The sequence below is a fragment of the Megascapheus bottae genome, chromosome 12 (assembly GCF_031878675.1).
Source record: "Megascapheus bottae isolate mThoBot1 chromosome 12, mThoBot2.hap1, whole genome shotgun sequence".
Lineage (NCBI taxonomy): Eukaryota > Metazoa > Chordata > Mammalia > Rodentia > Geomyidae > Megascapheus > Megascapheus bottae.
In genome coordinates this window covers 17,251,527-17,323,615 of record NC_143520.1, presented here as the reverse complement: position 1 = coordinate 17,323,615, position 72,089 = coordinate 17,251,527, and positions in this window count along the sequence as shown.

The following is a 72,089-nucleotide window of genomic DNA, read 5'->3' as shown; positions in this document are numbered from 1 at the left end:
AGGGATTGCAATTACACGAGTCAGGTAAAAAGCACATTTCCTTCCTCATAGTGTCTTTTTTTTCTCACTCTCTTCCAGTCCCTCTCTCCCATTTCCACCCACAAGTTATATAGTCCACTTTAATCAGTGTCCAGTGAGCTCTACTGCTGTAATTTTCCCCCTTTTCTCTCGACTTATGTACCCTTTCCTCAATCCTCCTGAAAATATGCATACAAACATCCCATACATAAAGAAAAGAAGATAAAATTATCTAAAATTGAAGCTTTGTTTTTATATATTGGAATTTGTTGTGTGTGTGTGTGTGTGTGTGTGTGTGTGTGTGTGTTACTTTGTATAAACATAAAGGGACATGTAGGTAGGCATTGTACCTTTGTGTTTCTGTCCTATGAGTATTGTCATTTGGTCTCACTCCATGTGTTTAGAATCCTCTATAAATTTATCATATATGTGTATATTATAAATCTAATTTCTACCTCAGAGTCCTTATGTGTCATTCGTCTCCCTGGGTGTGGTTTATCTCGCTTAACATTATTTGCTCTAGTTCCATACTTTTCCCTGCAAATAACATAATTTATTCTTTCTAATGGCTGTGTAAAATTTCATTTTGTATAGAGACTACATTTTTTGAATCTACTCATCTCTTGAGGGGCATCTGGATTGTTTTCATATCTTAGCATTGTGAAGAGTGTAGCAATAAACATAGATGTTCAGTTGTCTTTATCATAGCCTGGTGCCTCATTTTCAGGGTCTATTCCCTGCTGTGGTGTGAGTGGTTCATAGGGAAGATCTGTGTTTAGTATTTTGTTTGTTGCTTGCTTTTTTTTTTTTTTGCCAGTCTTGGGGCTTGAACTCAGAGCCTGAGCACTGTCCTTGGACTTTCTGAAGGCTAAAGCTCTACCACTTGAGCCTCAGCACCCACTTCTGGCTTTTTCTATGTATGTGGTCCTGGGAAATCGAACCTGGGTCTTCATGCATGCTAGGCAAGCACTCTACCACTAGGCCAAATTCCAGGCCTCCTTTCTGTTTTATTTTTCATTAACCTCCAAAATGCTGTTCAGAGTGGTTGACTGAATTTACTTTCCCACCAAAAGTGCAGTAGTATTTCTTTTCCCACATAAGTGCCAATATTTCTTGTTGCTTGAATTCATAATGTGCCCAGATAACTGGAGTGAGATGGAATCTAATAGTTGTTTTGATTCGCATTAACTTTATGGCCAAAGATGATGAGTATTTCCTCATATATGTGTATGTTTTAATTTAATTTAATTGTGATAGACAGGAGTTACAGTTACATACCTGAGATAATGAGTACAATTCTTCTTGAACGTTGTTACTCCTTCCCTTGTATTTTCTCCCAATTTCCTTTCTCCCTCGATTCTACCCCCAAGTTTCAATGTTCATTTCCAGCATAGTGTCTTGTGAGTGCTGCTGTTGCATTGATTCATACTTTGTCCTTTGTCTCACCATAATGTTTTTTATTCCATTCTTATCTCTTCTTAGAAATCTCTCCTTAGCTCACTTGCATACTTATTAGTTTATTAGTTTGCGGGAGGGTGGTTTCTTGAGCTCCTTGCATACATTGGATATTAGGAGCCTTTCTGATGTATTGCTGATAAAAATCTTCTCCCAATCTATTGACTTTCTAGTTTAGTATATTCTTAGCTATTCAGAAGCATTTGATTTTGATATATTCCCACACATCAAGTCTTTGTCCTATCGGTTGTATTACTGGAACTCATTTTAAGAAATTTCTATCTATACCCATAAGTTCTAATGTTTCTCCTACTCTCTTGCAGTAATTTCAAAGTTATGGGTCTGACATTGAGGTCCTCTATCCACATTGAATTGATGCCCGGTGCATGGTGAAAACAGGTACTCACTTTTTCTGCGAATGAATGCCCAGTTTTCCCATCTTCAGCTATTGAAGAGGATAGATTTTTCCACTGTATATATCTGGCTCTTTTATCAAATATCAGATGACTAAGGGTATTGTTTTATTTTGGAGTCTTCTCCAAAATCTTTAGATGTTTAGGTCTTTCCTCCCCCCCCCCCCCCAGTAACAAGCTGTTTTTGTTATTATAGCTCTTCAGTAGAGCTTGAGATCTCAGATTTTGATACTATCAACAACATTTCTGCTTAGAAATTGCTTCAGCTATTTGAAGCCTTTTCTTGTTACATATGAATTGTTGTATTGTTTTCTCTACCTTGGTAAAGAACTTCATTGGGAAGAACTTATAATGGGGATTGCCTTGAATTTGTATATCATTTTTGACATTGTGGTCATTTCTACAATATTAATTCTACTTATCCATTAACATGAAAGGTCTTTATATTTCCTGATGTACCTCTTTGGTTTTTCCTTCCAATTTTTATAGTTTTTCTTTTAAATTTCTTTTACTTGTTTGGTTAGGTTTATTTCTAGATATATTTTTTAAGATTATTGCAAATGGAATTGTTTTTCTGATTTCCCTTTCTACTTGTGCATTGTTGCCAGTCTGGAAAGCTACTGATTTTTATTTTTGTGGGTTAATTTTGTATCTTGCTACTTTGTCAAAGTGGTTGATCAGTTCTAGGATTTGGGGGGTGGCATCTTTTGCATCCTTTTGGTATAAAACCATGTCATCAGCAAATAAAGATAGTTTGACTTTTTCACTCTCTTTGAGAAAACATACTATCTCCTCTTCTTGTCTTTTTTTCCCTGGCTAGGAATTCCAGAATTATATTGAAGAGGAGTGGAAAAAGTGGACATCCTTTCCTTGTGCCTGATTTTAGGGGAAATGTATTTTAAATTTCTTGTGATTCAATAATATGTTGGCAGTTGATCTTTCATATATAGCCATCAGAGAAATTGGTCTATAGTTCACTCTTTTTGGTTGAACCCTTACCTGGTTTTTGGGAGAAGAGTTTTCTATTTCATGGAAAGTTTCAGCAGTTTTGGTGTTACTGCAATTTGGAAAATCTTATAGAATTCAGTTGTGAATCTGTTGAAACCTAGACTTTTCCTTGTTCGAACATTTCCCATTACTTCTTCCCTCTTGCTTTAGTATTAGGCTTGTTTCGTTGATTTATATCTTCTAGGTTCAGATAAAGTAGTTTTCATGTCTGTAGAAATTTGGATATTTGAAGTTTGATAGGGAAGGGGGGAAAACCAAGACAGGTGGGGGTGTGGGGGGCAGGGAAATGGGTACCAAGACATGTGAAAGGGTATCAATGTATGTGAATTAATGCACCTTCTATCTGGCAAATATCATGTAACCCTTTTATTAATTACAATAAAATAAAATAAAATAAAAAAGGAAATTTATCAGTTTATACAAGTTTTCCATTATATTTGAGTATAGGTTTTGAATATAGTCCTTTATAATCATTTGAATTCCTTAGATGTTTGCTGTAATTATTCCTTTGTCATCTCTAATTTTATTTATTTAAAAATCCTCCTTTCCTTTGCCAGATTAGTCAATAATCTTTCAATTGTATTGATTACTTTCAAAGAACAAGCTTTTTGTTTCATTGATTATATATAGTTGTTTTGGTCATTATTTCATTAAATCTTTCCTAATCTTTGCTATCTCTCTATCAGTAATTTTCTATTTGTTTTTTTTCCTGTTCTTCCAGTTATAGTTGTATCATGAGGGTATGTACTTGAACTGTTCTTACTTTCTTTATTTCTGCTTAGAGCAATGAAATTTCCTCTCATCACTGCTTTTGCTGTATCCCAGAGTTTCTGATGTCATGTGTGTTCATTTTGACTCAATTGCAAGAACTATCTAATTTCCTCCATTATTTCTTCAGTGACCTATGTCTTACTTAGCAGTGTGTTACTCAGTCTCCACATATCTGAATGCTTGCTGCAGGAAGCATTCAATTTATTTCAATTTTAATTTATTTATTTAAATTGTATTTGTTGAGAATTAGTTTGACTCCACTGTGGTCAGATAGGATGAAAGATCCTTTGTATTGCAATCCTTTGGTATTTGCTTAGGCTCTTTGTGTGTTCTGTGATATGATTAATCTTGGAGACTGTTCCATAAGCTGCAGAGAAGAATGTGAATTGAGTCATAGTGGGGTGGATTACTCTTAGGTATCTAATGAGTCCTTTTGTGTTATGGTGTTATTTAACTCAGAAGTTTCTTTGCTTATCCTTTGGTTGGCCTGTCCTTTGGTGAGAGTGGACTGTTAAAATCTCCTACTATTATTGTGTTGGGATATATCATGTTTAGTAAATCAAAAAGTGTTTAATGCATTTAGGTGGCCAAGTATTTGGTGCACAAATATTAATTAATTGGATTTCCTCTTCATGGATTGTTCCCTTTATTTATATGTTATGATCTTTATCACAAATCAGTATGGCTGCTCCTGCCTTCTTGAAAGGTGCATTTGCATGAAAGAACTTTTTCTATCTCTTCACTTGGAATTTGTTTTAAAAATGTTTTTTTTTTGGCAGCAACAAATGATTGGAGCTTGTTTTTAGATACAATCTGCTGCTCTGTATTTTTTGGTTTGGGAATTGTGTTTGTTAATGTTTAAGGTTACTATGGAGAAATGTATGATATTTCCTATAATTTTCTTTTTGCTTTTTGGATCTTCTAGTTTTACTGAACTAGACTTCTAGTTATTTTTGTCTGATGTTATGTTTCCTTAATTTAGATTGTTTCCTTCAGATTGCATGCTTCCTTTTTCTTATTCTTTGCAGTGCTGGTTAAGTGTTCATGAATTCTGTTTCTGTTTGTTTATCATGGAAGGTTTCAGTTTCACTATCACTTGTTAATGATACCTACACTAGATACATTTGGGTTTGCATTTGTTGACCTTTAGGACAGGAATTTTACCATTCCAGGCTCTCTACATTTAGAGTTTGTAGAGAGGTCTTCAGTAATTCTGATCTTTCAGTTGTAACATAGTTCCTTCTTTCATTTTGATATATTTACTTTTGATGGTAATATAGTTCCTTCTTTGATTTTGATGCATTTACAATTAATCCCTCAATTTTTAAGTTTACAGTCTTCACTACAATGGGTCTGGAAGTATGTATTATTTCACCTTGTCTTTTGGGAGTTCTGTATGTCTCTGTCAAGTAGGTGAGATTTTCCCTCTTGAGACTGGGATTGTTTTCTATTGTATTGTTGAATAGGTTAGTAATGACTTTTGTTTTGAATTCTTCTCTCCTGTCTGACCTGACTACATGTAGATTTGATAGTTTAGTGTAATCTGCTAATTTTTACTTTTCATGTTGGATGTTCTGAGTAACTTTTCCATGTTTCAGATTTTTTGCTCTATTTCCTCCATTTTATCCTCAACTCCTGATACCCTGTTTTCTACTGCACTTATTCTATTGCCTATGCTTTCAACTATCATTTGCAATAGCTAAATTGAGCCTTTCATGCTTCCAAGGTCTTTGCTGATGTCAGTTCTCATGGTGTTAATGTCATCTTTCAATGATGTATGTAGCATTTCTATCTTTTTCTCTATATCTTTCTGGTGAACTTTATATTCTTTTATATTCTTTATCTTCTTAGTCATTTCCTCCTTGTATTCTTATATTTGATTCTTGGATATTCCCTTTTATTTCATTGGCTATTTCTCTCATCATTGCTCTAAGGGTTCTTTTGTCATCCATCTCTTCTTTACTCTCACTAAGGTTCTTTCCTAAATTGTTGTTGGCCTTTGAATTTAGCAGTGCTCTTGATTGTTCATGAATTTTGCAGTATTTGATTGTGACTTACTCATTTGGGTTCAGGGATCACTAGGGTGATTCAGGTTTTGCTTTTGCATTAATTTCAGTGGGACTGGGGTATTATTCACTGGATAGATCTCTTTGGATATTGACATTTGACAGCTTTCAACTCAAGGTGGTATAAACAATGTAATGGGTCCTACACAGCTGTTTGGATTCTGTGGTGAGTGGATCTGGTGTCCTACTGGGTTTAGGCCCAGTGGTGGGTTCCTGTTATGTGGTGCTCACAAGTGCATTCCCTTGGTCTTGATCTGTGCCTGGAGGAAGATTTTTGTTAGTCATAATGGGGAAATTTTACTGGCACAATTCCTGGACTGACATTACTTCCAGATGGATGGAAAGTAGTGTTCTAGCACCCGGACTTGTTTGAGCCGAGAAGAGGGAAGACTCACACTGTGTGATATGGAAAGCTTTTCCCCCCAGGAGTCATCTATTTCCCACGGAATAGGGAGCCGGATTCCAGCATCTGGACCAGGTGTAAGCCTTGGAGGGGGTGGGTTCCAGCCAAGTAGTGTGGGGAGATTATCCCCACTTGGATCCTGGACTGACACCTACTTCCCATGTGATGGAAAGCTGTGTTCCAGCCTCTGGGACAGATGTGAGGCTTACAGGGAGCAGGTCTCCACGTGGCAATAATGGAAGGGGGAGATTGTCTCACCTGAATTTAACAGGTAAAGTCAGTTCCAGTCTGCAGGGAACACGGGTCCCAGTATCAGTCCAATATTGGGCACTGTGACTGATGGTAGTTTTGCTTCTCTGTGAGCATAAAGGTAATTTCCCAGTGGTCTTCTGCGAGATGTGAAGGGGTGAGGAACATAGGATAGCAGTGCCAAACCAATATTGGGAACAGTGACTGCTGCTAGTTGGCTCCGTGTTGGGTATTGGGTTGTGTCCTTTAGGAAGCAGATAGGGTGGGGGAAAGGACTTTGGCCTCTTTCTCAACTTTGAGTATGGTATCCCTTCCCAGGAAGATGAGGGGAAAGCCTGTGGGGGGAAAGGGGGAGGGAGGTGTTCCGGACCAAGTACTCTGAGTTGCCACTAGTGCTGGTTTCATGTGAGAGGCATCCAGAGTACTTATGTTCCTGAGTGTTGGTTTTGAGTTGACCAGCAGCATGTGGTGAAAGGTTTTTGTGTGTTGATATTGCAGTCTGGCATAACAGATCAGAAATTCTGGAGCTTCAGGTGTGTGGCTGTTTGCAATGGTAAGGATTCTACTGTGGCCTCAAGGCTTCTATCATGGCTTAAGTGTATTTCAGGCCAGAAATGGGGGTGTGAAAAATGTACTTTGCAGTTTTCAGTCCTATGGGTGTTGCTTTTCTTCATTCTTGTGATTCTGTTTGTATTTTCCTTGTTGTTCTCTTGAGGTGAACCCTCAGCCTCCATTTGATGAGAGAGGTGATTCCATGTTGCTTACTCTGCCCTCTTAGTTCTTCCAGTTATATTTCTTTTCTTCCCTTTTTAAACTTTTATTTTGTGTTTCTTTATACTGAAAATATTTAAGTAGAATATAGTCATGGAAAGTAAAATGTAAACAAAATACTTTCAGATTCTTAATCCCTTTGAAAAACAAAATGAAATGTGAAATAAGTATTTTTTCCATATATTTTTATTGTAATTAATAGAAGGGCTACATTACATTCACCAGGTGGAAGGTGCATTACTTCACATACATTGATACCCTTTCTCATGTCTTGGTCCCCATTTCCCTCCCTCCCCCACCCCCACCCTCATCTTGTTTTCCCCCCTTTCCTAATCAATTTCAAATAACCAAATACGCATATATCCAATATATCAGATAACAAAGTGAAATACTGTAACAATAATGAAATAACCAAGGGTCAGCAAAAGAGATGAGAGATAGCATAGTACATTAAGGACAACAATCAATAGCAAGTATTTTTTTAAAGACAATCATTGTACAGCTTTACTAAGTATTTTTATGAAAATAAAGAGAGAAAAGTAAATAAATCAACATATAAGACAAATGATCTTTTGTGTTCAGGTTCTTGGTTACAGATAATTAAGTTTATTTATAAAGATAAAAGACTCCACAATTTCACAAATTTAACTTTTAAATGTAAAAGACCTAATTTCAGCTACCCTTGTTGACAATACTTGATTGAAATAATGCAAAATATTTTAAAATTTAAAAAAGCGAGGAGCAACTTAATATATTCAATTATCTAAGATGAAAAATATTTTCTTTCACTTCACAATATCACTTTTGAAATTCAGGATGAAACTGATGTCATTATCTCTTTGTCAGATAGTGTGGTTTTTTCTTTCCAGAAAACATTAGCAACATTTTATTCTTAAAATGAAATTCCCTTTGACAAATGCTGAGCTGTACCTTAAATGATTACTATGTAGGTGTCATCAGGAAACATTGAGAAGGTCTAGAATAAATAGGGACAAAAGGCTTATTATTTTCACCTATCATTCAATTTTATTCTGAAGCCTGAGTAACCATTTGCCCATTCAACAATATTATTTTCCTGCTTTCTGATGTTTCATTTTCTACTTGAAATACCTAACCTATCTCCATGATTCTAAGTTTATATATGCTAGACACTTGGTAGGAATTGCAGGCCTGAGCACTGTCCTTAGACTTTCTCAAGGCTAGAGCTCTACCACTTAAGCCTCAGCACTACTTCCAGCTTTTTTCTACCTATGTGGTACCGTGGAATCGAATCTGGGTCTTTGGGCATGCAAGGCAAGCACTCTACCACTAGGCCAAACCACTGGCTTCAGTCAATTTCTTTTTTTTTTTTGAAATTATATATTTTTTATTTTATTTGAATGTATAGAAGGGTTACAGTTATATTCGCCAGATATAAGGTGCATTATTTCTCACACATTGATACCTCTTCTTATGTTTTTGTCCCCATTTCTTTCCCCCACCCCTCCCCTCATCTTTTTCCCTTCCTCTTTCAAATAAACATATATATATATAATATACCAGGTAACAAAGTCAGATACTGTAACAATATGATATTAACCGAAGGACATGGAAATAAGAGCTTAATTATGAGTGACTGTTATTCTTTTTTTTCTTTTCTCAATTTTTTTATTGTAATTAGTAAAAGGGTTACATGATATTTGCCAGATAGAAGGTGCATTAATTCACATACATTGATACCCTTTCACATGTCTTGGTACCCATTTCCCTCCCCCCCACACACCCCCCACCCGTCTTGGTTTTCCCCCCTTCCCTATCAAATTTCCAATATCCAAATACAAATAAATTCAATATATCAGATAACAAAGTGAGATACTATACCAATATGAGATAACCAAGGGACAGCAAATGAGATGAGAGACAACATAGTACATTAAGGACAACAATCATTCATTATATGGCTTTTGTTTGTCAATTTCTTATGCAACAAGATGCTTACAAATGGAGGGACATTGGTGGATCCTGCAACTCAGGAGGCTGAGATCTGAGAATTATGGCTTGAAACCAGCCCAGTCAGAAAAGCTATGTTTTTCTTTGTGATTGGTATTTTAAATGTACTATGCGAAGTTTTTTTTTTCTTTTTTTGTATTTTGCCAGCCCCCCCCCACCCCGCCCCATCATGGCTTACCCTTGCTGTCAATGTATCTGATTTTGGTACCTGATGTACTGTATATATGTTTATTTAAATTAGGGAAGGGAAGGGGTACAACAAAATGGAGCAAGAAAAGACAAAGATTGAGCCAGTGTAACAGTGATACTCTCAAGACAATATGTTGGAAATGAACTTTACAACTTTTAAATGGGTAGGTAAGAGGGAAAAGGGAGAAAAAACATGGGAGGGGTATCAATGTTCAATAAGAAATTTACTCACTACCTTTCCTATGTACTTGTACCCCCTCTGTGCATCACCCTGACAAGAAAACAAAATTTAAAATAATGATGATATAGAAAAATACATAAGTGCTGCTGTGGCTCACACAGTAGAATGCTAGCCTTGAGCAAAAAAGATCAGGGACAGTGCCCAAACCCTGAGTTCAAATCTCACAAATGACAAAAAAAAATGTTTCTCAGAAATAACTTTTAGCATTGTGGGATATTATTGCATTTATATAATAAAAATAAAGGTTCAGATAGTATTTAAGATTTTATTTTATCAAGGCAATTTTCACATATTCACCTTTTCCTTTTTCACCATTTTGATAAAAGTTTTTATTGACATATCATTTATATGCCATAATACTTAACAATGTAAAATTTAATTTAGGCCTCAAAGAGATAGGGATGCATATTTTTTCTTATATGTGCAAGCTAGATTTAGCTTATGAACTCATAAGTAAATTAAGTTGTTATGTAAGTATATACAAATGTACTAACTAAAATACACATAGATTTAAAGGAGAGCTCAAATATTGTAATTCCTTAGCAAAGCAAAATTGAAGCCACGTAATACACCAAGAAATAGGTACTAAAAGGGAATGGGGTAGTGTCAAGGGGAAAGCAGTATACAAATGAAGAATAGAAGGAGAGAATGCAATAAAAAAAATCCAATGTATATCCTACAAAATTAGGAAGATGAAAGAAGCTTCAGGTAAAGAGAAAAACAAAATGAATAGGGGGAGTGAGGGGAAGGAAACTGGGGGAAAAAGATGGGAAGGGATATGTATCAATGTTCAAGTAGTAATGTAGCCACTACTTGATGAATATAACTGTAACCCTGTTTTCCATCAACCCTACAATAGAATTCAAAACAAAAGAAAGAATGAATGGATAAGAATGTTGAAAGCAATTAAATTGATCAAATATATTGTATTCAGAAATTGCTTTGTTAAATGGCAACTCCTTTGTACTACTTCTTTTTTCATAATATTTTTATTGTAATTAATAGAAGGGTTGCATTATATTTGCCAGATAGAAGGTGCATTAATTCACATACATTGATACCCTTTCTCATGTCTTGGTCCCCATTACGCTCCCCCCCATCCCCCATCTTGGTTTTCCCCCCTTCCCTATCCAATTTCAAATAACCAAATACAAATACCACTTCTTAAAGACAATAAACTTAAAAAGTACAGAGAAGTCAAGTATAGAACTCAACAACTATTTTCTAATTTAAAAAATAAAAAATAAGAGAATGTAATTTCAGTTTTAGTACATTCACAGAGTTAATGAAATTCTCATTACAATCACTTTCTTATTTTTATTACTCTTCAAGGAAATTACATACTCTTTGCAGTCACCCACATATTTTCTCCAACCACCTTATCCATAGGTAAAAACTAATGGAATTTTTTATTGATTTGTCTCTGCTAGATAATTCATATAAACAGAATCATATAATATATGCAAATTAGATATTATTAGTGACTGGATAATTTTCCTTAACTTAATGTTAAGGTTCATTTGTGCTGAAAATCCTTTTACAGACTATCAATCTATAAAATAATTATAATATTCCACTGAATATTTGCATATCAAATGTGAATATATCACATTTTGTTTATACATTCATCATAAGCTATGGACCTTTGAATTATTTCCTCTGTTTGCTGCTATTAACATCCATGTACTAGTTGTTGTGTTAACTTATTTTTTCTTTTTTTTAATTGTAATTAATAGAAGGGTTATATTCACCAGATAGAAGGTTCATTACTTCACACACATTGATATCTCTTCTCGTGGTTTTTGTCCATATTTCCCTTCCTCACCCCCTCCCCTCATCTTTTTCCCCCTTCCCTTTCCTATTTAAAATAAACAAATATGCATATATACAATATACCAGATAACAAGGTAAGATACTCTAACAATATGAGAATAACCAAGGGACAACAAAAGAGATAAAAAATAATACAGTACATTAAGAACATCAGTCCCACATTATATGGCTCCTGTTACCATATCCTGGAGGTCCTTTCATTTACCATCATCCTACATGACCTTACGTATCCAGGTTTTGAGTTATTTTAAACCCAGCTAGGAGAGTCCTATATGTGAAGTAATTGCTGCAAATAAGGGAAACCATTGAGCCTATGTTTCTTTGGGTCTGGCTGACTTCACGTAATATGATTTTTTTCCAAGTCTTTTCATTTCCTTACAAATAGGGAGATATCATTCTTTCTGATGGCAGCATAGCATTCCATTGTGTATAAATACCACATCTTCTTGATCCAATCATCTACTGAGGGGCATCTGGGTTGGTTCCATATCTTTGCTATGGTAAATAGTGTTGCAATAAACATCGTTGTGCTAGTGGCTTTAGTCTGTCCTTGTTTCTGGACATTTGGGTAAATGCCAAGGAGTGGAATTTCTGGGTTATAGGGGAGCTCTATGTTTTGTCTTTTGAGGAACGTCCATACTGCTTTCCATAGTGGTTAACTTATATATGTTATGGGATTAACATATATTCTAACTACTTTTCAGAATAACTACTAATGTACTTTCCTACCATATCTTTTATGTAGTCTCAGAAGAAGTGGGTGAAGAATTTGTCCTGTGTACATCCTTATCAATACTTGTTACTATGTGCTTTATTATCTCCTAAAAGGAAGCATTATTATTAGCATGTATTAGTAATTGCTGTTTTTCTTAATGACATTAAGTAGGAATCACATCAATTACTATTGATTAGTTGCTTATTTTTTGGCAGATGTTGCACTAACATTGTGCTAAGAATTTTATATCTTCTATAAAATAGTCCTGTAAAATAACCATTATTTATTAACTATATTTTATTGATTGTTTTACACATAAATTGCAAGATATTTGGATAATAAGCCAGCGTGTGTACATAGGTAAGTGCATGAGCATGCACATACACACACACACACACACACACACACACACACACACACATGGAAAAGGGGAGAGTTATTGGAACACACAAAAATAGTTCACACATTTGAAGCAAGATAAACTTCAGCCACCGAGTAGAAGATTCCAGATCTCCATCTTTCCAGATCATTCCATGTCTCCAGGCCAGATGTAACCACACACTCCTGCTTCTTTGTGAGGGCTGCCTTAGTGGCTGTAGTATGTCTGAATTGATGTTCTTATTTTTTCATTGGAAACTTTTCTCTTTCTCTTCCAACTTGGCAATCCTGAACAGGACACAAAATGACAATATAAGAAATAATAGTTTATTTCAGCCATAGTGTTAGAAACTGTTTACTCCAAAAGATTATTAACAGCTATTTACTGTCATCATCATTGTATTTTTCAATAATGGAGCACAAGCTTAGGAAGAGCAAAGCACTTGTCTGTGCTTTAATAGGAGGTAGCTTTGATTTCTTTTCATATAAGGCAACATGACAAAAGATCCCATTTGCACAATGGTTATCTAATGGCTTGGCCTGAGTCAGTTGCGATTTTTTCCAAAAATCATATTAAGTGAAATAAGCCAGACCCAAAGGAACATAGGGCTCATTTGTTTCCCTTATTTGTAGTAATTAGTACACATCTAGGACTCTCCTCACAGAGGATTACATAAGGATACATAAGGTCATATAAGATGAGACTAAAATGAAAGGATCTCTAGGATATGAAGACAAGAGCTTTATCTTGTGTGATTGTTGTTCTTAATGTACTGTTATTTCTTTTCTCTGTTTTTGCCCTTATGGTTAATCACATGTGGTTACTGTATTTGACTTTGTTACCTGGTATATTATGTATATGTTTATTTGAAATAGGGAAGGGAAGGGGGGAAAGCAAGATGATTGGGGGGAGGGAAATGGGTACAAAAACATAAAAAGGGGTATCAATGTGGAAGAAGTGATGGACTAACTATCTGACAATATAGCTGTATCCCCTCTATATATCATCCTGACAATAAAAAGAAAGAGAATTTACATTAAAAAATAAGTTGTGGTAATCTGGGAGATGTTATTAGCCTAGCTAATCATAGGTATAACTAGATGTCTCTCATAAAAATACAAATTAATGCTGTACCATGGCTGGACTCATGACTGTAATCCTAGCTACTCAGCAGGTTGAGATCTGAGATCAAGGTTCAAAGCCAGCCTGGCACAAAAGGACCTGCGACGCTTATCTCCAGTTATCCTCTAGAAAATGGGAAGATGAGTTTGGCTCAAGGGTAGTGCAATAACCTTGAGCTGAAGAGCTCAGGGACAGCACCCAGGCTGAATTCAAATTCCATGATCCACTAAAAAAAAAAAATGAAGAAGGAATTGCCATGCCTTGCAAATTCTGTGAGATTGGTGATAATAAGAGAGATGAAAAGAAAAGATAGTGATGGGTCATCAAAACAACTCTAAGATTCCACCTCACTCCAGTTAGAATGGCCAAGATCAGGAAAATGAATGACAACAGATGCTGGAGGGGATGTGGCCAGGAGGGATCACTACTACACTGTTGGTGGGAGTGCAAACTCATTAAACCACTATGGAAAGCAGTGTGGCAGTGCCTCAAAAGGCTACACATAGAACTCCCCTATGACCCAGCAATTCCACTACTTGGCATTTACCCAACCATCCAGAAACAAGGACATACTAAACCCACTAGCACAACAATGTTCATTGCAGCACTATTCACCATAGCAAAGATATGAAACCAACCTAGATGTCCCTCAGTTGATGAGTGGATCAACAAGTTGTGGTATTTGTACACAATGGAATTCTATGCTGCTGTCAGAAAGAATGACATCGCCCCATTTGTTAGGAAATGGAAAGACTTAGAAAAAATCATATTAAGTGAAGTAAGCCAGACTCAAAGGAACTTAGGCTCAATGGTTTCCCTCATTCGTCATAATCAGTAGAAACCTTGGGCTCTACTAGCAGAGATTTGTAATAGAGCAAAATCTTCATACATAAGGCCATATAATGTGAAGCTAATTGAAAGGACCTCCAGGATATTGAAACAAAAGCCATATAATGAATGATTGTTGTCCTTAATGTACTATGTTGTCTCTCACCTCCTTTGGTGTCCCTTGGTTATCTCATATTGGTATAGTATCTCACTTTGTTATCTGATATATTGAATTTATTTGTATTTGGATATTTGAAATTTGATAGGGAAGGGGGGAAAACCAAGACGGGTGAGGGGTGTGGGGGGGGAGGGAAATGGGTACCAAGACATGTGAAAGGGTATTAATGTATGTGAATTAATACACCTTCTATCTGGCGAATATCATGTAACCCTTTTACTAATTACAATAAAAAAATTAATTAAAAAAAAAGATAGTGATGGGTCTAAAGCTTTATTTCATACTACCTTTTGTCACTATATCATTTGATAAATGAGAACCCAAAGAAGATGCAGTCACAATTTATGCAATTTATTTATAAGGCAAGAATGAAGGAATGAAAAGCTTGATTGATATTCTTCCATTCTATGGTGTGGTTTTTGTTGTTGGTGTTGTTGGTGGTGGGTGGTGTTGGTGGTGTTTTCCATAGTTCACTGTCTTGTAGCAGGTGAACACATTTTACTCCTGCATCACAGCTACTTCAAGAAAGATTTTTCAGTAGTCCCAATCAAGGGTGTTGTGAGAAAACTACCTCTTTATTTAGTTTCTGATTTAGTTTGCTTAGGTTGTTGTAATAAATTACCACAAGCAGAAATTCTGATGGCTAGAATGTTGAATTTAAAGTCTGTGAAGTTTGAGTGTAGGTAGGGTCAGTTTATTTGGAGCCTGTTCCATTTCTTTTCCTTTTTCTTTTCTTTTTTTAATTTTATTTTATTGTTCGGGTAATGTGTAAAGGGGTTACAGTTACATTCATCAAGTAGTGGGTACATTACTTCTTGAACATTGATACACTTTCTCATGTTCTTTTACTTTTCTTTATAGTCTTTTGTATTTTCTAAACTGTTTCCAGGGAGTATGCATTATTTCTGACATTAAAAACAGCCAGTTTGGGACCCGGAGTTTGCCTAGTAGTAAGAGTGCTTATCTAGCATGCACGAAGACCCAGGTTCGATTCCTTGGTACCACATACATAGAAAAAAAAGTTGGAAGTGGTGCTGTGGCTCAAGTAGCAGAGCTCTAGCCCTGAGAAAAAAAAGCCCAAGGACAGTGCTCAGGCCCTGAGTTAAATGTTGCCTTGAATTTCCTTCTTCCAAGGGATCTGTTAGGATTCTTTATCCCTAGGTGGAAAGTGGAAGTGTCTTGTTTCTAAAACTAGATTCACAGGACATTAATATAAGAAGGCATGACTCCCCTTCCCAACCATAAGCCTTTCTACTGTAAGCATTTTTCTCTCCTCAGGCCATCACTGCCTTTTAGAGAAAACGAGGTACTAGCTAGGCAGCAGGCTCATGCCTGTAATCTTAGCTACTCAGCAGACTGAGATTCCAGGACCCCAGTTCTCAGCCAGTCCAGGCAGGAAAATCCATAATATCTTTATTTCTTTTTTTTAATTGTAATTAATAAAAGGGTTACATGAAATTTGCCAGATAGGAGGTGCATTAATTCACATACATTTCAGCAAACTCCAGAAGTGAAGATATGGCTCAGGTGGTAGAGTGCTAGACTTGAGTGAAAAAGCTAAGGGAAAACAACCTGATCCTGAGTTCAAGCCCCAGTATTGGCCCAAAGTTCAAGCCCCATGACTGACAGGAAGGAAGGAAGGAAGGAAGGAAGGAAGGAAGGAAGGAAGGAAGGAAGGAAGGAAGGAAGGAAAGAAGGAAGGAAGGAAGGAAGGAAGGAAGGAAGGAAGGAAGGAAGGAAGGAAGGAAGGAAGGAAAGAGAAAGAGAGAAAGAAAGAAAGAAAGAATGAAAGAAAGAAAGAACGAAGGAAAGAAAGAAAGAAAGAGAGAAGAAGAGAAGAGAAGAGAAGAGAAGAGAAGAGAAGAGAAGAGAAGAGAAGAGAAGAGAAGAGAAGAGAAGCAGGCAGTAAGGGCCCGAGGGAACAGCCTGTCCTCACCTCAAGTCTTCATTATCTCAGAAGAACATCTGAATTAGGCTGGATGACCAAGAACAGAACCTGTTCACATTCACAGCTCCTTGGCTTGGAAAACCTAGAGTCCTCCTCCACCCCAAGAGGATATTTAATCCAAACCTTTTGCCATATCATATATCCAAGAATGGCTAGGCTGAAATCTCTTATAACACTGTAATCATATCCAATGTCTTAAGCAAATAGTATTTCAAAATACTCTGCTATCCTAAAAAATAATTTATCAAACTTAAAACAAAATAGGTCTGTTTCAAACTATTATTTCTTCACTAATATTTCTTCTTCTTCATGTATTTTTATTGTAATTAATAGAAGGGTACATTATATTCACCAGATAGAAGGTTCATTACTTCACATAAATTTATACCCTTTCTCATGTCTTGGTCCCCATTTCTCTCCTCCCACCCCACCCCTCATCTTGTTTTCCTCCCTTCCCTATCCAACTTCAAAAAGCCAAACACACATATATACAATATATCAGATAACCAGATGAGATACTGTAACAATATGAGATAACCAAGAGACAGCAAAAGAGATGAGAAATAACATAGTACATTAAGGACAACAATCAATCATTATATGGCTTTTGTTTCTATATCCTGGAGGTCCTTTCATTCAGCATCATTCTATTTGGCTTTATGTATCTAATTTTTTTTTCTATTGTAAATCTCTGCTAGGAGAGTACAAGGTTTCTACTGATTAGGACAAATGAGGGAAACCATTGAGCCTTTGTTCCTTTGAGTCTGGCTTACTTCACTTATTATGTTTTTCTAAATCTTTCAATTTCCTTACAAATGGTTTGATGTCATTTTTTCTGATAGCAGCATAGAATTCCATTGTGTATAAATACCACATCTTGTTGATCCAGTCATCAACTGAGGGGCATCTGGGTTGGTTCCATATCTTCGCTATGGTAAATAGTGCTGCAGTGAACATCGTTGTGCTAGTGGATTTAGTATGTCCTTGTTTTTGGATGATTGGGTAAATGCCAAGTAGTGTAATTGCTGGGTCATAGGGGAGTTCTATGTTTAGTCTTTTGAGGAACTGTCATACTGCTCTCCATAGTGGTTTGCACTCCCACCAACAGTGTTGTAGTGATTCCTCTTGGCCGCATCCCCTCCAGCATCTGTTGTTATTAGATTTTGATCCTGGCCATTCTAACTGGAGTGAGGTGGAATCTTAGCGTTGTCTTGATTTACATTTTTTTATAGCCAGAGATGTTGAGAATTTCTTCATGTGTCTATAGACAATTCTTATTTCTTCTTCAGAGAAGACTCTCTAAGTCTTTGGCCCATCTTTTAATATGATGATTGTTTCTTTGGAGATTAATTTTGGAGTGATTCTATTCTATTCTTTTCTTTTTCTTTCTTTTTTTTTCCTGTGAGTCATGGGGCTTGAACTCGGCCTGGGTGCTGTTCCTGAGCTCTTCAGCTCAAGACTATCACCCTACTCTTGAGCCAAGCCTCACTTCTGGGTTTCTACAGATGAATTGCAGATAAGAGTCTCAGGTCCTTTTGTACCTCGTCTGATGTTGAACCTTGATCCTCAGATCTAAGCCTCCTGAATAGGTAGGATTTCAGGCATGAGCCACCACACCTGGCTTGATCAATTTCTTTTTCTTAGCTTTTTCTGGTTGCTGGTAAAATTTATTTATCTTTAGCTTATACATTCATCACGCACTTCTTCCTTCAAGGTTATGTGCTTTTTGTCTGTCTTTGTCCCAACTTCCTCTTTCAGCTTTGTGGCCAATCACATAGAATCAGAAGTTTATCCTATTCCATTATGGCCTCAACTTAGTTATGTACCACCACAATGAATATTTTCTAAGCTATCCCATTCTGAGTTATTGGTAGATCAAGATTACCACATAATATATTGTGGGCACAAAAATTTTCTTGAAAACAGGATAAATAAAATCACCATGAATTTTCTGCTGTGAAGTTTCATTTTTTTCTTTGTGAAATCTAAAGATTTGGTAATTAAACTAGACAGTTTGAGGAAAGTTAAGAAAATGAGTGGATTAGAACAGTCTTTCAAAATTTTTATTTTATTGTAAAATGATGTACAAAGAAGTTACACATCATATAAATAAGGCAAGGAATACATTTCTTTTCAAACATTATTACCCCCCTCCTTCATTTCCTCCTGTTTCCCTTCCCCCAACTCTCCTCCCTCCTTATTGTAAAGTTCATTTCCAAGGAAGTGTCTGGTGAATGTTGTTGCATTGTTTCACCCTTTGTCCCACTGTTTCTGATTCTTCTCCTTTCCCCAAATCAGATAAACTTACGTATAAGACAAAGGGTACAGAAATTAGAAACAATGATCACAAGGAATAAGGTAGAGGTGAAAGAAAGACAAAATAAATAACTGCAACCACCACATAGGAAAGAAAAGAAAAACAACAACAAAAAAAACTACTTACTTCCATATCATTGAGATCATTCTGATTAGCATCATGTTATATGTACATAGTTTGGGGGCCATTATTAACCTTTGCTAGGACTTCTCTAGGCATATACTAATCATTGCAAATGAGGGAACCATAGAGCCTATGTTTTTTGTGTCTGGCTTACTTCACTTAATATGATTTTTTCCAAATCTTTCCATTTCCTTATGAATGGGCTGATGTCATTCTTTCTGATGGAAGCATACAATTTATATATATATATATATATATACACATATATACCACATTTTCTTGAACCATTTATATATTAAGGTGCATTTGAGTTGATTCCATATCTTAGCTATGGTAAATAATGCTGCAATTAACAAAGATGTGCTCTTAGCTTTATTGTGACCTTGTTTGTGGTCATTTGGGTAAATGCTCAAGGAGTGGGATTCCTGGATCATAGGGGAGCTCTATGTCTTTTGCTTTCCAGAGTGGTGAACCAGTTTGCACTCCTACCAACAGTGTAGTAACATGGTATGTCTGTTATTATTTTTTTTGATAAGGACATTCTAACTGGGATGAGGTGGAATCTCAATGTAAATTTGATTTGCATGTCTTTTATGGCCAAAGATGTTGAACATTTCTTCATGGGTCTATTCGCCATTGTTATTTTCTCTCCAGGGAAGCTGTTTATTTTTTTATTGTACTTATAATGGGGTGGTTGTTTCTTTGAGGATTTACTTGGGAGAGAGGTAAGTTTTTAATCTCTAAGTATGTTTTTGATATAAGGCCCTTGTCTGTTGTATAGCTAGGGAAGATCTTCTCCCAAACTGTTTATCTTGCTAGTTGTGTCTTCTTGCTATGCAGAAGCTCTGTCGTTTAATGCAGTCCCCACTTATCCAGGCTTTCTTTGAATTGTTGTGTTTCTGGATCTTTATTTAGGAAATTTCAACCTGTGCTGAGGAATGTTGGCATTTCTCCTATCATTTCCTGTAATATTTTCAGGGTACCTGCTCTCACTTTGAGGTCTTTGGTCCATTAGAGTTGATTTTGGTGCAGGGTGATATATAATGATATAAGTTCAGTTTTCAACACTTGTGTAGCCAATTCTGCCAGCATTATGTGTTAAAGAGGCTGGGTTTTTTTTTCCATCTGATGTTTAGGCTCCCTTATCAAAGATTAGGTAGCCATAGGTATGTGGGATGCTTCTGGGTCTTCTATTCTGTTGGTCCTCAGGCCTGTTCATGTGCCAAAATCAAGAAAGAACAGTCTATACTGTCTATACTAGGCTTTTAGCTCAGTTGTAAAGTCTCTGCTTGGCATAAGTAAAGCCCTGGTTTCAGTTCTCTACTCAGGAAAAAAAAGGAAAGGAAATAAATAAACAAAGAAAAGAAAGAACCTAAAAAAAGAAAAGAAATAGACAGAGAACCCTCTTGGGATAAGGAATATTCAGTAAGTCAGATGGAGAAGATTCGAGTGGGACAAATGGGATTGGTTTTGACTTAAAGGATGTCATTGTGATTATAGATAGTAGAAAGAAGTGAAGGAAGTCAGCACTGGTCTCATTACAAAACAGTTCCCATTCGAGAAAGTGATTAAAAAAATACCATGGAAAAGAAACAGAAGAAAGAAACAGAGACCAAACATTAGGAGATAGTGTCAGCCGTGAATTCATCAACAAGGTTAGCACCATTAGGAATAACAGCCGTGAGATTGCTTTTGTTGAGCAAACCATTTGGAATATTTAAAATGCAATTAACTATTTTTATGTACATTTTCTGGAAACCAATTGGATTTAATCAGCTTAGTCTAAAACATTTTCTTTGGAATTTATAAATAATGATGTTCCATATAATATAAGATAAAGTCTCATCATTAGTTCATGTTTTGAATGAGCTAGGATAATTAGAATAGAGCTTGGAATACAGCAACAACATCTAAACGTTTGCTATACTATTTGGCAACTTATAATTTTTTAATAACACAAATGAAAGAAGACCAAGGTACAAATGAAATGGGACAGATTTTCTCTAAAACTTTTTTACATTAAGAATTCAGCTTCAAATTTTTTCAACAATGTCACTTTCCTCTCACTTGAAAGTTGCAAGGAAACTAAATATTAATGAATTTTAAAAGACTTCATTGTGCTTCATTCATTAATTTATTGAACATATAGGCAAGAAATTAATTCCTTACTTTGTCTAGATTTCTAGAACTCCAGTTTTTCTTTTTGTGTTTTGGGAGTATTAGTTTTTGGACTAGGACTTCAGTTATACTAGGCAAATATTCTTCTACTTAAATCACAACACCAGTCTTTAGATTCTTTAATTAATGAAATATTTAAAGTCATGTAAAATAAAATATACCTATTTGCCTATAACATTGATTTAAAATACTTCAAAAAGTAAAATGCTGAAATATTGATAAATATAATTGATATTTATTTTGCATTGATCATTTTGTATCTCAGTAACTATGAGACAGTACCTGAAGTAACTTTGTTAGATTAAGCTAATGCATTCTTTATTGTACATTGCATATGTGTTAGTAAATTCATAGAGCTATACTAAAATCTGTAAGGAAGCTATAAATGAGAAACCAATATTTTCTGTTGTTCTTATTAATCACACTTTGATTTTTTTATAGTACTGGGGTTGTATTCAGGATTTTATATCCTAGAAACAGATACTCTCCTTCTTGAGACAAATAATTCTCTTTACTCTGTTTTTTTTGTGAGCTAGGCTCTTTTTGCCTTAGCTGGTATGGACCATGAGACTCCTGTTTACACTTCCCAAATATCTAAGTTAATAGATCACCATCATACCTAGCTTTTTATAAAAATGGAACCTCAGAAAATTATACCCTGGTTGGCCTGGAACCATGATCCTCCTAATCTTAGCCTTCCACATAAATGGTATGAAAGGCATGTGTCATGACATCCAACAACTGAACTGGTTGAGATGGGATATAGTGAACTTGTAATCCAGGTTAGGCTCAAACCATGTTCCTCTTATCTCCACTTTGCAAGTGGCTATGATTACAGGTATGTGGATTTAGACTTCTAGAAAATAATATCTAGAAAGTCTGATCCTATTGGTATTAAGAATTGAATGGTAGTTTGCAGAAGCTGGGAGAGTACAGAAGAGGACATGGAGAAATGAGTTTGTAAGTACTTTGCTGCTATTAAGCAGGACAAATAAGATTTTATCATAATTAAAGAAACTATTATACTATTTAATTATATTATTGTTACCAATAATATATTGTATTATTTTAATGCAATTGAAAGAAATAATTTGACTGTTACAATAAAGGCATTATAAACATGTATATATAAACATAAGTATGCTAATTATCTTTTTCTTATCAGAGCAAAATGTGCACAAGTACCAAAATATCACATTATGGACCAGAGAACATGTTTTATATGCTTATATCTTATTTATACCAATATGTTTACATATTTTTATTGTTATTTTTTGTGTGTATATAAAATTGGGATTTGACCTCAGAGCTCTGTATTTAAAGGCACTTGAACCATGCTCCTATTTATTTAGTTAGAAACATGATTTCAGTTTTTGATAAGACAACCTGTACCATATTTCTCCTGTTTATGCTTCCCACTTGGCTGGAATGTTAGTTGTACACCCTGCCCAACTTTTTATTGGTTTAAATAGGGTCTCAAATATCTGGCAAGATATTACTTTCTATGCAGACAATTAGGCCAGTAAAGCATTGTTCCCTGGTAGAAGATTAGGGATTACAGGAGGGCATAAAGCTACAGAGCTTAGAATCACGTGAAAAAGAGAATAACTGACAAGGACTGTGACCTTTCCTCCATTCCCTTATTCTTTGATTTCTCTTCTTCCCTTCTTTTTCCCTTTTGACTCAGATTTTTGCTATTATGTCAAGAAAAATGGAATCTGATGCTTTGTTCCCTATACCAGAGTTAACCAGTTTTAGCATGGATGATATAAACTGACAATGGTCTAAGTTATTTTCCTGAAGCCAGAAGAAATTCAATTGAGAGCACATTAAAAATTGTGCATGTACATGTTCATTAAAATCATATACACAGTCATTAAAATCATGTATACAGTCATTAAAACTTGCAAACGTTTGTATATTTGAAAACATAAGTTTTAAAAGTTATCTTATGGCCTGGAAGTATTCTTTTTAATTGTTTAACAAACATTCTGATATGTATTATACAACTTTCAGTTTAAAACTTTAAAAGTTAACATATAAAAATAAATTGAAGTAAAATTACATTGATTTTTAAATTATACAATAGGGTGCATATGAAGTAGTTGTTTTGTTTTGTTTTGCCAGTCCTGGGCTTGAATTAGGGCCTGAGCATTGTCCTTGGGCTTTCTCAAGGCTAGCGTTCTACCACTTGAGACACAGTACCACTTCTAGCTTTTTCTATGTATGTTTTTTCAAACAAGCACTCTAACACTAGGCCAAACTCCTAGGCAAGTAGTTGTATTTTTACATAATGTCTATGAAATATATATTTCAGATTATATAAATGTTTTCAAGAATCAGGGAATAGGCCAAGCACTTTGCCTTATGCCTCTGACTTTATCCACTCAGGACACAGGCTTTGTGATTCAAAGACTGCCTGGGTAAAAAGCTAGTGAGATCTTATCTCAACAAAAAGCCAGATGTGATCCCAGCTACCACAGGAGGTTTAAGTAGAAGGAACATACACAATCCCCTATATAATAATAAGAAACTCTGCTTGAAAATATGTAACACAAAAATGTAGGGGGCTTGGCTTAGTTGGTAATCTGCCTGCCTAGCAAGTAAAAGCCCTGGGTCCAAACCCTTGTGTTGAAAAAAAAGGAAAAAAAAGTGGGGAAAGGAACCAGAAAGGCCACTTGCATTATTGGAATAGTTAACAGAAAACATTCATGACTCATTTTAAAGATGGTGAGGGAACTTTCCTCAGTAGTGAGTACTGAACTGGGGAGTTTAACATACATAAGAAAAGAGCTCAGGCTTAATTTAAATGTGAGAAGGAAAGTTGGGAAAGTAAAACAAAAGATCAGACTAAGTGTAAGAAGGGAAAATAACCAAAGGGAAATATAAAGGCCAGGGACACTGGCTACACTCACTGGATAAGATTCCTTCTCATGGTAGGCCAGGATGATAAGATAATAGAAGGCAGAAAAAGAAATTCCATTAGAATCAAGAGTGGTGGTGTTCTGCAGGTGGGGAATTTCACTAAACTGACCCAGCAGGGGTCTTGGTGACACTATAAGAAGCAGGACTAAGACAAAGCCAGGGTTAGGGATTAGCCACAGAGGACTGAGAGCAGTCTGACTCAGATTTCACCGAGCACTGGGCTGAATCTCCTACATATTTCCTATGTACTTAAGCATTGTTTTTCTCCTATGCTTCCATAGCATTTGTCATCAAGTTGATAGGAAGTTCATAAGTTTATGAGAAAAACATAAATTTATGAGAAAACCACACAGTATTCTGATTTTCTTAATTGTACCATGTGGACTCAAAACAAATCAGATCAAAAGTTAATCACCAAAACAATTGCAAAAAATGTTATATTAATGTACAGAAAGAGAAAGAAAGAGAGAGAGAGAGAGAGAGAGAGAGAGAGAGAGAGAGAGAGAGAGAGAGAGAAGCTAATTGCAATTGTTGCTTTTTTTAAGTTAGCATTTTATTGGTGAAAAAGTCTGATTTTTAAAAGTATATGCTCAAACTATTAAGTGGTGAAGAAGTCTAATATTTAGTTAAATTTTTCCATCATATTTTAAATTACTTTTTCTAATATCTTGAAATACAGTAAAGCTTTGCTTTTCTGCTAGTTCTCATCTGCTTCCAAGTTCCTTAATAGAAATTACTCTTCACAGGATAAGGATAACAAGAATTGAAGCAAAGATACAACTAATTGATCATCATCACTATCACTACTACTCTTATTAAATATTATTTTAATTGTGAATAATGGTGGAATAAATTGTGATGTAGCAGTACATATTACAATGTAAAATGGTAAAACAGTGTACTTTGTATTCTGATCTCTTTGTACATTAAAATGTTAAAATTTTTGGTTAACAAAGTGTGTGTGTGTGTGTGTGTGTGTGTGTGTGTGTGTTTTGCTAGCCTTTAGGCCTGAACTCAGGATACTCAGCATTGTCCTTGGGCTTTTTTCCTTGAGGCTAGAGCTCTGTCATTTGAGCCACAGCACCCCTTTCAGGCTTTTGTAACAAATTCAGGTGTTTGTGCCTGCTAGACAAGCACTCTGCCACTATGCCCAATTCCCAGCCCTATTTATATATTTTTTATGATTTTTTTTTACTATATTATACTTAAAAACATGAAGTGAACTGTGACTAGATAGAATTCCATTTGTTGTTTCTTTGAGTAACCAAGGTACATTGTAAATTTACTCTCATATTTCTTTTGGCTTCTTTTTTTTTTTTTTTTTCAAATGAAACTTGGCTTTCCATGTTGGGTCCTAAGAAAGAAAAAAGGACACTTAATTAGGAATGTTTTGGAATATACTAGCTGCATTAATTATTTTTTAAAAAAATAGATTTTAAGCCAGGCATGGCAACAGGTACCTGCAATGCTCATTGGTAACTGGAGGTCAAAAGACTGTATTCTGAGACCATCTCTGGCACAAGCTCAATAGCCTGTGTAAAAACAAGTGAAATGCTGGAGGTGTGGCTCAAGTGGTGGAGATTTGTTTACCAGGCACCAAGTTCTGAGTTCATTCTCTACTACCACCAAGACAAAGAAATGTTAATCATTTCAAATGGTTACATTTGCAATACTTACTCTTTTTTGTAAATTAACAAATATGATCAGGTTTGGGGTAAAACAAAGCTTTGAATTTCTATTTCCTGAAGCTGGTCAATTGGAAAGAAAATCTAGGGTAAAGCACTTACAAAAGATTTTCAGTTCTCTTTGGTAGCTTTTGAGATTTTTTTCTTTTACCTTTTTGCTTTCAAGTTCTGAAAACTTGATATCACTGAGACCTTGGCCGACATTTCCTCCCTAACTTTCATCAAAGTCCCAACCATCACACAGCATCTAGGAAAAGGTAATACTGGTCCCTCTCTCTCCACCTTGAGAATAATATTCTTCTCATTGCATTCAAGCTAGTGTTGCCAGGGCAAGCCACTAGGTTTTATTGTTCAAGCAATTTTGAAATTTCGTGGTTGATCTTTTCTCCACACTTTATTCCATTCATTTTTACTTAATTTACCTTCAAATAAATGAATTGTTGGAAGAAAGGCTATGCTTGAGAAAGAGGCTGAACTTCAGAATCTGCCTGTCCTGGATTTCAAATCCTGTTCCTAAACATTGTTTTGATGGTGAACCTGAACAAATTTCTCTTTCTCTGATGTTTTTAATCTCCTGATAATAAAATAAGACTAAGAATAATCTCAATCCTTCTCTCACAAGAAGTAAGCAGATAGGAATAAGAGTAAAATTCTAGGCTTATCTTGTCTCTTTCATCTTTAATGAGCCTGTTATCCATTCTATTAACATCTTCCCTCATCTAGCCTCAAAATTTGATTTAAATTTTATTCTTTTCACATCTAAGTCCAGCTTTCTTTTCTAGTACCAGATTCCTAAAATTTATTAATTGTTCCCTTTGGACAAAATCCTGTAAGTATAAACTTCTGAAATACTGTCCTAATTAGAAGGGATTTTTTTCATTAACTGGCAAAAATTTCATGTGAGTGCCTTTGGCCTCTGAAGTGGACCTGACTGGAGAAGGTAATCTGCACACTTAATCTTCAGCTGATGCGGCTGTAAATGAAAGCTGCAAAAGAACTCAGTACATGAACTTTTTGAAAAACTATAAATACCCATATGTAAAAATATTAGAGCAGCCCCTGAGGAAATAGTTTCTGTTATTTTACTTAATACTCTTTAAACTAAGTAATCTTAAATTGAGTCAAGATCCAGAATGCATCGACAAGTTAGCAGTTCTTCTTATGGTACATGTACTCATTTCAGACAAAAATTTACTTTATCCATGGAGTGACTGTGCATTTAGTAGTTTCTTATGAATTCACTGTCACAGAACACAGCACTCAAATTGAAAAGAGGGAAAAATTCGCTATGAATTTCCATTTCCCATTTCCCAATGAATTATTGGTTAATGAAGCATTTTTTTCAGAGAGGAATAAAAATTGTGTTCAGATTCCATTTTACAAGAATAAGTTACATAAATTCAAAATAACCATCAAAATGGAAAAACTAACATATGATCTTAAATTATATGGAAATGGAAATTACATGAGATAGTATGTGATAAAAATGTGTGACTCTATAGACATAATGTTTTATTTAATAAATTAATATGTATCTATGACATACAAACCCTCAGCCTAATTTTAATTATGTTCTAAAATCTAAGCACCAGTGATTGTATATAGATATTCCCTTCTTAAATACTTGTTTGTTAAACACATCATTTGAAATATGATGTAAAAATCAATGTTAATAAATTCTTTAAATAAAAAAATTTTTAAAAAGAAAAACAACAAGGTCTGGGAGTCTTGCCTAGTGGTAAAGTGCTTGCCTCGTATGCATGAAGCCCTGGGTTTGATTCCTTGTTACCACATATAACCAGGCCTTGAGTTCAAGCCCCAGGACTGGCAAGACATAAAAATAAAATAATTACAAGAAGAAGAAGATCTACAAAAAACAGCACCCCATTTCAAGACTTGCTATTAAGATACAGAAATGAAGGTACTTTCTATATAGGTATCAGCATATCAATCGATTCAGCTCAATAGATACATACCTCAGTCTGTTTAGGTTACAGAAAAAAAAAAAGGACTCGGTGGCTCTAACTATATAAATTCATTTTTCACTCTTTCAAAGACAAGAAAGCCCAACAATAAACTACAAAGAGATTTGGTGCTGGTCAAGACCTCCTTTATATTTATTTTTAAAACTTAAATAGTTGCACATAGGAATTTTTCTTTCAACACATCAAGATATGAGTACATCTTAACCACTGTCACCCCTTCCATGCTTTGTCTCCATCTCTACCAGAGTCCTTTCCCTGATTCTTAAATTTCAGGGATACCTGGATGTTTACGGTATCCTCACATAGTACAATAAACTCAAGGATCACATTTATTTATTTATTTTACTTTTTAAATATTTTAATGGCAATCTTTTTTCATTTTTTAAATTTTATGCTTACGTGGTACCAAGGAATCAAACCAGGACCTCATGCATTCAGGCAAGCACTTTACCAATAAGCCACATTCCCTGCTAGAGTCACTTTTATACTGTCCTTATTCAGTAGTTGGAGTTCTTATGACCTGATCACTTCTCAAGGTCCTACTGATACATTAAGGCTTTCGTCCTTGCATAGAGTAGGTGGGGAAAAGACAAAGGCCATAACATAGCCCAGGAACTAAGCCATCTGTAATGGTTGATGGTTACTAAAGATGCCCAACCATTCTACAGGTGCAAGAGTTCTTGACCAATCAGATATCAATGAAGAAAAATATATCTTACCTGATAATATGAAGAAAATGCTAAGTTGAAATTGATTATAGATTTAAAAAAGAAAAATATAAAAGCATAAAATCTTTCTCGAATAAAATATAAAACCCAAAGCAAGGACACTGGTTAACACCAAAAAAATGGAGTCAATAAGTTAGAGTTCATCAATTTTATGAAGAACAGCTTATCAAATATTTTTCTAGTCTCTGAGTTTGAACTCAGGGCCTGGGAGCTGTTCTTGGGCTTTCTAAGGCTAGAGCTCTACTACTTGAACCACAGCAATTTTTCTGGCGTTTCCTAAGTATGTGGTACTGTAGACTAAAACCGAGGTTTTGCGCATGCTAAGCAAGCACTCTACCACTAGGCCAAACTCCCAGGCCTTATCAAAGATTTTTAAAAAACCCTGTTTATACATATATGAAACAAAAAAGTAAACAAATTTTAACAGAAATTAGTTGCAAAAAGAAAAAGATTAGAATTTTCTATTTAGAATATACAAAATACTCCATAAATCAATTACATACACAACTAAACTTAATTAAAGTTGATCAGACATTTCAGCCTAAAGTGATAGATGTATTCCAATAGATTTTCAAATATGCTTCCCAGCAATAGTGAAAATTAAAGTAGTAATATATTCATTCACAAGTGTACACAATTAAAAAGACAACCCATGCCAAATATTTGTGTTGAAATTGAAATTAACTCACGGAGAATAAAGCTGCAAATTGAAAATGATAAATTGAGCTAAATATATTTTACCATATGATGTAGTAGTTTCAGTCCTAGCTACTGACATGAAGAACTGCAAACATATACCTATTTTTTCATATATTTTTATTGTAGTTAATAAAAGGGTTACATCATATTCACCAGATAATAGGTGCATTACTTCACATACATTGATACCTTTTCTCATGTATTGGTCCCCATTTCCCTCCCCCCACCACACCATCTTGGTTTTCCCCCCTTCCCTATCCAATTTCAAATAACCAGATACACATATATGCAATATATCAGATAACCAGGTGAGATACTGTAACAATATGAGATAACCAAGAGACAGCAAAAGAGATGAGAGATAACATAGTACATTAAGGACAACAATCAATCATTATATGGCTTTTGTTTCTATATCCTGGAGGTCCTTTCAGTTAGCATCATTCTATATGGTATTTAGGTTTTTTTCTATTGTAAATCTCTGCTAGGTGAGCCCAAGGTTTCTACTGATTAGGACAAATGAGGGAAACCATTGAGCCTACGTTCCTTTGAGTTCCTTTGAGTCTGGCTTAGTTCACTTAATATGATTTTTTCTAAGTCATTCTTTCTGACCGCAGCATAGAATTCCATTGTGTATAAATACCACATCTTGTTGATCCACTCATCAAGTGAAGGGAATCTGAGTTGGTTCCATATCTTGGCTATGGTAAATAGTGCTGCAGTGAACATCGTTGTGCTAGTGGATTTAGTATGTCCTTGTTTCGGGACGATTGGGTAAATGCCAAGTAGAATAATACCAGCTAAGTACCTCAAGAACTGTCAAGTCATAGGCCCTAATGAAAGTTTTTAAAAACGGCAAGAACTAGTAAATATTTTTCAAGCCTAAATCTCAATATCAATAGACTTAACTCTCCAATTAAACAGCATAGACTTTCTAGTTGGATGAAAATGCAAGATCCATTGTTCTGCTGTCTTCAAGAGACACATCTTGCCCCAAAAATCAAACATTTTTTGAAAGTGAGAGGTTGGAACAACGTTTATCAAGCTGACGGCCCCCATAAATAGGCTGGAGTTGCCATCCTCATATCAGATAAAATGGACTTCAAACTAAAATTAGTGAGAAAAGACAAACATACCTATTTAAAAATTTGTACAGAAATATTTATAGCAGTGTTATACACATTAGCCAAAAGCTTGACATGACCCAGATGTACAATCTGTGAATGAAGAAACAAATGGCAACATAAGTATAGAATGGAATAGTATTTACCCCTAATAAACAATTGCTGGCCTATGGCTATGACTCACTAGAGATTTGCCTAGTAAGCATGAGCCTCTCAGTTTAAATCCCAACACTGGGGTAGTGTGAGGGACTGAATAAATTGCTAACATAGACAATACATAGATTAATTTCAAGAACCATTATGTTGTATGAAAAGTTGTCACAGAAAGTACATACTGCAAGATTTCAATTATATCATTTATAGACAATGTTAGAAAAATGCAAAGAAATTCAGAGAACAATTGCCTGGAGGTAAGAGCATGGAAGGGAACAGAAGGAAAATGTAGAAGGTTATAAAATACTCATAGTCCTGATGTCAGTTATCCTTTTTTTTTTTTTGCCAGTCCTGGGCCTTGAACTCTGGGCTTTAGCACTGTCCTTTCTCAAAGTTAGCGCTCTATCACTTGAGCCACAGCTCTACTTAGGACTTTTTTCTATGTATGTGGTATCAAGGAATCAAACCAGGATCCTCATGCATGCAAGGCAAGAACTCACCACTAGGCAAAACTCACAGCCAGCAGTTATTCTTTTATGAGGATGTATCTATCTCAAACATATCCAACTGAACATTTATTGTATGCCATTTATAAATTATAGATCCAGAGAGTTGACAAAGTTTAGAAAAGGACATTCTGAAATGTTAAATTCATTTATGGGGTACAAAATGAGGTGATAGATGCATATATAGCTGAATGATTAAATCCAAATATTTAACATCCTTATTCAGATGCTTTCTGTACAGTTTTGAAATATGAGACATGCTGCTACTATCATTTTACCCCATAATAGATGCAAACAAATCTTCTGCTTGCCTAAAACTTTAAAGAAACTTTAACCCTCTTGGTAACACTTTTTGTTTTATTAATCCTGTTTTGCAATATAGTCCAAATATTTCCCAGGAAAATTTCTTTCAAATATTAGATCTTCTTAGTTTAAAACACTAGAAGTCAGCCATCATAATACCTTGATATTTTAATGCTTACCATAGGTACATTTTATTGGAAATATTTCATACTATGCAAGACTTTGTTCTTAAAGCTAAATTATTGAAGGCTGTATATGATAAACCTATGGCCAGATTATACATAATGATGAAAAGGTAAAGCCATTTCCTCTAAAAACCAGGAATAAGACAAGGATGTCAATTGTTTCCACTCCTCTTTAATATATAATTAGAAATCTTAGAGCAGTAAGGAACAATGCAACATTAAGAGGACCCAAATAGGGAAATATGAAGTAAAATTTTCTCTCTTTTCAGATGACATAATTCTGTATTACAAAACCCTATAAACTCAACTTCCAAGTTACTCGAGCTGATCCAAAACTTTAACAAAGAAGCGGGGTATTAAATTAACCCTCAAAAAACCAATGGCTTGATTCACTTAATATGATTTTTTTCTAAGTGTTTCCTTTCCTTATAAATGGGGCAATGTCATTCTTATGGCAGATTAGATTTCCATCATGTAAATGTACCGTTCATCTACTGAGGGTCATCTGGGTTGGTTCCATATCGTAGCCATGGTGAAGAATGCTGTGATGAAGATAGTTGTGCTGGTAGGTTTAGTATGGCCTTGTTTCTGGATATTTGGGAAGATTCCCAGAAGTAGGTCATAGGGGAGCTCTAAGTTCAGTCTCTGAGGAACCTCCCTATTGCTTTCCAGAATGGTTGAACAAGTTTACACTCCCACCAACAGTGTAGTAGCGATTCCTCCTGGCCACATCCCCAACAGCATCTGTTGTTATTAGATTGCTGGATCATGGTCATTCTAACTGGGGTGAGGTGAAATCTCAAAGTTGTTTTAAGTTTCATTTCTTTTATGTCTAGAGAGGTAGAGCATTTCTTCATGTGATTATTGACCATTTCACAGAAGTCTCTTGCAAAGTCTTTAGTCCACCTTTTAATGTGATCGTGGTTTTCCATTATGATTGTTGTTCTTAATGCACTGTGTGAAGTTATTTCTTATTTCTTCTTATCTCCTTAAGGTTTATCTCATGTTGTTATTGTATCTGACTTTGGTACCTGGGTATATTGTATATATGTTTATTTGTGTATTTGAAAACAGGAAAGTAAGGGAAAAACAAGATGAGTGGAGGAGTGGAGGGAAGAAAAGTGGGAGAAAAACAAGGGAAGGGGTAAACATGTTCAAGAAGTAATGTATCCACTACCTGATGAATGTAAGTGCAACCCCTGTGTACATCACCCCAACAATAAAAAAAAAAAAACAATTAAAAAAATGACTTTCCTGTCGGCCAACAAAGAGAAGAGCGAGGCTGATATCAGGAGGGAAATCACTTTTGTAGTAGACTAAAACATGAAAATACCTAGGAATCAACTTAACCAAAGAGATAAAGGACCTTTATGGTGAGTACTTTAAAAACCTGAAAAAGGAATTTAAAACAGAATGAAGGAAGTGGAAAAAAAACCTCCCATTCTCCAGGATTGTGAGGATTGACATCAAGAAAATGATAATCTGCCAAAGGCTATGTACAAATGCAAAGCAATACCCATCAAAAATCCCAACATCATTCTGTAATGGTATAGAGGAAGCAAGCCAAAAATTCATATGAAATGAGTGATTCAATTTTTTGAGTTGTTGATATATTCCATCCCATTAAAAAATGGGCCAAAGACTCAAAGAGAGTCTTCTCTGAAGAAGAAACAAAAATGGCCTATAGACACATGAAGAAATGCTCAACATCTCTGGTCATAAAAGAAATGCAAATCAAAACAACTTTAAGATTCCACCTCACTCCAATGGCCAGGATCAGGAAAACGAATAATAACAGATGCTGGAGGGGATGTGGCCAGGAGGGATCACTACTACACTGTTGGTGGGAGTGCAAACTTGTTCAACCACTATGGAAAGCAGTATGGCAGTGCCTCAAATGGCTAAACATAGAACTCCCCTATGACCCAGCAATTCCACTACTTAGCATTTACCCAACCATCCAGAAACAAGGGCATACTAAATCCACCAGCACAACAATGTTCGTTGCAGCATTATTCACCATAGCAAAGATATGGAACCAACCTAGATATCCCTCAGTTGATGAGTGGATCAACAAGTTGTGGTATTTGTACACAATGGAATTCTATGCTGCTGTCAGAAAAAAACGACATCGACCCATTTGTTAGGAAATGGAAAGACTTAGAAAAAAATCATATTAAGTGAAGTAAGCCAGACTCAAAGGAACTTAGGCTCAATGGTTTCCCTCATTTGTCATAATCAGTAGAAACCTTGGGCTCTACTAGCAGAGATCTGCAATAGAGCAAAACCTTGATACATAAGGCCATATAGTATGAAGCTAATTGAAAGGACCTCCAGAATACTGAAACAAAAGCCATATAATGAATGATCATTGTCCTTAATGTATTATGTTGTCTCTCATCTCCTTTGCTGTCCCTTGGGTATCTCATATTGTTACAGTACCTCACTTTGTTATCTGATATATTGAATTTATTTTATTTGGTTATTTGAATTGGATAGGGAAGGGGGGGAAACCAAGATGGGGGAGGGGGAGCGGTGGGGGGGAGGGTAAAGGGTACCAAGACATGTGAAACGGTATCAATGTATGTGAATTAATGCACCTTCTATATGGCAAATATCATGTAACCCTTTTATTAATTACAATAAAAAATATTAAAAAATTCATATGAAATGATACAGTACCATGTCAGAATTAGTTAAAAATTTGTAGAAAAGTTAGATCCTTATATGTCATCTTGTACAAGAATTAATTCTGAATGAATCAAAGACCTCAAGGTAAAAGCACATGCACTGAAAATATTACAGGAAGGAAAAGGAGAAACACTATGACTCCTTGGCAAAGGTCAAAACTTTATAATGGCCCAGAAACACAACAAATCAAAGAAAGGTTGGACAAATGGGACTGCATTAAGCTGCAGAGCTTCTGCATGGCAAAGGACATATTTAGGAAGGTAGAAATAGAAAGCCCACAGATTGGGAGAAGATTTTCACTAGCCATACAACAGACAAGGGCCTCCTATCTAAAAATATACTTAGAACTCAGAATATTAAGTCCCCCCAAACCAACCCTCAAACAAACAACCATCCCATTGTTGGTGGGAGTGTAAGCGTGTTCAATTCCTTGGCACCACATACATAGACAAAGCCAGAAGTGGTGCTGTGGCTGAAGTGATAGAGCTCTAGCCTTGAGAAAGCCCAAGTACAGTGCTCAGGCCCTGAGTTTAAACCTAGGACTGGCAAAAAAATAATAATGAATAAAAATAAATAATTATACATATACATAACTGCATAATACATATACCCACACAAACATGTACACTTTATTAAAATTTTTCATTATTTTCAAATACTTCCTATTTACAATTTTACTATTTAATAGTTTGTTAAGTATATCTGGGGCTCCATGATAGATTGAATAATGCTTTTGAGGTCCACTACTCAGTAGCCCAAAATTATTTCACAAATATTTATAATTATGTCTTCAAGGGTCTTGTCATACGTCAGAATCAGTCTACAATGTGCTACATGATGGTGATACAAATTGCAGAGCAATTTAGAGAGTAACTTATGAGATAAAAATATTAGACTATGGTAAGTGAAATGAAGACAGCAGCAATTTTAAAAGGGATGATCACTGTATGATTTATTGAGAATGTAAGCTATGAGCACAGCCTTCAGGGAAATTAGAGTTGTCTGAGGAAATGGCTGAGCTAACAGAAGGTAGAAGGAAACATCTGTGTTGAATGTGAGGTTGTGGGCTTATATGCTTGATGATCAGCATATATCCCCGGGTGACTAAAGTAGAATGAGTAAGGGAGAGGGAAGAGGATTATCTAGGTAATAGAACTGATTGACAAAGGTGTCTTCTGGTTATGTAGAGCTTTTGTGATGCTGTGCAGTCATGGTGTTTTTCTTAAGGAAACAAGTCACCAGAAACAATATGATCTGGCATTGTTTAAGGAAGACCACTAGTTCTGTATAAGATTAGATGAAATGTAGAGGCTAAGGTAGAAGTTAAATAATCAACTGAAATCAATTCAATAGTCCAAGTAAATGATATGATTATGATGTCTGCTATAATCAATTACTTCAAACTCGGTGGGTTAAAAAATCACAAAATGGTTCTTACCAACCAGAGTTTATTATTCTGAACTTGTGATGTCAGCAGGGCCTATTCTTTTAAGTCTCTAGGGAAGAATTGTTTTTTTCTTCTTGCAGCTTCCAGTTGGTCTCTCTCCTTCTCTCCCTCCCTCCAGAACCTTTCTTTGTATTGTTTAATGAAGTAATCAGAATTGTCTGGGAAAAAAATGCATGTTAGAAGTGAAAGAAAATTTTCCAAGTTTCAATGACACCTTACGTATTAATCTTCTCTCCTGTGCTAATAAAGTTACCACTCAAATATTTTTTTGGCTTTCTAAATTCTATTGTCATTGGATCCTTTTCAGTCATTTTCCTCTGGGTTGTGATTTGAAAAACAGCAGTAACTAGTTAAGAATTATGGAGAGATGTGCATATAATCTGCCATCTATATACAGAAATTTTCTTTAGGGATATATCTAGGTTTAAAAAATGGTGAAAATTCACTGGTTAACTGCTACTCTACAAAAAATATGGTGAAAATTATATATTTTCAGGACCTACATTTAGAAAAAAATTATATATACAAAATGAGATACAGGAGAACCAGGAATTTCGCCTTGTGATAGAGTGCTTACCTACCATGCATGAAGACTGGGTTTGACCCCTGGGTGGTATATACATAGAAAAAGCTGGAAGTGGTACAGTGGCTCCAGTGGTAGAGCTCTAGCCTTGAGACTACTCAAGGACAATGCTCAGGCCCTGAGTTCAAGTCCCAAGATTGGACAAAACAATAGACACAGGAGAAATACTGTCCTTCTGTCAGTTAGCTTTCTATAATTGAAACAAATATCTATGATAATTGGCTTTTTTTTTTTTAAAAAAGGAAAAGTATACTTGGGCTCAAGTCATGCTAATTGCTTTTGGACCTCCTATGAGGCAATAAGGCAGAACAGTATGAAATGTTCATACAAGGCCCAACTCTTATGGTAGTTGGCAAGAGAGAGAAAGGATCATAGTACCATAGTATCCTTTTAGGGTAGGTTCTCAATGACATAAAACCTACCTGTAGACTTTTTCTATTAAAGGATCTGTCATCTGCCAATTGGGTCAATCTCAGGACCAAGTTATAGTGTCCTTCAGAGAACATTCTCCGATAGTATTATGTCATTTGTAAGATTCAAAATTTCAGGTTTATTTCTACATATATCATTCACTTTAAGATGCTTACTTAAAATCCTGCTTGATGCTTTCTAGTAAAATTTTCTCTAAACTTAATTCAGTAAGAAGTTTAAAAACTTCTTAGAAGTTGATAGTATAGCACTATTGTGAATAAAATACAACAAAATGCATATTATCTAGAAATCTAGCTTACAGCCATGAACATAGTCTTTTTTGTAAAAGTAAAAAATGAAAATAATTATTACAATTTTAAGTTATGCATATATGTATGTCATTATCATCTAAACTTACCATTCTATCAAGATAAAGTCCTAGTGTAAATAATTCCTTTTAATCAAGACTTTTAGCCCATTTCTAGTCACCTAAAATATCTTTAAAAAGTTAAACCTAAAATTATCATGTGGAAAGATAATTGAAAGATTAGGGAATAGATTTATTTGTAATAGTTAACATATTTACAATTTTGGTATTTAGACAGTAGGTATGGCTGTATCTCTGTGATATTCCTTCCTAAATTCTAGAAATCTTAGGAGTAAATGAGCTCCTTCACAAACAAATATTTATTTAGAAGCAAAAAGAGTGGGGGCAATTTATACAAATAAATGTAGCCAAATATACCATGTACCACTCTAGAAAAAATAATTTGCTGTCTAATATATCAGAACATCTCCACTAGATTTTTTTTCAGTTTTGATTGACCGATCATACAAAATACAAACATTATAAAGTTTAATTGAATGACTATTAACAGAGTTCCATGTGGCTTAGCATGATCATTTAGACCTTTTTCATGATATTTATAACAGAGACATTCTCTGTCCTTTCAAATAATATTGGCAATATCCTAGGTGCATGAAGATTTCTTTATCAAGTTAATAATCTTTATCAAGTTTCTTTTTGAATGAGAATTAATAGGAGTAAACTTTCTGTGTGGCTACCAGATTTTATACCCTGTAAACAAAGGAATTCTGAGTGCTGTTGAGTTCAACTTGTAAAAAAATAAGATGACGTATATAGATGATATATATCGAATCATGGCTGTGTACATTAAATATATTTTGATGGAGAGAGCATTTACTTTTCACTAGATGCTGATGAGATTCATTTGCTAAAATGTTACTATTGTAAATTTTTCCATGAGGATAGTCCCTTGCCATGGTGTGCCTTCTGCTTCTTTTTATTGTCATAGTACTTGGAATTCTATTATACCTGGTTGTTTCTACAATAGTAGGAGTGCTTGGATGGACTTAACTCCACACAGAAACATTGCCCAGTAAACTTTAGAGAGTTTAAATGATGTTCCTTAACCAGTCTCCAAACTTCATGGTTTTTCCTGTGTCACTAGTGAAGAGTGGACAGATTGCATATTCCAAATCACTCTGGTTAAATGGTTTGGCTTTGCAACATCTACAGATTCCACTATTTGCTATGTCTCACGGTCTTCTAAGGAGCCTATGCAAAAGAGAGGCTCTAAACACTAAGCTTCATCAGTGACATTATAGAGCCATTTAGATCCTGTGCAATATTATGTTGCTGTCACCACTGATTGCTCTAAATGCTTCACTTGCCAACACTGGGAGGTCTTCAACTCTAGGTAATTTTGTTCACTTTGTAAAGGATAACAAAAATAGTGTAGAATATAGCTTTCAAATTTGTTTGCAAACTCAATCACACAGCTTTCATAATAAGAATAAAATCAGTAGACAACAAATCTCTATTTTCCTGAGAGTAAAAAATAAAATTTAGAATTGATTTAGTACATGAAGCAGCATACAGAGAAGAATAAACTGAAATGAAAATATGATCTGGAGGAATCAGTTCAAAACAACCCATGAAGGACCAGAGCACTGCTGCTATCCTTCATAATTCTCATGAATCTTGCTCACATTCTCCATTCTTAGCACCATAGCACATTCCTAGGCAACCAGAAGGTCAAGAGTTGGAAGCTATGGAGTCTCAAATCGTAATGTGAAAAAAATCAATTTCAATCCTCTAAGGATGATACAAGACAACTGAAGGTCACTAAACACTATCAGTTTTTTGAGACCCTTTAGATTCAGAAGATTTCCAAAAATTACCACACCTCACAGTCTGGCCTTAAATTGGAAACATATACTTTATTTTATATTTTTCTTTATGTTTACCTATTATACAATGGAAGAAGGGGATGAGAGGTAGAAACTTCCTGCTTATTCTGGTTTATTAGGTATCTAATTACCCAACAGAATCAATCACTGTAGTAATCCTTATGACTACTGAAAAATTACTTTTCCTAAAAATATACGAAGTATTTAGGTAAGGTTAATAAGTGGTACAGTAGATTCCAGGGGCAAACTCAAGCAATGTATTTCCTAAATCAAAGGCTAACAAAATAAGCACCATGAAATGGATACTTCAGGGGTTTGGGTGTGACCAAGGGTGAATAGATGGATGAAAAGAGGATGAGTTATGAATTCAATGCACATCCTACAAAATAAGGAAAATTAAGGGAAAGAAGAAAATTGGGAGGGATGAGTGAGAACTTGAAAGAGATGATTCTGATCAAGACACAGTGTAGTAAAATGAGCATAAAACCTATATTTGCATCTGTGTCACCTTCTCCCATTATATATTATTCAACTTAACCTGAGTGAATCTCATTTTTTCTCATTAAGTTTAAGATTATATTTAACCTATCATTACGATACCATTACTACACCTATCATTACTATAAGATTGCTATGAAGGCAAAGTAAGAACACTATGTATAAATGCCTTTTACATTGTGAAATATGATGAATATAAGTTACTGTTATACTGATTTTTTCATATATTTTTATTGTAATTAATAGAAGGGTTACATGATATTTGCCAGATAGATGGTGGATTAATTCCCATACATTGATACCCTTTCACATGTCTTGGTCCCCGTTTCCCTCCCCCCACCCCCACCTCTCATCTTGTTTTCCCCCCTTCCCTATCCAATTTCAAATAACCAAATACAAATATATCCGAAATATCAGGTAACAAAGTGAGATACTGTAACAATATGAGATAACCAAGGGACAGCAAAAGAGATGAGAGATAACATAGTACCTTAAGAACAACAATCATTCATTATATGGCTTTTGTTTCTGTATCCTAGAGATCCTTTCATTTAGCTATACTGATTTTTTTAAGTAGATGATTCTAATATTGTAAAGGAGTAGCCTTCCTTTTTCTTGTCTTTCTTTTTATTTGGGCAACATTAGGATTTGAATTCAGAGCCCAGAGTCTGCTAAACAGGCACTTTACCACTTGTATCACAGCCCAGAACCCAAGCAAGTATTGTGACAGCTGGGACTGAGGCACAATAACTGGAAACTAGACATTTAGTATATTACACATAAAAAGAGAAAGAAAACTAAGACTAGACAACAGGAAGTGTGATGATATCCTAAATCATGGATGCAATTGAAATAAGAATGGGAAAGTAAAGTTAAGGTGGAAAGATGTCAAGTAGGGACTTTCTCTACTTTTAATGGCAGTAAATTTATCAACTTTCAAGATCAGATTTTTTTAATTGGTACAATATAGGGCACTTAGAAGAAATGAATTAGGCATAATCATACATGATGAACTGTTGAGTTGGAATTCCAACTGCACAACCCAAATTAGGAGTCCATCATTGCCAGAAAGGTTTTACAAAGTGCCAACCTGTTCACAGTGATAGTGAGAAAAATGTAATGTGATGAAAAGATGATTTCATTGCGGTCATATGCTTACCTCTTTATTGATATGAAAAAATTGGTAAGGATATAAGAATTTGTAGATAGTATAATGATAGTGCTCAGATTTTACTTGCTTCTACCTTTAATTTGGTGGGTTTGGAATTTAGAATTTTTGCTTGTTTTCTTTAAAAAAAAATTCTGAGTGTAGTATTCACAAGAACTCCAGTGATACAAAATTGATTCTCCAAATTTTGAATCTATTCTGCCCTTGGTAAAAAAAAAATCAATTCGTTCTCATGTTGAAGAGCTTCATGTCAGCCACTTCAGTTTTAAGATTCATATTATGAGGGGCTTGAATTGTGACAGAAAACAAACAAGACAGAAATCTCTGAACAAGAGAGTATTTTGATCCTGAATCCTGGTCTAAAACATATAAGATTAAGGCTTCTTATCATCCTTGTTTTCCTAAGAATAGGCTGTTTGGTGACATTTTGGCCTTATTATGGCTTTTTTTGCTTTCTGTACTATCAGTTTGTGTTTGGAAATCTGAGCTGCACAAATAAAATCGACAGACTAGATAGCTCAGTTTTCCTTGGGTCTTGGGTGTATTAGTGAACTTGCATGGCCTGGCAGGTTACATGTGAGAAACCACGATTGACTAATAGCCAACAAGGGCAACAACAAGCAGCAGGTGCATCCACAGGGAATGCTGAGTGACACAGTTACCACCCAGGAGGTGCAAAACAGCCCAAAACTTTTTTTGAAATGTGTCAAACAGGAAAGAGAGAGAGCAAAGGAGAGAGAGAGAGAGAGAGAGAGAGAGAGAGAGAGAGAGAGAGAGAGAGAGAGAGAGAGAGAGAGAGAGAGAGGAGGGAGGGATGGGATAACAGCCTTTGCACAAAGTAGAAATGCCATATAAAGGTCAGATCTTAGAGTGGGCAATCTAATTGACATGTGTTTAAATGGGATCCAAAATCTAACATTGTTTGTGGTGTTTTGGAATGAAGAGCAATGTGAGTCATAATTATAGCCAGTAAGTAAATCTATCTGTCTTCAAGGGTCCTACCTTTTGTAGAAAACCAGGATCATTTTCAAATTATGGAAATCTCTGTTTCTCATGGTCTATTATTTTATTGCTTTGTACATCATTAGTAAATGCTCATGAAATAAATAGAGCTAAGAAAAACTCTAACATATTAGATATAATCAATGGTAATGATTATTGACTGTGTATCACACAATATTCTGTATTTCAACCGATTTCTTCATGATATGTAATAAAGATAGTTATAGAGAAAGGAACTATTCCTCCTTATAATTATTTAGGATAAGTTCTGCAGACTCATGCAAGAATATATATTGGTGGATTATTTAATATTTATTCTCTTTACTTTTTAAGATAATGTGATTTTAAGTATAATTATTACTATGTATCTTTCCCTCCCTTGCAGATTATAAATAAGGTTACTTATAGCTTCAGAAGACCTGATTCATTATGTATAGAATAATTATATCCTTTTGTTTACATTCCTTTGTTCACAGTCTAGTATAAGACACATCATCAAAATTCTAATATATTTCTCACTGATACTGGGAATATTCCTAAGTTTTGTATATAAAAAGTCAAAGCAATTCTGACTAAAAATAATGATGGATTATCATAATATTAGTGTTCCAGTTTTGCTACAGAGCCATGATAATAAAAGAGCATAGTATCAGTATAAAAATGAACATGTGCACCTGTAAAATAGAATGCATAAGAAATAAAAATAATATCATAGAGTTAAATCTACCTGATTGTTGATAATAATGTCAAAAATGTGTGTCTTCAGTAAGTGGTTTTGATGTCCACATGTAGAGAACACTAGATACCTAATCTCATCTTTTAAGAACGTCAATTCAAAAGTAGACAAAGAACTTAATATATGAACCCAAACTTTGAAACTACTAGAGGATACATTGAAGTCATAGGCAAAGGCACTGACTTTCTGAATAAAACACTAGTTACTTAGGATATAACAGCAGGCAGTGACAAATAGAATTACATGAAATTAAAAAGCCTCTACATCACAAAAGGAATAATTGCCACAATTAGAATGGAAGAAAAATCTCTGTTGCTATTCAACAGACAAGGGATTAATATTCAGAATATAAAAAGAACTTCAAAATATTAAATTAGAAAAATCAAATAATCGAATAAATGGACAAAAGAAATGATATGTCAAAAGATGTACAAATGGCTAGTAAACACAAATTTTTAACACACTTATCTATGAAAGAAATGCAAATCAAAACATTATTATTCTTCCTCACCCAGGCAGATTTGTTACAATGAAGAAAACTGACAAGAAGCTAAAATTTCAGCTACACGGGACATCTACACAAAAGAGAGTTGTGATTTGAAGCAAACATTGGCAGTAATGATGATGATGATGATGATGATGATGATAATAATAATAATAATAATAATAATAACAGAGTAACCAGTCTCTAAAACCAAGTCTAGAGTGGTACTGTACACCTATAGTTCCAGGGATAGGGAAGACAGAAGTAGGAGGAGAATATTCTGAAGCCAGATTAGCTAAAAGTGCCAGACTGTAAGTTGAAAATTCCAATGGAAGTGCTTGGGTTAGTTCAAACCTCAAGGCCACACAAGAAAGAAAAAGAGAGAGGGGGCTAAGGAGAGGGAGGGTGGAAGGAAGAAAGAGAGAAAGAGAAAAAGGAAGAGAGAGAAGGAGTGAAGGAAGAAGGGATAGAAGGAGGCAGAGAGGGAGGGAGGAAGGGAGGAAAGAAAGAAAGAAAGAAAGAAAGAAAGAAAGAAAGAAAGAAAGAAAGAAAGAAAGAAGAAGAAAGAAAGAAAGAAAGAAAGAAAGAAAGAAAGAAAGAAAGGAAGAAAGAAAGGAAGAAAGAAAGGAAGAAACAAACAAACAAACAAACAAAGAAGGAAGGAAAGAAAGAAGAAAAGAAGAACTTTTGCGTGTGCTTTGGATGGATTCTGTAGGTATGGTGTTGCTGCAAGAAAAAAAAAATAAACTTGAAACGGGAGGGAAATGGGACAAAAAATAAGAAGGGGTATTAATGTGTGAGAAGTAATGCAGCTACTATCTGGTGAATGTAACTGTAACCCCTCTATATATTACCACTATAATAAAAAATAAAATGAAAAAAGATATCACAGAATTATTTGACATATAATTTAAAAGCAAAACGAATATAAATCCACATGCTTTCTTTGCCTGTATAAAAAAGGAAGTACCATGTGATCTTTTTGTAGTACTCCTGGTCATGTATCCAAAGAAATGCAGGTCAATGGGCACTAAAGAAGCACCAATGTTTATTGTAGTGCCATTAACAAAACAAGATCAGTCTCAATGCTCATCAACTGATAAGTGAAGGAAGCATATATGCACAATAGAACATACAGAAAAACTGTAAAGAATGAGATGTCATTTTATTTTTAAGAAAATGGGTGAAAATCAGGCCAGCATGTTAACCAAACCAAGGATAAATATGATAAATACAGAATTTTCTCTGGTATGTGGACACTAGCCCTAAAAGTAAATGAGAGGAATTTAGAAGATGAACTGCTTCCCAGTGGAAAACCAGAAAAAGAATGAGGAGAGGACTGTATGATCAAAATGTAGTATATACATGGACGAAAGTAGACAGATGCCATTCATTACAATTAAAAAGGAAAAAGCTGACACAAGAAAAAAAAACAATAAAGGGATCTAACAAGATCAGAGCCTTCATTGATGGCATGGGATTGACCATTTAATTTTTGTTGTAGGAAGGTAACAATAGGAATAGCCAGAGTTTTTACCTTTCATAATAGTTCATCCTACATTATAGAAATCAGCTTTATGTAGGCAGTTCTAGAAAGATAACCCTCACTTTTTAAAAGAGAGAATAACTGAAGAATATGTCCCTAGGCAGGTTTGATTTATTGGGTAATTAATATGATCAAAAATGTCTGGAGTTTGGAAGTGGCGCTGTGACTCAAGGAGTAGGGTGGTAACTTTGAGCAGAAGAACTCAGAAACAATGTCCAGGCCCAGAGTTAAGCCCCATGACTGAACAAAAACAACAACAAATAAAAGCCATAAAAATGTCTGGAGTTGGCCTGGGTTACAAGCTAAATGAGAAGGCTCGGTGTGGAGCGAGCCAGCAGTCTCACTCGTGTCCACTTATGTCTCTCGAGTGGCAGTGGAGGAAGCCTCCTATAGTCCTGGGACCATCTTTGGGGCCTCTTTGGGACTACTGATAGCTAATGCTTTATGCCCTTCGTTCCAAATGGGATTACCAAACACTAGGTGACTTGGTTGCCTAGAGTGACTGGTCTTGGAATAGAGGCCTCGAGCAATCATTGAGTCAAAAGAGATTCCGTTTAGGATCATGTCTAATTAGTTTTACAGATGTTTGAAAGGCCTTATGGAGAAGATGCCATTTCTAATGGTCTCAGCTCTTGGAGGTGAGCGTTGACTGTTGAAAGATGTAGCAAACATTTGTCACATGGGATGAAAAGGAGAGTCTGTTTCTCAACCTGCCCTTTGCAATGATAGCACTTACAAATATGGAATCCATATTTGTAGAGATAATACTGCCCCTTATCTGTGTAAATTTGATAAATGCCATATAAATTTGTGTAATTCAGTTTTTATCCGATTTGAAAAATAAAGCAAACAGCAATACCTACCTCAAGAACTGAGTCCATAATGTGAGAATTTCTTCATAGAATCTTACATGCATTAAATATTTCATAAACATAATGACTATTAATACATAAATTTGCATGTGATTTACATGTCAATAGTATTCTGGTTACCATATGATCTATGTTTATTGTTTTATTATTTATACATCAAGACTTAGTCCTTGTGAAAACAGGATTAAGGTGAGTGTCTATTAATCTAATTGAGGTCATGAGGGCCCTTACATCTTGCAATGCTGTCTCCTCTTGTGAACTCATTTGAACCACAAGGTGAAAGACAACGTATTTCTTGGCCACCAAATTGATAAAGTACAGATAACCTGTTAATTCTATATCTACTAGAAAATATAGTTAATAAGAACTCTAATAACAAGGCTCCTTTCTGTGCATTATCATTTATACTAGTAAAAAAAAAGAGGGATATGGTACAAGAATTTTAAAAAAGGGAATGTTACTAGAGTTGTAGTCCATTAATATTTCTTGTGGCATATGCAAAATTATATGAATATAATTCTATAATGAAGAATAAATTAATGCCTATTTCTTTTGCACATTTCTACTTGGGAATAAGTTCTATCTTGGAGTCATCTGTGCTTTTCTACCAGTTTACAATCCAAATGCTACGTGTAGGCAGAGGAATTCCCCAATACTATTTGTGCTATTGTGGTGATTGAAAGAAGCAGGAGACAATTTGAACATTAAAAAGCCTGGACAAAGGAAGCTAGATAAACTACAAAGAGTAAGATGACTTCCTAATATATAAACTTGTGTTTTTATAATGTACAATAAGAGAGGTGGACTCACAAAACTAGATCGAAATAACTCTATATGACTGATAATTATTTCTTTTTTAAAAAGACCCTCACTTTATTTGAATATGTAAGTTTTAGAAGCCCTGGAAATAATGCAAATCCATTTCTTTGCTATGGATTCTCCAGTGTCAAGCAAGGAGACATCATCAAGCTATTTTCAATAGATCTGAAGAAGTTACCTCCACTCATAGAGGTTCTCTGCCCAGACCTCAGACCTAAATGTGTCTGTTCTTGGAAGCAGAAACAAAGACTGCCAACCCAGGTAGTCATCAGTGAAGAATAAGGAATACTGCCAACTACTGTGATCTGAACCCAACTTTTGGGCCAAAACTTATCAAAATTCCAGAAAACCCTCTTGAAATTCCCAAAGAGACCCCGATCACTATTGAAATGAATGTTTTTATCCATCTACCTGCCAGGGTCTTGTTGAATGCCATTTTGTATTCAGTCACTAGTCTTCACTTTAATATTATCTAAAGAAACGGCATGCCTCCCAAACATATTGGGCAACAGGAAAGCAGCAATGCATTTATTTTTTAACATTTTTGAATATTTGTAAATTCAAGAGCTCCTGGGATGACAGACAAAGGGGATTAGTCCAAGAAAGTAAGAATCTTTAATGAGGAATTTTCTCTTCATATATCAGCATGCATTGAAAATGTTCAGTAGAAAATGTCACCTAATGGCTTCTAAAGAAGAGACAACAAAGATAAGCCTGTATAGAGAAACATCAGAAATGATGTTAGAAACAGCACTAATTGGATATAGAAATAGGATACTTTCTGCTGGATCTAAGGTCTTAAATGTCAACAATCCAAAAGGTGTTATGTAGCTCCACATGCAGAGATGGAAGTATCCTGGAACTAAGTAAGCTTTAGTTTCAGGGTCCTTCTATTGTATGAATCATTTCCAAAGCTATGAATTTACGTGTATAGTAAGTTTGTGTATATTTTTGCTTTAAGGGGCTCCTAGATTTATATTTCAGGAACTACAAAATTCCCGTCTTTGATGGGAATTCAGGATTTCTCACTCAGGGCTATGTATACTTATAAAAAGGCTAGCATTTTCTTTTTTCCTTTTCTCCCTCTCTCCCTCCCTCCCTTCCTTTCTTCCTCCCTCCCTCCCTTCCTTCATTCTTTCTTTTCTTTGTGCCAGTCCTGGAGCTTGAACTCAGGGCCTGAGCACTGTCCATAAACTTTCTCAAAGCTAGCACTCTACTATTTGAGCCACAGCAACATTTCTGGCTTTTTCTGTCCAGAAAAATGTGGTGCCAAGGAATTGAACCAAGGGCTTCATGCATGATAGACAAGCACTCTACAACTAGGCCATACTTCTGGTCCTGAGGCTAACATTTTCTAAAAGGTATATGTGATATATAGTTTTAGGAATGTTCATCTTACTAGGCATTGGTGAATCATGCCTGTGATTGTACCTATCTGGGAGTCAAAGAAGGGAAGAATTAATATTCAGTACCAGCCTGGGGGTAAAGTCTGTAAGAATCCATCATGACAGACACTGTGCAAGGTGCCACATAAATCTGTAGAATACTGAAAATGTAAGTGGTTGAAATCTTTTTCTATCCCAAGGAAGAGTATTTGTGTATAAATACATGAACTACTTGAAAACAAAAAAAAAAAATCTTCCAATCTCATTTAGTTATGGTTCCAATAAATTAGAACTTTGAGAATGTATTTAACAAGATTTGTGATATATCTGAGAATTTCTAATCAATTACAGAGCAATAATAACTACAATGAGGGCTATATCCAAAAACATTTTTTACACATGTTAGAAATTGTGGCTATGTTGAGTACGGCTGTGGATACTTGTAATTCTATAACTTGTAAGCCTGAGGCAGGAAAATCACATTCATGAGGCCAATCTTGGCTACACCAAAAGATTTTTAAAAAGTGATCATAGAGCTGGGAGTCTGGCCTAGTGGTAGAGTGCTTGCCTAGGATGCACAAAGACCTGGGTTCCATTCCTCAGTACCACACATAGAAAAAAGTCGGAAGTGGTTTTTAGGCTCAAGTGGTAGACCTCTAGCCTTGAGAAAACCCAAGGACAAAGCTCAGGCCCTGAGCCCAAGCCCAGGACTGGCAAAAAAAATGATCATAAAAGATTTAAAAATTATAGATTTATTTGTAAACATATTTTATTTCTAAAAAAGCATAACAGGATGACAAGTAAAAATATCTCATGCATAAAAATATAGTACATTAGATGAAATTCACATAGTATTTAAATTCAAGGAGTTCTACCTCTACATTTTATGCACCATGCAAAATTTCCTCCTACAAGAGAAGACCTTGTATTGTATTTTAACGTGATAATTGTATCAGCTATCTGTGATTGAGATTGTTAGGCATATGAAAAGGATATTCAGATTTCGTTTTACATCTTTTACAATTAGAAAATGTAAATTTAAAGAAATTAAAAGTTTAATTACCAACCTAAATTTTTGCAGACTATATAATTTGAAAATATAGGATTTCTTGTAAGGAAACAAAAAGATCTGAGTCAAGACCAGTAGCCTGGCTGAACTATAGGGAAAACATTGCTACAAGGAGTATTAATTAGTGGCCATCTACCTCCAGCCAGGACTGGAAAGTTTCTTTACAAACAATTGTCAGTATTTGCATTCCCTTCACTGCAGGGATGCAAAATGGGCAGGGCATTCTCACCACAAGCCAAGAGAAAGTGGCTTCAAAGAGAGCCTGGAGAGTTAATGACTCAGGATCTAGTGTCTAAGTCCCTGGGGGCAATGCCTGAAGTGGTGAATCCACAGCCTCAGTAACTAGGGCAATGGACCCAAGTCTGGAGGCTGAGTTAGGAAAGGATTGCTGCCCAAGGTAGCAGGGCAGAGTTACGGAGTTTGGGTAGTGAGCTGTAGCCCTTTCCCAAAGGGCTTGAACTCAGAGCCTGGTCACTGTTCTAGGGCTTTCTCAAGGCTACTGCTCTACCACTTGGGCCACAGTACCACTTCTGGATTTTTCTGTGTATATGGTATTGAGGAATCAAACCCAGAGCTTCATGTGTGCTAGGTGAGCATTCTACCACTAGGCCATGCTTCTAGCCTGTTTCTATTTTTTGTTTTGTTTTGTTTTTTCTTGTATCCAAAAACTTGAAATACACTTTTGCACATTGCAATTGTCAATAAATTAATAGAATCCTAAGCATTTTACTTTTCATACTAATAATCTTCCCACCTTCTTTTTTTCCTCTTCCTCCTCCCCCTCTTCCCCGCCTCCTCCTCCTCCTGCTGCATATATAAATTATACTGAAAGGAATTTGATTGTTACATTTTTTAGAGTGAAGCAGATCAAGTCTACAAATCTGTTGTTTGACACCCCAGGATTTCCATGAATAAAATTTCCTCTGACTAGGAAACATGAACCCTGGCCATCACCTCTGCTTTCATGGCTAACAGTTCCTTCCTCTGACTCAAAAGCAGTTCAAATTCTGTGCTGATTAACCCATGCTCAGTGGCTGTGTAGTTCTAGAAGGTAAGAGGCATCTGCTTTGAAAATAGAATGGAAGATAACATGTCTTAAGCTTTGTTTTAAAGGGTTGAGTAAGGTGGTGAATTTATGAATAATAAAGTAACAGGCAAGCCAGGTATAGCATTTTAGATCTGTAATAGTAGTGCCTCCTGAACCTAAAGCCAGAAGGATAGCAATTCAAAGCTAGCCTGTACCAAACAAGATTTTGATAATCAATTTCAAGGATAACTAGCCAAAAAATAGGACTGGTTCAAGTAGTTGAGCACCAATCTATTGAATTCAAATGCCTAAGCTAAATATATATTTATATACTGTTAAATACATAAGTTAATATATACTGACATATATACAGAGATAGATAGATAGATAGATAGATAGATAGATAGATAGATAGATAGATAGATAGATACTTCCAAAAACTAGTGGATATGTATATTTGGCCAAAGGAACATGAAGGAAGTATAAGCAGGTTGAGACACAATAGACTTTAAAAGTCATCAGTATTTTTATGTAAGCATCTCAAATATTTTATATTTCTTCTCTTTCTCTTATATCTGTTTATACATTTATGGAATGCTTTGGAGTCCTGAGTGGTGGCAGAGGCCTTTGTTATGGAAGTGACTGCAGCTTTAGATGCCCTCATTTCTAGTCTCCCCTTGCCTTTATTGACGAGTGGCAACATTGCTCTGGGTCAGTGGCTTTAATTCTGTAAGTCCCAATTTTCACATCTGTGAAACTGGGATGATAGTAATAATATACAATGAGGTTACTATGAAGAATAAATGATATACTAGCCATAATGCATTCAGAGAAACCTAATAATTATGCCACTAAGGAATGCATATCTTATACTCTTAGCAAGGGTTGTATATCAACTTCAAAATGGATTCTTACAAAACATGGGTGATCTTCACAGTCATTTCATTAAAATTATTTTCCCCTGTAATCCTAGCTACTAAGGAGGCTGAATCTCAGGATTGTGTTTTTAAGTTAGCCCTAGCAGGAAAGCCAGTGAGTCTCTTATCTCCAAGTAACCTCCAGAAATCAGGACGTGGCACTATTGCTTAAGTGGTAGGGCACTATCCTTAAAAGAGCTCAGAGACAGTGCCCAATCCCTGAGTTCAAGCTCAACAGCCGACAAAAAGAAAACAAGAAATATTTTCCCCAAATTTGCTTATTTGTGACATATTAACTGAAAATTATTTCCTAAATATGTTTAGAGTTGTAATATAAGCATTACATTTTATACACAACAGAAAGCAGTTAATTACAGAAATTTGTCCCAGTGCCTTAATACATTATCATGAGAAGAAAAAGAAAGTAATGTGGCTTTATGACAAACATTCCTAATGCACACATGAGATTTTTTTTGTTTCATTGAAGTAGCTAAGTAAGATTTTTTTTTTTAAAGTAAGGAAGTTTAGGCAAGAAAGCTTTGCTTATTTTATTGACTTCCTTTCCTTACAAAGGGTTCAACAGGCTAGAGGAACAATGAATTGTGAAATCAACTTTGTGGAATAATGATTAACGCTTGTGACTGACATGAAGCAGTGGTAAGAATCTTGGCATCTGGAGAAGCTTGGGGCCACAGAACAGTGGGTTCTGGGAGCTGACTGGTACTGGGTAAAGAGGAGGAAAGGAAGGTAGAAAGGAGAGCAATTCCTACAAGAAATGAATTTATCTATATTAGAAATTCAGTAATTCAGAAATTCAGTGTCTGAATCATCTGCTCAACTTTTCACTACACTCTTCTTTTGTTCTTAATCTTGAAACCAATAGCTTTTCTTCAGTAAAATGTTTCTTCTGTTTCCCTCCTTTACTCTTAGTATACTTACTGTTTGCTGTTATTTGCTATTTTAGAGTCATTTTTCAGACAAAACAAATGCTGAAGAATCTGTCCAGAAGTTCTCTTGGAAACTGCAAAGGAGTTAAATACTTCATGAATGGATTCAGAAGCCTAACAATGTGAGTCCTTGCAATGCCAAAAAAGAACAACAGCAAGAAATGTAAAGCCACCTTGACCACAGCACAGGGAAATGGGATTCTTTGGTTGAATGTTGTGTCCTACCTGCTTTTTATTTTTATTTACCAAAATATCTCTTGCTCAAACTTTTAATCTTTCATTTCTTGGGAAACTATTAAGAATTTCTCATCAGTACAGAAAACAGCTTTTCTTCTCTGCCTAATTTCATGACAAATTTACTAAGCCACTTTAGTTTTCTGGTTGCTGTTTTCATTGTCTGAGAAGCAGACAGTCACAGGAGCCTGGTCCTTGCAGTAGATTCACTGTGTCCCCATGTATTTGTTCCCTTAGAATCTCCTCTCTACAAGGACCTAAAGCTTTACATCGAGGAGTGGATCAGCTCAGCTCACACCAGCACAATGACACTCAACATGAAAAGAGCCAATGGAAGCACCAAACAAGACTCATGAAACTAAAGACTCAAGAAAATAAAGCACTTGGTTAATCCCTGCCTCTGTCTTCCCTATTACACCACAGGCAGAAACACCATACACACACACACACACACACACACACACACACACACACACACACACACACACACACACACACACACACACACACAATGTATTTTTGGTCTTATTACTACTGTTTAAAATAAATGCTGTGTCAGTGTTTTGATGCATCCGGGGACTGAAAGTAAACAACATGGTACAACTCTAGAAACTGCCACCATAAAATATTTTAAGAGGCAGAATAGAGTAAAATAAAATAAAAATGTCTTTTTATGTGATATCTGAGAGTAATTCAGGATTTATGGTACCTTAACCTTTAGAATCCAAAATATTAAGCTATGTTTCTTAGAGATAATAACTCGGTTGTCCCTCACTTATGTGTCTTAGATAAAAGCCTACTGCCACAGAATCCATGAATGCTCAAATACCCTTGCGGCCCTTTAGTAGTAAATCTTATGGAATAGCTTATGGCCAATGTAATGGCCCACAGTAGCCTGCGAATATCATGAATTCTAATAATACTTACATCAGTAGAAACATGAAGTAATGTCTCCATTGTAATTAAATGATGTATTTAGAGCAGTGGACTAAATGGTCCCCTAGTGTGTTGGTGATATATTCTAATAGTCTTCTCTTTACAGCCCCACACGGTAATATTCATGCTTTATTCTGGAGGGCTTTGCTTCTGACTGAACATTTGAATTGCAACATTAAGTGGTAAAGTGGATTACACCGAGACCCCATGAATATGGATCCTGATGAAGAAACTAAGTGCTTAAAAAAATAAAATGTTACTATTTAAATAGAGTGATTACAAAAACATTTTTATATGGAGGAATGTTAGAAGTCTCCCCCCCATCCCCACCACCCACCTCACTTTGTATTCTGTAATCCAGAAGCAGAACATATTTGGCACAATTAAAAAGTTAGTAGGGTGAAACACCAGAACTTAAATCCCTGTAATTTCGATTGCACTTATTGAATTTAATTTCACTATTTGAGCTACAAATTAGTTTTGAAAATAATTACTTCATACCACCTCAAAAATCATGTTTATTCCAAGAGCTATAGCCAACCATAGAATGTCACTATGTAGGAAGCAGTTATCTGTAGCCAAAACAGAACTTTAAAGAAATTTTGTTGAAGTTGATTAGTTAAAAGTGTCACATTATGATTTGATTTATTCTTTACTTTTCCTCTTGAATCAGTCACAAAAGCAGTAGCTTCAGGCAGTGAGAGCCTACAGCAAGGCAGACAGTACTTCTATCTGCTCTGGTAGTAACAGCAATCCAAAGAAGAATCCAAGAATTGAACAGCATGCATGTAGAAAATATGTAATAATATATCTGTGGCTTATTTTCTATTAGTTAATTTTTCTAAATGTTTGAAAACACATTTTTGAGACAGAAAATTTTGAATTATTTGTCATAATGCCTAGAATAGGTTTGTTCCCTTAATGTAGATTTCTAATTAAGAAGCATCCAGTAAACAGACAACTACCTTTTCCACTTGACTGAGTTACGATCCACATGTAAGTGTCCACAGTGTTTGTGATGTGTATTTAAGGGTATAGTTGCCAGGTTCTTAGGGCTCGTGGCTTTGTATTAACTGAGTACTGAGAGTTGTTTAAATCACTGAAGTAATATATGTGGTCACATTTGATACTGAGTTGTATTTTTTTTACATTTAAATGTATTTCACATGCCTTATTTCCTAAAATTATCTTCACTATTAAAAATTGGCAGTTCTTCTGAAAATTCAGAAGCTTAACAAATATAACCATGTATTTCCCCACAGAACTATACACTAGTAGTGATCATTGTTTTTTTTTTTGAGGTAAACATATATCTTTTTCATGCTATTGCTTCGGAAAGTACAATATTTTGTTGTTGGTAGTATTGGTGTTATTCTCTGTCATTGTTTTTCAAAATGACAGGGAGCTGTCCATTTAGGTTTTGCTTAGCAACAGCAATAACAACATCAAAAGTATTTCCCCAGAAGAAAAGAAAATGCAAAAGAACATGGAGACACTGGTCAAATACAAGAAGCTAGCTAAGTGAAGAGCTCTTTATTTGGCCAGTCCAGACATGGCTTTGGTTGGCAAGCTAATTCTTTGAGTACCACCCTTGAAAATCATGCTAATGAGGCTCTTCAGTTCATCAAGTAGGATTGTGGACCTTTTTGTTGTCTGCATCATTAAGGCCCCAAATTGCCCCATTAGCAAGGCCTCAAATTGCCCCTCAGGGTCAATATTTAATGCAGGTGAACTTAGGTTAACTACCATCAGAATCCTCCGGATGGACAACAAACAGTGTGGAGTACCTGTAGAGGGAAATTCATTTTGTCCCTAAATTTCCTGAATAAAATACCAATTTCCATATTGGAACTATGGTTTATATTCATTTTTGAAGTGGTGTGTGTGTGTGTGTGTGTGTGTGTGTGTGTGTGTGTGTGTGTGTGACAATTTAGGATTATTTCCTCCTACTTGTTCCAAAACACTGAGTTTGTAAGTGGAAGACAGAAAGTCATCCACTAAGCATTTGATTTATGTAGCTTACAGCTTTAATTTTTCCATCTGCAAAATGGGGATAAATATTCTTTCACCAGGACCCTTCTGTGGATATTATTTGCCTCTAAACTAAAAATGAAGACCCTCCATAATAAGCATATGACCAAAACTTAGAAAGTTCTTATGTAATTTTTCTATAACTTTCTTTTTACAAACTTAATGGTTATCTTCATTAATTATTGAGTTAAAATTCTTGGAAAGTTAGAACTGTAAATCCTCCCCCAAAATGTGTGCACACTTAAAATTCATAATAGAATCCCGTGCTGCTAACATCAAGATAATATGTAAAGCCAGAAAGCTGCATATTGTAAAATATAAATACAAAATGTTTCTTACTCATTAAAATTTGAAGTGGGAGGTAAAAGTGAAATGATTCTTTTCGTAGTCCTCTTGTCCATAGGGCTTCCTGAAATCTGGTTAATACTGTTGTTGCCAGTTGTCCCCAGGGACTCTCAGTGTTTGGGGGGTGGGGTGGGGATAGCAATTATCTGCCTGAGCATGCTCTACAGAACACACTGGTGATCTCAGGGAAGGAAAATTTTTGTATGTAGCAACTGAAAGATGAGAGCCTTGGCTACAGTTTCCAGTTAGTATGTGAAACAGAAGCCTCAAGATTACATTCCACATCTAAGTGGAGATAACGTTTTTGTCTACTGTGTTAAGGTTAATTTCCATGTATTTAGGGCCCCTGAAATCTCAATCACCTCTGTAGCTGGTACCTGCAAAGCCAGTTTTGCTATTGAATGGGGCCTCAATTAAGAAGTACTTGCTGCTGTCCTTCCAGCAATGTCTTGTGAGTTTGAACAATTTTAGTGAAATAAATGTAACAAGGAAAAATGAATTCTCTTTAGCCTCTATTCAGCCAAAATTAGCCTCCGTGGATTCTGGCTCACAAAAGCACCACGGGCTCCTGGCTGTGCTCTGTAGCTGTGAAATAGAATCAAGATTCCATTAGGCATCCCAAGCTGCCTCCTTCTCCAGGCAGACAATAAAAATGACAACAGGGGATTGTCCCTCAGCTAGTCTAACAAGGGGGTGGGTTCTTTTCTAAATGACTGGAAGTCTGTTTAGCTGAGGGAAAAATTTAAAGGGGCCATGGGCCAAATTTTCTTCAATTCTTTGGCTCATATGTTTGTTTCCAAGGTCATCTTTAGAGAAACCTTGAATTCTATCTCTGTTGCTACTTAGTGATAGTGCCCTTTCACCACATCTAACTATTTGTGTGCTGAGATAAAGAAGCCAGATAGTGACACTATATTATAAGAAATGTAAGAAGTTTGAGCATTTTCACATAGAATATTGCGCATGTATATATATATATATATATATATATATATATATATATATATATATATGTCCTAAACTCAGTGACATAAGATTTCCTCTAAACAAGACTGATTCTACATTGGGAACATTTCCTGTTATAAGAAAAATTTAATGAACAAGAATACCAATGGATATATTTTTGCAGGCAATGAACTATATTTTACTATCAATATGAGTAGAATGAGACAGAAACCCCTGGTTTTGACTTCTTCTGTCACACTCATGGAGAATTTCATCATTCTTTCTGTTGAGCAAAGGTGTTGAGACAGTCCACATTGGCTCTTGATGGCCTGGTTATAACTGGCAATAATCTATTACCTTTTGGCCCTAAACCCTTAGTCATCTAATTTCTTTCCTTTATCAAAACTACAAAAGTCTAAGAAGGTTTTCATTCCACTTAAGGATAATTTTGATATAACTTATTCAGACATCACATAAATTTGATTACACATTCTTTCTCTTTCTAATCAGCCCAGTAAATAGAGTTTTGTATGTCCCTTGACAGATGCCATCAAATAAAATTTAATACAGCTTGTCAATGACTATCAGAAAGTTAAAGAGTTCATCATCCATTCACTGTAATTGTACAATATTCATCTAAAGTTATAAATGTATATTTCATGGGCACTTCTCTCTTGCTTCAATCAAAATTACTGGCAGGAAGTAATATTATATAACCCATAGTGTCAATTAGTAATGGTAGAGCAAAGTAAATCATAACGTTTTCATTATTGAATTGCTAATACTCAGAGGTTATAATATTCCATATATAAAGTTTTTAATATGCAATTATTTATGTGCTCACTTACTGGATGTTGTTAAAGCAAGTTATTTCTTCAACACTAAGTAAAAATTCTGTTTAATAATTCTTTCTAAGAAGCCATTTATAAATATTGTAGTTCTATAAAGTTATTAATAAAAGAATGAATTGAATATTTGCAATGCCTTTCTTGTTAAAATAAAATAAAAGCATTGCAAATGCTAAAGATTAAATTACCCCTTGTAAAATATTATAATTGATTTTCAGACAAAAGACAACTTAATTTATAAATTCACTTTTCAGCTTTGTAGCTATGATCCAAATCCAATGAACTGAAAGTTCGAACACCTGAATTCTATAGTTGCTTTTGCCATTTCTAACCTAATTTATGGTCTCACAAAATATTCTGAAAAATTATAAAAACCCAATATCTTTATTTGCATTTTTCTATCAACCATTTGTCCATTATTTGTTAGTGAATTTTGTTAATATTATCATTATAAATATATCATAGCTGAAGAAAAGAATGGGTTGGTTATAATTTTCCAAGTAATTATTCATATAGCTCCTAAGCACATGCAATGGTTATTTTCTAGAATTTGGTTTGAGAAGAGTTTTCTTCACTATATCAGTACCTCATTTTTTCATTTCAGTTTTTAGTTCCTGGGTTTGAAATCAGGACCTAGGCATTTTCACTGAGCTAATGCTCTGTGACTTTACTACAGCTACACTTCCAGCATTTTTGGTAATTTATTGGAGATAAGAATCTCAAACTCATGGATTTTCCTGCTCAGACTTTCTTTGAATCATGACCTAAGATCCTAGTGAGTAGCTAGGATTACAGGTGTGAGACACTAATGCTCAGCTATAAATCTCCTTATATCTAAAGCAAATTTTAATATATCTAGACAGCATAAGAATTCCAGACTTCTATTTGCATATTAATATATATTATATTGTAGAATATTTATCAATTTTAAGTACACATATCTCACCTCATAAAATTATTTTCATCTAAATTTAAAGGATATATAATAATTGTTTTTGGTTTTGATTTAGCTTATTTTTAACTACAAAAATCTCTGGTAATACGAAAATTTATCAACCAGATTTTTAATGTTTATATAAGCCTGGAAGTGTGTGTGTGTGTGTGTGTGTGTGTGTGTGTGTGTGTGTGTGCATGTGTGTTTGTGAATTCAGGGCTAAGGAGCTCTTCCTGAGCTTTCATTCCATTCTACTCAAGGCTGGTGCTCTCCCTCATGTACCACAGATTCATAACTACTGTTATGATTGTTTACTGGAGAAAAGAATCTCAGACTTTTGGTATGGGCTGGCTTTGAAAAGTGATCCTCAGGTCTCAACCTAATTAATAGGTAGGATTATAGGTGTGATTTTTGGTGCTGGGCTAGCTTAGTATTAGTTTATGGCTATATAGGTTCATAATATTAAGACTCAATTGAAATATTTATGTAAGCACAGAGATGTTGCAGATTGGCCACTGCTGCATGTATCTATTACACTTGAGCTACTTATTTACCTTACTTGGGACATTTGAGTTGACTAAAAACATAGCCCTTAATGATTTCAAATTTTGCTGAATTTTCCAAATTATCTTAAAGATTTTCATCCTTTTAAAGTTTCAATATAGATATTCTCTTTTTAGATACTCTGAGGCAGCTGACAAATAAATGCATTTGAAGTCAGAATTTCTTTAGGTAAAAAAATGAAGAAAAATACTCCCCACAGATGAAACATCAGAGTCAAATTTATTTTTTTAAAACAGAGATTAGGATTGGAGTTGGAAAATTTAAAAGAGAGGAGGCATCTTTTCATCAGGCATATGGTCTAGGCTTCTGCATTCAGTCCACTGTTGACTTAGGAGAATAAGAACACTGGCACAGCCACAAAGCTGGACAAATAACTAGCTGCTTATCAGCTCTGTAATTGGATTCTCATTAGTCCAATGAGCACTGCAGGACATGAGCCTCCATGGCAATTGGGCTGGACAAGTAAGCTTTGTCTAGGGAAGAGAAAAAAGCCCAATAACAAAGACATGAACAACAATAACACCAACAAAACATTATATAAGATGTCTATAATTGACATCTATATAGAAAAAAAGGGGTAGATAAGTAACTGCACATGACTAAGGTAAGGTGAGAGTATATGAGAATGTTACAGGTAGAGAAATGAGGAATGACTATTAGTAGCTGTGGATTTTATTTTCCAGGGGGGGGGTGTATAGATAATGGAAAGCATTGAAAATATCTTAGGTGATTATAGCTATGATTGTACAATTCTATGAACTAACTAAATATCATTGGATTATATATTGTTAGTGTGCATGTGACATATTTCAGTGGAGCTCCTTTTTCCTTAAATAATACAAAAAATATGTTCAATCACAACATTTCCTCTTTTTTTTTTTGTCAGTAATGGGGCTTGAACTCTGAGCCTGGGCTCTGTCCCTGAGCTTTTCAGCTGAAGGCTAGCACCCTACCCCTTGAACTACACAGCCACTTCTGATTTTCTGGAGATCAGAGTCTCACAGTCTTTAGTGCCCAGGCTGGCTTTGAACCTTGATCCTCAAATCTCAGCCTCTCAAGTAGCTAGAATTACAGACATGAGCCATCTTCCCAACTTTAATCACATCACAACATTTCTGAGGACCTAATTGTAACAAGGAGTTGAAGCATGGAAGAATGAATATTTATCAAGGAAAAATGAAATGAAAAACAAGCTTTGATCACAAATTAAAATTTCTAATGAATTCAAAGTATAAAGAAGTCAACACCTTTAATAATTAGAAACTAATTTCACCGACTAAATTACAATTATGAGATAATGAGATATTTTTTTGATGCTGTTTTGTTTTGTTTTGTTTTGGGGGGTGTCAGTTTTGCAACTTAAGATTAGAGAGAGCTACTACTAGTTTATATGTGGCATGGTTGGGTGGCTTCAGTGAGTTTGTTTCTGACTCATGACATAATGTGAGTTATTTTAAGTTAAAAATTTACAATTATATGGCCGGGAGTTTGGCCTAGTGGTAGAGTGTTGCCTAGCGTGCACAAAGACCTGTGTTTAATTCCTTGGAACCACATACATAGAAAAAAATAAGCCAGAAGTTGTGCTGTGGCTCACGTGGTAAAGCTCTAGCCTTAATAAGAAAGGCCAAAGACAGTGCTCAGGCCCTGAGTTCAAGCCCAAGGACTGGCAAAAAATATAATACAATTATAAAAATAGTTGATTTTTGCTATACAGTCAATAACATATCGGTTTTTACTTGAATCTTATTATTTTATGTTCCTGCTTACACTGACATCTATTACAAGTTAACATATAAGAGAATAACTTTGAAATTGGAGCTTTCTCCTTTCCTGTCAGATTCAATAAAGACTGGATAGCACGAAAACTCAAATAAGAATGCACAAGAAATGATCAGGGTTTTAGAGCATCAGAAGAGAAATTTGAAACATCTCTTTAGCGTGTGAATAAATTTGAAAATCTTCAGAAGTATTTGGTAATTTAGGAATGATTCCTTGGAGGATGTGTTTGGGAAAAGGGAAAACTGCTCTGAGTTAAACAAGCATACCTGAGTGGGAATCAATAAAGGAAATGCGGAGAAGAGTGAACATTTCATAGTTTAAATGAATAGTTGAAAAAACAAAGACCACACAATGCAGTTTGATGCAATTCAGATTAGAAAACTTAATGATGGCTAAGCTTGATAAGAACTTAGTACTGATTTTCCCCCCAAATCATCTTGTTTACAGATTCATCTCTTTAAATAAATAAAAAATTGCACGTAGTTCAAAGTCTCAGCATCAGCAACCCTGTCCCATTGATAGTATTCACTCATGCCCTGGTAATATCCTATGAAGGATCCCCAAGAAAATGTTCAGGATAGGATGAGAATTTTTTTTTAAATAGTATAAAAATTTCCAGGATTAGCAGTAGTTTCTACAGCACCGTCTTTGTTGTTGTTGTTTTGTTTTGTTTTCTTTATTGAAATTAGAAGTTACTCTCAATAGGCATATTTGGCCTCATGGATACATAACTGAGCACCTTTAGAAGACAGAAAAGAAATATTAAAAATTTAAAGTGGATCCCTAAGTTTTTTTGATAATTTTTATTGTAATTAATAAAAGGGTTACATGATATTTGCCAGATAGAAGGTGCATTAATTCACATACATTGATACCCTTTCACATGTCTTGGTCCCCATTACCCTCACCCCCACCCCTCCATCTTGTTTTCCCCGCTTCCCTATCCAATTTCAAATAATCAAATACAAATATATCCGATATATGAGATACAAAGTGAGATACTGTAACAATATGAGATAACCAAGGGACAGCAAGAGAGCCGAGAGATAACATAGAACATACAACGGACAAAGGCCTCATATCTAAAATATATCAATAGCTCAAAAAATTGAATCACTCCAAAACAAATCTCCAAAGTAACAACCATCCCATTAAAAAATGGGCCAAAGACTTAGAGAGAGTCTTCTCTGAAGAAGAAACAAAAATGGCCTATAGACACATGAAGAAATGCTCAACATCTCTGGTCATAAAAGAAATGCAAATCAAAACAACTCTAAGATTCCACCTCACTCCAGTGAGAATGGCCAGGATAAGGAAAACTAATAACAATGGACCCCAACTTTTGTGGCTAAATTCTATCCTTACTCGACACACATCGACCCTTTGGCCATTTCCTTAGCCCTACAGTGAAGTGAGTGGTCTTATATGCTGCAGCTCAAAGGGTACATTTGGCAAAATTTACAGCTGATGCTTTCACAGAATTTGCAGGTCACTTGGAGTAGAAATGGCTGGTGTTCTGTACAATCAATGTGTTCAGCAGTGGCTGGCTCATCATTGTGGCCCTGAAGACTCACATAATGGATGGAAGAGGCTTCAGCAGGGGAACAGGCATAGGGCTCTTGAATCTAAGGGTGGCCTTTGTATTGACTATAACCACCACATGCCTGACAGAAAATGTAAGATGAAGGACAAACTTTTGGGATAGTGTCTTACAGAACCTCTGCCTCCCATGTTCATCAGGCTATTGCAGAAAGGAGCAGAGGATTAATATATTGAATTTCCTTCATTCTCTTTTCCTGAGAGTACTTTCTATTGGTCAAACCCAGTCAAAAAAAGTCAAAGGACAGGAGAGAGACTGTTTATGTGTTAAAACAGTTCACCCTCAGGGACAAAAGAAAAAAAGAGCAAGTGACAAGACCACTGGAGGGAAACAGAAGAAATCTTACAGTCCTTCACAATAGAGAAGTAATCCAATTTACAAAATGTTTCCAGTATATAGGATGACAGACATTGGAGAGGTGAGAGGCTTTGACAAAATAATAAAGATGTTATTTATGTTGTGCAAGTAGTTTATCATTCTGTATATTACCTTATTAATTTTTCTCAATAACATATGATGTCAGAAAATAAATGTGTGATCTGACCCCTTCGCACTTCCTCTCTTGCTCCCATTCATGTGAAAACAGGAAACAACAGTCAAATATTTAAGTAACCTAGTTGGGCATGGTGGTTCATGCCTGTAATCCTAGCTAATATGGAAACTGAGATCAGAGGATCGCAGTTCAAAGCCAGCGGGGGTACTAAAGTCCATGAAGTACTCTTGTCTCCAATTAACCACTAGAAAATGGGCAGTGGTGTTGTGGCTCAAGGGTTAAGGTGGTAGCCTTGAGTTGAAGAGCTCAGGAACAGCACCCAGGCCCAAAGTTCAAACCCCACCACTGACATCCCTCCCCCCAAAATTAAGTGACCTGTTTGGACTATTCTGGTGTTTTATTCCCAGCTTATTCTTTAGATTAATGCCAGAGCTAACCAAATTATGAGTTTTGGTTGTGTGGTGGAGCTGATAATCTGGGGTGAGGCAGTGAGGAACAAAAGATTTTGACAAATATGCCTATTCTTTTTCTTTATATTCTGCACATGTGAGGTATAATTAGTGGTATGGTAAGAAAAATATGAAAATATTATTTATCAGTGGAAATTGTAAAGAATATTCAAATATGAATACAAATACTCCTATTAACAAAATTTGAGTGTTGATCATTAAACCATCGATTACTACTACTTAAGGAAATTTTTTTATGGTCTCACTATGGTGCAAGCTGGCCCAAAACTTGCCTTCTATGGATTGAAATTATAGCTATGAATCAATTGCAAGCTATGTTTGGAATTCCCTATCCACAAAAGCAAACTATTTGCCCTTGTTCAGCTACCTTACTTCAGAGAGCAAGGTATGTGCTAAATGCTTGGCTACTGCTCTGGACTTCAGTATATTTGGGAAAAATGATTTGTGAGTTATAAGCAACTGTATAGTGGGCAGGTGATATACATATAAAATACTCACTGAAATTAGAAGCCATTGTGTTATTCCACCATTTTATGCTGTTGATGTTATTTGGAAGTTCAGCTCAGTGTAACAGTACAACCAGTACAATCAATATTAGAGTTCTTCACTTTTTATATTATATATTTACAAATGTCATGTATGCAGCAGTTGTCGTGTAAATATGTCTTAGATGTAGCAGAAAGAACAGCACAGGAGGAATTTCAAAACCAAACTTTAGATTATTACAGAGCTATAGTGACCAAAACAGCTTGGTACTGGCACAAAAACAGGCCTGAAGACCAATGGAATAGAACTGAAGACCCAGATATTAATCTTTGATAAGGGAGCCAAAAAAATAGAATGGAAGAAAGACAGCCTCTTCAACAAATGGTGCTGGCAGAACTAGTTAAGCACCTGCAGAAAACTAAAGTTGGATTCTTCTTTGTCACCCTGCACTAGGATTAACACCAAATGGATCAAAAACCTTGAGGTAAAAGCCGACACTCTGAAAACTTTACAAGAAGGAATAGGAGATACACTAGGCCTCCTTGGCATAGGTCAAAACTTTCTTAATAAGGACCAAGAATCACAACAAATCAGAGAAAGGCTGGATAAGTGGGACTGCATTGAACTGCAGAGCTTTTGTATGGCAAAGGATATAGCTAGTAAACTAATTAGGAAGCCTACAGAGTGGGAGAAGATCTTCACCAACCATACAACAAACAAAGGCCTCATATCTAAAATATATTAACAGCTCAAAAAATTGAATCACTCCAAAACTAATTTCCAAAGAAACAACCATCCCATTAAAAGATGGGCTAAAGACTTAAAGAGAATCTTCTCTGAAGATGAAATGAAAATGGCCTATAGACACATGAAGAAATGCTTGACATCTCTGGCCATAAAAGAAATGTAAATCAGGGGCCGGGAGCTTGGCCTAGTGGTTAAAGTGCTTGCCTAGCATGCATGAAGACCCGGGTTCGATTCCTCGGTACCACATATAGAAAAAAGCCGGAAGTGGTGCTGAGGCTCAAGTGGTAGAGCTCTAGCCTTGAGAAAGTCTAAGGACAGTGGCTCAGGCCCTGAGCTCAAGCCCAGGACTGGCAAAAAAAAAAAAAAAGAAAGAAATGCAAATCAAAACAACTCTAAGATTCCACCTCACTCCAGTTAGAATGGCCAGGATCAAGAAATCTAATAACAGAAGATGCTGGATGGCCAGGAGGGATCACTACTACACTATTGGTGGGAGTGCAAACTCCTTCAACCACTATGGAAAACAGTATGGCAGTTCCTCAAAAGAACTCCCCTATGACCCAGCAATTCCACTACTTGGCATTTACCCAATCATCCAGAAACAAGGACATACTAAATCAACTAGCACAATGATGTTCATAGCAACACTATTTACCATAGCAAAGATATGGAACCAACCCAGATGTCCCTCAGCTGATGAGAGGATCAACAAGATGTGGTATTTGTACACAATGGAATTCTGTGCTGCTGTCAGAAAGAATGACATAGCTCCATTTGTAAGAAAATGAAAGACTAGAAAAAATCATATTAATGAAGTAAGCCAGACTCAAAGGAACATAGGCCCAATAGTCTCCCTAATTTTTCATAATCAGTAGAAACCTTGGGCTCTCCTAGCAGAGATTTACAGTAGAACAAAATCTATATACATAAGGCCATATCATATGACACTAAATGTAAGGACCTTCAGGATATAGAAATAAAAGCCATATAATGAGTGATTGTTGTCTTTAATGTATTATGTTATCTCTCATCTCTTTTGCTGGTCCTTGGTTATCTCATATCATTCCAATATTTCACCTTGTTATCTGATATATTTTATATATGCTTAATTGGTTATTTGAAATTGGATAGGGAAGGGGGAAATCAAGATGAGCGGGGGTAAGGGGGAGAGAAATGGGGACCATGACATGAAAAAGGGTATCAATGTTTGTGAAGTAATGCAACTTCTATCTGGTGAATATAATGTAACCCTTCTATTAATTACAATAAAAATATATGGAAAAACATGTCTTAGATGATCACGTTTATTTTTTTTATAATATTATCATGGAAAATTAACATTCCCTTTTAGAGAACAAAAGGCCGGTAGGTTTGAAGAACTTCCAGAGGTCATTCTGCTAGCAAGTATTATACCTGCAGTAGTCACATGCCTTTTTGGTCAAAACCCCAGTTCTGCATCAGTACTGTCTTTTTTCTACAGAAATCAGATATCCATTTAGGTTATCTCATTTTAACTAGCACCTCAAAATAGCAACCTAATCCCCATGTTATTAAAACAGATCAAATGTCTTTATAAAAACTTTGATTTTTACATTTCACTACTCCATTGTGCACGTCTTTCCTCTCATTGAAGCATGGTAAAATATGGCTGAAAATATGACTGGAAAAGGTGGAGAGTTCTATTTCATGCTTTATTTGCACTGTCTTTGCCATGTAGGGTCAAGAAAATGGGAGCTAGCCATAAATCCCCCCATTTGACCACTTGTCAAAAGGGAAGGTGAAAAGGTTTAGTAGGAAAAGTTTGACTTCTTATCCCAAAGCAAATATTAGAGATTATCTGTGGAATTAAATTATCCAAATGTACACAGTCTAGGGAATTAACTCTATCTGAAATGTAGGATTGTTACAGAAATTGAAACTAAGGCGCTAAGGCACTCCTTTCACTTCATTCTCCATATTTTTTTTAAACAATGAGCTGCTAGATTATTTTGCCTATTTTGATGGCTGCTTTTCTGTATGTTTCTTTTCTGTATGTATTTGTGCACTGCTCTAGCTAGCTTGAACAATTTTTTTCAAAAAGTATTCCCTTGATAGCCCTAGAAACAGACAAGTATTACTTGAAGGGGAAAAGGAGATTTCTATTAGGTTTGAGAGTCACAAGTGAACAGAAGGAATTTGAGAAGTATAAAATACTCCACAGACTGCAAATTCAAAATCAAAACCTGACTAACAAGGTTTTGACAAAATAAAATTCCCTATGGTTTTTCTCATATCTTGTGATAAGTGGTACTTTTAGAGAGTTGTTCTTTTCCATATACTATTGATATAGAAGACATGCATGTCATACATATGATTGGACCACAGTTTTTTACTTTATGTTCATTTGGAAAAATGTAAAGTTTTGTTTAAAGAAAACCAAATCAAATCCAATAAAGGTAACAATGACCTCATACTCTCTCCTTTGAAAGGCAAAGGAATTAATTTAACAATAGAAGTGTAGTATATGGAAGGATTACATAAAGGTAGTAAATCTGTCTTTCTTGCTATCTTATTTTCAGTATCACTAATTTTTGGCATATAACTAGCAAATTCGATAAATGTATTTTTCCATCATTGAGTTTCTTTTAAGTGTTGGGAAAGTAACAAAATTTCCAGAATAAGAAGAGTTAGTAAGGGATACTCTATAATTTTCTCAATCTCTTGTATATGTAGAAATGACACTAGGAAACAGAAACATGTGCAAGCTATTACCTAGGAAATTTTTACACATTTTAAATGCCACAGAAACTAAAAATAAATTGCTTTTCCTTTTATTTAAATTATGTCTTCATTTTTTATTGTGAAGCATTTTCAGCAATCATGCTGGGAATTTTTATAATTTGAACTAATTAAATTATCTGCAGGAGTGGTATTTCCCATATCTATATTTATTTCCCCAGAACAGTATGCCCATGTCAGGGAGCAGCAATTTCTGGCTTCCTATTTAGGGAGTGGCAGAATATTGCATTATTATGCTCTCTGTCTCCTACCAGAGTCTTAGGTGTTTCAAGGGATAAGAAGCTGAAGCACACGACAGCTAATATGTCACCTGTTTGGTGTTTCCAATTATATGTGAGTATGTGCTCACAGATTACAAAACTATTGATCATTTATTATTTTGTTGAATTTAGTAGTTTTTTTTCTTCCCAACTTGTTTTTTTTTTCCTTTTATCAGTTTAAATAAGTTGTGCAAGAGGATTTTATTTTGATATGGCTATATATGAATGAAATGTACCTTGAGCAGACTCACTCCTCTGCACCTTTCTTCATCTTCCAGTCCCTCTTTCTCAAACCAACTGCAACAGGCTGCACTGTTCTACCTTTAAAAATTGATATAAAGTATTGGCCACATTCCTCCTCCACCAGTTTTGTTGCTTCCTGGCTTCTTCACAATGAGGATAGGACTTACTTCACATTCTTGTCATTTATCTTTTAAGTGTTTATTAATAGTTCAAAGGGCTTTCAAAATGGTACTTCACACATGGTTATACTGTACTTTCATCACATTAACCCCCTTGTTTACTCTTCCTTTCCCATGACCTCAAGCTAAGAAATAGTCCTCTGCTAAAGTTGTGAAGTCTGGGACAGTCATGAAGTGATAGTTTATAGTAGCACAGTTTTACTTAGAAGGCTTATTAAAGCACATATTGTTGCTCCCCAATACTATTTATATATTTAGTGTATTGTACAGTAATTAACTTTATAAACAAATTTCTAGGTGAGACTAATGTTGCCAGTCAAGGGATAATGCGCTTGAACCCACTGCAGTAAGCAGTGTAGCACCCATGTCTGACCTCATAGTTGCTGGTAACAGTAGTAATATGTTATGGTCATAAAGCAGATAAGTCTCAGTGGATTCCATGCTATTTGATCAATTTCATTTAATAATTCTTGAAGCAATTGTCAGGACTGGGACACTGATGCTATCTATCTATATACATTATGCAAGTGATATTCAAATCTGTAAAACAATTTCAGAGTCGAATGTTTTTCAGAGAATTCACCACATTGATTGACTATAAAAAAAAATTGCTAGGACTGGGAGTTTGGCCTAGTGGTAGATTGGTTGCCTAGCATGCACGAAGACCGGGGTTTGATTCCTTGGTACCACATACATAGAAAAAAGCCAGAAGTGGTGCTGAGGCTCAAGTAGTAGAGCTCTAGCCTTGAGGGGGAAAAAAAAGGAACCCAAGGAGAGTGCTGAGTCCAAGCCCACGACTGGAAAAAAAAACTGCAAAAAAGAAAGGCCTTTTAAAAATGTTGCAGAATCTTATTTGTAAACACTTGATACTTTATGGAAGAAATTTGTACCAATTTTTTTAAAAAATGGCAGCCCTGGCAATTATTTCATGTGATGATCCTCCAATAGACTATGTTCTGTAGAAATAAAAAAAATATTTGATTCTGAACAAAATCACTGAGGCTTTTAAGACATCCATGAGAGTTTGAAATAGTGTTCTGAGAGTCAAGGCTTAAAATAATTTCTTCTTCATTTTCATTTCCATTCTTCTGTCTGATTCCCTTCCCTTCCCTTCCCTTCCCTTCCCTTCCCTTCTCTTCCTTTTCCTTCCTTTTCCTTCCTTATAATTGCCTTTATTTCCTCTGTTACTAAAGAGCAGACATTTATTTTTTCAAATTTGTGGAGACTGGGAAGCACAAGGTCAAGGCTCAGGTAGAGACAGTATCTGGTAGAACATTTACTCTCCATGTCTTAATTTGATAGAATGAAGTAGCCCAGACAGGGCTACCATCCTCATGCTAATTGACTGTGTTGGATAATATCATCTCCATCACATATTTCATTCAGAAGCTACCATATTAGTTTCTTTGCAATATATCTGGTTGCAATGATTATATAAATTTCACAAAAATTTATTTACATTACATCTTTGTAACATGTGAGTGCTCAGGTGTGAGAAATACAATTGGTTCAGTTTACCAATAGTGAAACAGAGTTAAAATGAAAAAGTCATAAAATGTCCACAGCGAAATCACTCCACATCAACACTATCTACAATATTCTAGCAGGACTACTAAAGCTTCAACTTTCCTCCTTATAAAAAACAAAACGAGGAGCTGGAAGCTTGGCCTAGTGGTAGAGTGCATGCCTAGGATGCATGAAGCCCTGGGTTCAATTCCTCCATTCCACATACACAGAAAAATCTGGAAGTGGTGCTGTGGATCAAGTGGTCAAATGCTAGCCTTGAGAAAGCCCAAGGATGTTGCCCAGGCCCTGAGTTCAAGCCACAGGACTGGCAGAAATGAAGGGAGGGAGGAAGGAAAGAAGGAAGGAAGGAAGGAAAGAAGGAAGGAAGGAAATATTTTTGTTTTTATATCCCACATAAGATGCTTATAGTATGGAAATTTTCTTGTTCAAATATTTCCTTTAAAATTAATTTAATACAATATTTGTTTTTATTTAAAACTCCTAATTGCCTGTTATAAGATGATTCAATGGACAGAGATTATTTCACTAAAGTTTCAAAGAATAAAAATAATTACAGATAGAAAAACAAAAGATTTTTGTACACTTTCAATTCTATAAATTTGTAGTTAGCAGACACAGTAAGAAAAAAATTATTGATTGTTACTATATAGTAAAATTAAATATAAAAATAAAACATAAAAGGGGCTGGCAGTTTGGCCTAGTGGTAGAGTGCTTGCCTAGCAGGTAGGTTCAATTCCTTCGTGTCACATACATAGAAAAACATGAAGTGGTGCTGTGGCTCTAGTGATAGGGCCCTAGCCTTGAGAAATCCCAAGGACGGTGCTCAGGCCCTGAGATCAAGCCCAGGACTGGCAAAAAATAAAAATGAAAATGAAAAAAAAAGATTTTCCCAGGTCATTAATTTTTATTTGTGGAGGAGTATTTATTTTTTTTTATTGTAACTCATGGTTCTTGAAAATAAAAATTATAACATTTTCTGTCGATTTAATAGAAGTAGTGATTGTAATAGAAACTAATTCCATGAAAAAAAATCAGAGATGACAGAAAGTATGGCTGATGATAGAAATGTGATTGAAATCGTGATACCATAAAAGTGATAACAGTTTAATTCTTGCTCACTTTAGAAGTGGTTTGACTTGTTATTTTTAAAAATTGTCATTTTAGAAATTACTTAATTTACAATACAAGTTCTTAATATAAAATATACAACAATGCATACCATAAATGAATCAATGGATATAATATATCAATCAGTGGCTATAACATAGCAATCACATCTAGTATTTGTGTCCTCTATTGATCAAATATTTAAAAAATAAACATAGAGTGAATATTTTGTGTACTTGGATTAGGCAAGTCACGGGGAAAAGTCAGTTTCATTCCCAAATAACTGCCTGATTTCTAGCCTTCTACTGGCAGATAAATCCACCATAGGCTTGCTCAACATTTAATTCTTCTACTAATAAATTCATTCTTGTTCGAAATGTATCATGATTGTTGAATATCACTCTGTCTGTCTGTTTGTGTCTCTCTGTCTCTGTCTCTGTCTTTCTCTGTCTCTCTCTGCCTTGCTCTCTCTCTGTCTCTCTCTGTGTCTCTGTCTCTCTCCGTCTCTCTCTGTCTCTCTCTGTGTCTCTGTCTCTGTCTCTCTCTCTCTTTGTGTGTGTGTTTAAGGGAAATACTGAGGAAATTTGCACTGAGTAACTCTAGCTGAGTTTACTTTCTTGGATGGTGCTTTAGAATTTAAAAATGCTTCTGTTTTGGAGATAGTGTCTTGTGGATTAGGTTTTGGCCCAGGCTCACTTCAAAACATGATCCTTTACATCTGAGCCTCCTAAGGAGATAGGATTACAGTTGTAAGTCCACGGAATTTACCTCAAATAACTGCTAAACTGCACAACCACCTTCTCTCTGCTTATTTCACACTGAGGGTGGGCCACATTTCGATCATTGATTAAATGCTGTGACTTAACTCTGCAGTCATTTAGTGAAGGTACTTCTTACATGGCTCCACAACAACAATGTGTGTGTGTGTGTGTGTGTGTGTGTGTGTGTGTGTGTTTCAATTTCTGATTCTTCAGCTTAAAATCACTTATTGGCTCTTACTGTGTAGAGAATAAAGTTTACTAGTATATAGAGACTCCTCTGGGTATGGATTCCCTATTCATTTACTCCAAATTTTATCTAAATAAGGATTTGCTGTCACATATCTCACTAAGAAAATGAAAACATTTGTTTCACCATGGATACTTGTCCCTTTCCTCTCCCTCAGATCATATCATATGACTAATTTATACTTGTTAGATTTAGCTTAAGGGAACATCCTAAGGTGTTCCCTTCTTTCCATGCTTCACAGGATCTTAGGCTCAAATTAAATCTTCTCGGGGACAGGATTTGGTCCATTTTGTATTTATATTCTCATCACATGGAGCCCATGACCCTTTGCTGTTAGAATCCTGTGGACTGAATAGATAAAAAGAGGAATGAATACTATTTTATTCATATGTATTTTAAATGTTTTCAACTTGGTATCAGCAGCAGCTCGTTAGCATGAAACAGAAGGTACATCATATGAATTTATACATAGGATATTACATAAATTATCCTATTGAAAAATCATATTTTTCTTCAAGTAGGCACTTGAAATCAGTTTCTTTATGTGCCAAAATCAGGATTACTGTGGACTGTGTATTAGCTTCTCAAAATAGGAACATAGAAGTAAAAGCACTAATGCAAATATCAGTTATGTATGATGAGTTAATTTTCTTCTGTCTTATTTATTTTGTATGAGTGATGCCTGACATAGCAATTACTTTTTATTTTTGCTTTGAACATTTTATCCTTTGTTTTCTTTTTGTCTCTATTTGTTTTATTTTCTTTAGGCTTATTTGATAGCTGTTTGAAACACCCTAGGACATGATTTAGAATTGTCTTCTCCTATTTAATATATTTTATTAAATATGACTTTCAACATATTTTTAAACAATGACTAGGTTTCTGAGGTAGAGTCAACATTTATATAAATATGTATCTTCTTTGTACAGACACATTGTGTAGCACATTATATACCATAAATTATCAGGAAATGTATTCATACTCAAATAGCTTGTATTATAATATTTGCACTTGTTTATTAAAAATAAGGTCTCAAGCTGGGCTATGCTGATTACACATATAATCCTAGCTTCTTAGTAGTATGGGATTTGAGGACTGTGGTTCAGGAAAAATTCATGAGTTTTTCTTATCAAAAGAAAGCTGGGCTGGGCACTGGTGGGTGACTCTTGAATGTAATCCTAGCTACTCAGGAGGCTGAGTTCTGAAGACTTCAGTTTAAAGCCAGCCCAGCCTCCCTTATCTCCAGTTAACCAGAAAACCAGAAGTGGTGTT